The sequence below is a fragment of the Acomys minous genome (genome assembly GCF_964271855.1).
Source record: "Acomys minous genome assembly, chromosome: 8".
NCBI classification, from domain to species: domain Eukaryota; kingdom Metazoa; phylum Chordata; class Mammalia; order Rodentia; family Muridae; genus Acomys; species Acomys minous.
In genome coordinates, this window is record NC_140489.1 from 44,312,456 (window position 1) to 44,384,544 (window position 72,089).

At 43.2% G+C, this 72,089-nt stretch overlaps 1 protein-coding gene across 2 annotated transcripts; it reads right to left on the reverse strand.

Moving 5' to 3' along the window:
* Positions 1-15,707: 15,707 nt before the first annotated feature.
* Positions 15,708-57,271, reverse strand: PPM1A (protein phosphatase, Mg2+/Mn2+ dependent 1A). 2 transcript variants are annotated; one of them, XM_084791178.1, is made up of 6 exons: positions 56,985-57,271; positions 25,798-26,651; positions 23,753-23,870; positions 19,646-19,754; positions 17,384-17,441; positions 15,708-16,536 (listed from the first exon to the last, which is right to left on the reverse strand). In XM_084791178.1, the coding sequence occupies exons 1-6, from the start codon at positions 57,235-57,237 to the stop codon at positions 16,507-16,509; spliced, it is 1,422 nt and encodes a 473-aa protein (XP_084647304.1). In that variant the 5' UTR covers positions 57,238-57,271; the 3' UTR covers positions 15,708-16,506. The 2 variants fall into 2 exon arrangements, with proteins under 2 accessions (XP_084647304.1, XP_084647305.1); XM_084791179.1 differs by lacking the exon at positions 56,985-57,271 and adding an exon at positions 52,917-53,249.
* Positions 57,272-72,089: the final 14,818 nt, after the last annotated feature.

Sequence of the window (72,089 nt, forward strand, 5' to 3'; positions counted from 1 at the left end):
TAGCAATCCTCTTTCCCTGGACTCGGGCCATGGCAGAAGCATATCAGCTATCAGTGTATATAGGATAGCCATGTCTTGCTCCCAGAGTACTTGAGTCAAAGCTAAAAGCTCAGCTCACTAAGCCAAGGGTCGCCTGCTTCAACACTGTGCTCAGATGGTCTTACCTTGGGTCACTACCACTGTCCCTGAACACCCAGTGCCGACTTGGATGTAACTGCTGTCACCTGCAAACAACACCAACACCTGTCTGCTAACACCAATGGGACATTAGGCAGATCAGTCTGATAGGCTGGAACAGGCCAAGTCAGTCAGCTCAATACAGTCATGCAGGGGACCCATGGCTAATTGCTTGGCTGACTGGCAGGGTTGAGGGCCAAGGTCTTTTGTAACTGAATGCAGGGTTCATATAGAACCAGGGGTTGGTATTGGGTCGCCTGGGCATTGGATATACATCTCTCTTGTGCCCCCTCAAGAGGTCCTCCACAGTGTGTGGGGCTGCCAGAATCAGGTCATGTTCTAAAGCTTATTCATCAGCTTCTTTTATCAGCAGGGAAGTGGTAGCTATGGTCCTTATACACACCGGTCATCCAGCTGTGACCAGGTCAAGTCTCTTGGACAGATAAGCCACTAGTCTTTTCCAGAGTTTTGGTGTTCGCATGAGGACCCCATAGGCCATGCCTCTGGCTTCATCCACATACATGTGGAACAGCTTAGTCATGTCTGGGAGGGGCCAGGGACAGGGTAGACACCAGGCCTTTTCTCAAGGCTTGGAAGGCCCTCTCCTCAGTCTCAGTCCATTCTGAAGGCTCCGTACTTGCAGTGCAGGTATAGAGGGGTTGGCTATCGCAGAAAATCCCACCATCCATAGCTAGCAGTATCAAATCACTCCCAAGTATTCTGCACCTCCTCCCCCAGCCCCCATATGGGAGCAGGAATTTACAACATAGCTGAATTAGAGCACTGGCTTTCCTTTAGAGTGTAGCCTGGGCACCTGACCTGGCGGGGGCAGCCACACAGCTGAGCTTTCTTGGCTTAGACTCTGTGCCCTCAGGCCTTGGAGGCACTCTAGAAAGGTCTTCTTTTGCCTGGCCACCTTAACCCACTGGAGCAGGGTGTTTTGTGGATATCTTTGTGCACATTCCAACAGATCTACACTCAGGGTCCCATCAAGCAATGCTGGTGAATCCCGAAGCCCCTTCTGGTCTAACCCCCCACTTCCTCTCTTGCATGATTCCTCAAAGGCAGTGATCACACCATAGGAGTTGCTTTCCCTGTCCATCTTTGGCTGAATGTAAACTAATTTCTGGAGCTTTCTCCTTCTGACTGCATGAGAAATGCAGTGTGAGTGGTTTTTTCATTTTCTGGTACATGTGGGTCCATGGGAGTAAATATCCAATACAGATCACAGAGACTTTCTAGAAACCCAGAAGGTGACTCATTGGGTCCTTGAGTGATCTACCTTGGGTAAGTTCACATGTTTCTGACTGCCGTTTTTTTTTTTTTTTTTTTTTTGAGTCAGGGTTTCTCTATGTAGCCTTGGCTGGCTTGGAACTCATAAAGATGCACCTGCCTCTGCCTCCCAAGTGTTGGGATTAAAGGTGTGTGCTGCCACGCCCAGCTATCTAACTGCCTCTTTTAATCCCCCTAATGTGTGGCAGTCAAAAATCCAATGCCCTCTTACCTTAAAAGTTTCTGACAGGCAGATACATGCCTGCAGCTTTTCCAAAAATGGAAGGGCTTTGGGTCTTCCAATTAGACAAGTCACTGGTAGAGAAGGAGACGTATTCCATCCTCTCGACCCCCTCCCCTGCATGATTTGGAGAACTACTTCCTCCTTCTCACGTGCAACCAGCTGCATAGAGCAGCCCAGGAAAAGGAGTAGAGATCACACCACATGGCCGAGGGACCTAGCTGTCCTGGTTGCACACACTCTGGGCCCCTCTACATAGAGAACAGGATCAGGATCCCAGGACTATGGGGGAGACTCAAGCAACTAAACAGAAGTAGCAAAGGGGAGCAGGGCTGAGAGAAGAGATGAAGGTTTGGGGATTTCTCTGGATAACCTGGTGGAATTTGGAGGTTTTAAGCCAAGGGGTGGAGTGTGTCTTGCACCAGAGAAAGCCATTGTTTATTACAGTAAAACTGGTGGCTACAGCTGGCTCTGGAGCAGCAGGCATTCCCATAGCAACAGCAGTAGCTGGCCGCCTATGTGCTGCCACCGTCACCACTAGAAGGGTGACACCACAGCCCTGGGCAGCCCTGGAGTGGCTTTGTAAGCCTGTGGAAAAATCATGCATCAGCTTGGGGCAGCCTGGCTGAGGTTGTGGGATGGTTCAGTCCCTATTCAATTTTAGAGCTGTTTCTCCAACCAACAGTAGTGTTAGAAACAGTGTGTGGATCGTTTTATGTCAACTTGACACAAAGGATAGTCATTGGAGAGGGAGCGAATCTCAACTTAAAAAAAAAATGCTGTTTGAGGCCAGCTTGGTCTATAAGTGAGTCTAGGACAGCCAAGGCTACACAGAAAACCTTGTCTCAAAAAACAAATCAAACAACCAACCCCCCCCCCCAAACCTTCCATAAGACCAGGCTGTAGACAAGCCTGTAGGACATTTTCTTAATCAATGGTTGATGGGGAACGCCCATTCTGGATGATGCCATGCCTGGGCTAGTGCTCCTGGGATCCACAAGTGAGCAGGCTGCACAAGCCATGGAGAACAGGACAGCAGCGAGCAGTACGCCTCCATAGCCTCTGCATCAGCTCCTACCTTCAGGTTCCTGGCCTGTGTGAGTTCCTGCCCTAAGTGCTTTTGATAATGAACCGTTGCAGGGAATTGTGAGAAAACAAACAAAGCAAAACCCAAAACCTCTTTCCTCCTCTTGTTGCTTTTATCATGGTATTTCATCACAGCAATAGTAACCCTAAGTAGAGCACAGCAAAACAGTCATGCAGAAAGACACACAGCAAAGACAACCAGGAACAGCTACCACACATTTGTACAGAATCCAGTGATGTCTCCCATAGATCCCAGACACAGGTTATGTCCAACCTCCCTTCTGGTGTCCTAACTAGATCGTGTCTCTTACAGATCAAAGTTACTAAAGTTACTCCTGGAGGTGTTCAGACAAGATGGCTTTCAATTCATCCCCTCCCCTCTTTCAGGTGGCTGTGTCAGGGTGCTTGACTTCGATCAGTCAAAGACGGGACCCTAGAACATTGCAAGGTGTACACCCCCCCTAAGAGTTTTCTCCAGCAGGTGTGGGTGTCCTACTCCAGGGGGTCCTAAGGCACCTACATATCAGGGTCTAGTGTCTGGGGATCTTGCTGGGGCCTCCAAAATGTTAGGGAGCCCACTAGAGTTGACCACACAAATTTATAGTCAACTGTTAGTCTTTAACTGGAATAAATAAATACTCAGGTATTTTAGGAGCACAAGCATTTAGACTGAGGGGCTTTTAAAGGCAAAAACCACACTTTGGTATCTTGCTCAGCGGCTGCAGGGGGCGGTTTGCACAAGCAATTTGTTTAACAAAAGTTAAGGTAAGGTAGTAGCTAGAGTAGGGGTCTGTGCAAGCAAGCAGTTTAACAGGCGCTACAAGAAGTTAGATGGGCCGGGCATGGTGGCGCACGCCTTTAATCCCAGCACTCGGGAGGCAGAGGCAGGCGGATCTCTATGAGTTCGAGGCCAACCTGATCTACAAAGTGAATCCAGGACAGCCAAGGCTACACAGAGAAATCCTGACTCAAAAAACAAAAACAAAAAGAAGTTAGATGGGGCATCTTGGCCTCGGGCCCTACAATAGAACTGGGTAATTTAACATGGATTCTCTATTGTAGTGGTTTTTCTTCCTCGCCCCAAGCTCCTGGAATAAAGATTCATGAGACTCAAAATATATTTACAAATATCTAGACCATATAGCTAGGCTCTTCTCTGAGTAGCTCATAACTTAAAATCACCCATTTATTCTAATCTACATTCTGCCATACGGCTGGTTACCTATGCTCAGGTACTTGCCGTCTGTCCTCACATCTTCCCAGGGCGACTCTCCCACACCTGGCTCTATCCTAGAATCCTTCCTGCCTGCTGGAGATGCCACCTTCAATTCTACCCTTTTCTATAGGCCATAGGTTTTTTTGTTTAATTGACAGGTGATGCATCCATACTACCTGAAACAGCCTCAGCAAGAATACAAGATGGAGAAACCTCTGGACTATCTTGCCCTGTCACACAATGGGGAACCAAGAATTCAAATCTAAGTCCCGGCCAATATTTCTCATTCAAACCACCACAGCTGACCATAGATGCTAAAAACATTCTTCAATTTGTTTTGTAGCCTTCTGCAGTGGTTTGAATAGGAATGGCCCTTATAGACTCATATGTTTGAATGCCTGGCGTGTTAGGAGGGGTGACCTTGTTGGAGTAGGCAGGTGTGCCACTACAAGGTGGGCTTGGAGGTCTCAGAAGTTCAAGCCAGGCTAAGTGTGGCACTCACGTCCTGTTACCTATGGATCATGACCTGGAACTCCCAGCTCCATCCCCAGCACCATGTCTGCCTCCACGCCAGCATGCTTCCCACCATGATGATAATGGACTAAACTTCTGAACTGTAAGCCAGCCCCAATTAAATGTTTTCCCTTGTACTAGAATTTTAGGTGGCCACCATGTCTACTCAGCATTTACATCGGTGCCGGGGATCCACAATCCTGAGCCTTGTGGATAAGCAGGTTTATCCACTGAGCTATATGCCCAGACTTCTGACTTTGCATACATTTCACTTTTAGCGAAAAATAACTAGTCATATAAGGGGTCCATACTGGTTTTTTGTTTTGTTTTTCTGTGTAACAGACATCGTGCTAGGTATCTTATATATTTATTTTCATAGCATATTTTCTTGGAGAAGACAAGCAGAGAAAAACAAATTTCTGGCAAACAAGACCCACAAGACCTCAGTTCCTTGGTTAATTATAAAATTTAAATGGGAAGTCAGTAGTCATTATTATCACAAGAACTGGTCTGGGCACTGATCCTCACCAGCTAACTAAGAGGACCAGGAAATAACCTTTGGGTTTCCTGTCTCCATTTTTGGCCAGGGCTGGTGATGCAGAAAGAGAAAAGAAGCCACCCAATCCATTTTAAATAAATAAAGCTTGTTGGGGAGATGGCTCAGTGGATACAGCACTTGCTATGCATAAAGAGGAGTTCAAAATCCTAGCACCTAGGTCAAAGTGGACTTGGTTATGGGTACCAGTGTAGCCAATATGGCAAGCTTCAGGTCAGTCTCAAGAGAGTCCCTGTCTCAAAATAAGGCAGAGTGACTGAGGAAGACAATATATTCTGGCCTCTGGATGTATGTGCTTGAGGTCATGAATGTACAACCATGCACAAATAAGAGAAGCAGACATAAAAAAGTAAGGTTGGTAATCCTTCCAAAAATGATGCTGGAAAATGGTGCATCCATGGGGAAAAGGATGAAGTGGGATGCTTGCATCTAGCACAGACTCAAACTGGATCCGAGACCCAAATGACCAGACTTGTGCAAGAGCTGTAGAAGTAGCTGGAAAGTAGCCACCTAACATATACATTGAACCTTGAAACAGTCATACTGAAAAGAAATTACTAATGAACTGGATAAAAGTGATTATGAAGTATCCGCTATTCATTGTAAGAAACATGAGAAATGGTAGGTCATCATACTGAGAACAGTTTAAGCTTTGAATCCACCTCCTGTTGCTTGCTTGGAGGCTGGGGTCCAGCTTGGCTGTAACACAGCCTAAGTGCAAACAGGAAACACAAACAGCATTTGTGGTTTGAAGCCCTCTGAACTCAATGTGCTTGACCCAGTGTGCACAGTTCAGATGAGATCCTGAGTAGTGGCACCTGCTAGGCCACTGCTAGCCAGGTGAGTAAGGTGGCGCTGGCCACAAAAAACACTCCCACCAGGCTCAATTCTGCCAGAATCATGGCCATGTCTGTCATCTTTGCTTCTGGATCTCTACAACTTCCTACTCGGGTTACATAGCAGCAGAATGTTCTTGACTAATCAACCCAAATCCTTCTTCACTGCTGAGTGTAGGGCTGCCTGTTGAGGTTGGGATGATGATTCTTGTGTGTTATTAAACAATGAGTTTGAGGGGAAGGTGGGCTTGTGATAAACAGTAGTTCTTTCTAACTAAGGCTTAATCAAAATTCTTTTCAAGAAGCAAAGGACATAAAGGACCTTTCCAAGGGGCACACTCTTTAGCGTAACTCTCTCATCACTCTACGATGAGGGTTTGAGGGTGGAAATGTTCTGTTGAGACTTAATTTCTCCATTGTCCCCAGCTGCCAAGTTTCCTTTGCTCAGCTGTTGCCTTTGCCCTGGTCAGTTATGCTTACGCAACTCCAATTTCACTGCACTTAACTTCTTTCCCCCAGACGCAGATGATCATTTACAGCATGAGACCATTTCACAGTTGTAAGCATCACTGTTATGGTGGTGCACACTTTCAATTCAGCACTTTAGTGGAGGTAGGCAGATCTCTGTGAGTTCAAGGCCAGCCTGGTTTACATAGTTCTGGGCGAGCCAGGTTATGTGTTGAAAAATCTTGTCTTAAAAACAAGCACAAAAACCTCATAAATTAAATGCTGCAGTAGGGGACAGTGTATTCTTGGCACACAGCAGACCAGTCTCTTGTTCCGTGCACACACAAACATAGTAAGCCTGTCCAATGAAATACAAACTGGATCCTTCAGGAAAGACCAGGGCTTGTTCTTTCAGTTGTCCTTGAACTCTCATGTGACGTGCTTTGGCCAATGAAACAATCCAGAAAAGAGTAGTGTCAAGAGCACATATATGTAAGATTTTGGAGTATGAAAGAGACAGGTACATTCTGGAGATATCCAGATGCATGGCCAGGATAGAGGAGAAAGCCATGGGAATCAGACAAGAGGCATTGTGAGTGACATAGAGATGTCTTCAGGACAGGATTTTCCCACTACCCAGGTAGCCTCAGACTTGGTATCCATCAAAAGACCATAAACTTCTGATCCTCTTGCCTCCCTGCCCCAAGTGCTAAGGTTATGGGTGTGCCTTCATCCCAGCCAAGGAAGCAAAGGATGGTGCAGGGATCCCTGGGGGAGGAGTTTAACTTTCAACTGGGGGACTATTCAACCTAACACTCACTATGAAGTGTTTTCTAAAGCTTCCAGGTCATTCCATGTTGGCCCGGTGCAGACTACTGCTTCCGGGGTGTAGTGACAGAGGGACATTTGTAATCTTCTTAAACTTCAAGTGCCTCCATAATGGAAGCTACATGTGATAGATGACAACGGAAGTGGTTTGGCCCTTCCTTCCTCTAATTCAGCCCCCTGGAGGAGCTAGGAAAACTACAGTGGAGGTTGAAGAGACTAGTGCACATGGCCGTGACCACTACACCAGAGAGCATATGGATGGTCTGTGGTACCTATATTACTTTCACTTCAACTTCATAAAAGTAGCATTTTCTCAACGCGAACAAAGAACACTTGTTTTTTAACTTTAAAACAACTGCCTTCCAGCATCCTTTCCTCCACTTTCCCTGTCATCCAACAGGAAAATGTCAACTTCATTAAATAACTTCAGGTTGTAAAGCACAACCATTTCCCCAGGAAAACCCCAATTTTTATGCCTGGACAAATAAATTTTAAACAAAAGCGTTTGCCATTCAGTCCAGGAAATCAGAATGAGTTCAACAGAACCAACCATGCAAGAGTCCAGACCAAACACTCCATTCTTAACTCATTATGGGGACTTGCTCCCCAGAAGTCCTTTTGGGAAGCCCTGCTACTCCAGGGCTGAAGCTTTTACCAGTACCATGGTCCAGGCCGGTGCCAGATTCATCTGTCTCCACGCTGGCAAGCCTCACTGAAGGTCGAGGTGACTGTGGCAGCACATGCAACACACCAAACCACAACACTGGTGCTTACGGTGCTGAAAAAGTATGAAGAAACACAGAGCACAGAGACCCCTGGCATGTAAGGATGCAGATGTGATTCTAGAATTCTCTCAAGTACTCAAGTCCTAAAGCAGAGTGAGTCCATAACGTATTTAAAATAAAAACAAGGGATGGTGTAGAGAGAAGGCAAGGATTTTGACTCTAGACTGCAAGTAAATATTTAAACATAATGCCAAGTCCATTTCCTTTCTGTGACACACACAAAAGCAGTTTACTACGCTCAGGAAATGCTAAGGCCACTTTTATTCTAAGGATCACTGCAGCAGGTGCCTAAGGAAAGGCACTGTGGGGTGGGATTTATGCCAATTACATGGATATTTGCCTAAGGACAAGTTTTTTAAAAATCACTTCCTATTAAAAGCCTGGACTACTATTATCTACTCTAAGCACCAAAAATGTGCAGTTATCTTTTTAGAAATAAATTTTTTAAAGACTTACCATTTATTATGTATACAGTGTTCTGCCTACATGTACACCTCCACACCAGAAGAGGGCACCAGATCTCATTACAGGTGGTTGTGAGCCACCATGTGGTTGCTGGGGATTGAACTCAGGACCTCTGGAAGAGCAGCCAGTGAACCTCTGGATCATCTTTCCAGCACCCTAGAAATGCTCCTACAGCTGCTAGTTTAAAAAGGTTTCCACAATTCTAAGTAGTTAAGTCAAATAACTATGTTCTTAGCATAATAAGCAATGAATATGTTTTTAAAATCCTTTCTTATACAGAACTGAATGCACATCCAAGGCCTCGGGTGCACTGAAGATTCCCTGGGACGGTCTACGCACATGCAGAACCTCTCTGAACCATAAAAGCCACAAACTGGCAAACCCTTTGATTTTTTTAAAATTCTACACAATTTTACCAGTCACTATCAAGACAACTATAATAGTAAAATACAGGCTAGAAAAGATTTTTAGAAGGCAATCAGATGACCAGTCTGAAGTGGTTTCACAGTCAGAAGAAAAGCTGAATTTAAAGAATTTTTCACCAAAGACTAAGCTGGACTCTTGTATGAAACTTCATACAAACTTGCTCATGTATGTGCTTAGATGTATGTTTTTCTCTTTAAACCTCCTATCCATTCCAAGGGCACACACGTAAAATATACTAAGAAATACCAGCTACAGACATACTCTGGTTGGTTGAAAACTGACTTCAAAGGGGATCAAATTGAAGAGTTTAAATTGATCACTGAAGATCAATAATGGTCGAATATTGGAAATCCTGGCAGTTCAAATTACCTTCTAGAAACACTTAGTACGTGACCTAGGGGCAGCTGGTCTGGGAGATGCAAGCCTGTGCCTAAAAACTACAGCCATGATGATACTCTTGGAGTAAATAACCCTGCTTAGGCAGCAACATGACTATTATCACAAAATAGCATTTTATAAAAAGCCCTTAGAACTTAAACACACAACATCGATCTCATGCTGACTCCAGGCAAGCAAACAAACCTTTTACCTGGCCGTGTAGTGGCTTTGTGGCAGACCTTCCGTTCTGTAATGCAGCCCAGCAAGGACATACTCTTCAACTGAATCTCATTTGCTTTGACAGCAAGTTCAACCCGAGCTCTTGAGGAGAGCTAACAAGCCAAAGAACACTTTGGAACACTAGACTTCAGGAAGCATTGAGGAAAAGGAGCTTGCAGCTCAGAGAGCTTCCAGTTAACCACCTGCTCAGTTTTCAAACCTCTAGTTGTGGAAATAATGACCAGACTCGAAAATCTGTAGGTCATCTTGAGACATGGGTGAACACAAGATGGATCCAGTATGGCCAGTCATCACGAGGAGCTCAGCAAGCGCCTCCCTCTGCATCCTAGCGCCAGTATTGGCTGACAGTCCTTCCTCAGACCTCTTCCAAGCCCAGGTCTCCACTCTTCTCTGTCCAAGAAGAACAACGCCTGGAATCTTTTCCTAACAATAACCACCAACCCAAACCTTGTGGTGACCAATCATCTCCTTAAAATCAAGGACAATTCTAGCTCAAATTATGACTTGATTTACCTCATCAGCCAATTTACCCAATTCCATTAGGGAAAACTTCTCTTAAGATCACTCAGTAACTAATTCCCAGATTTCTAGATTCTCAATACAACAAACACACTCCTTGCAGCATCAAACAATCATAAACACACACATTATGCAATTGCCTGTTTTATTTTGTGGCACCAATTTTGCAAACTAAAAATTTCTACTTTTCATCTCACATACAATCTGTAACCATTCACAGGCTGAATGCAATTTCTCAAAGATCTAGAAAACAAAAGTACAATCTTAAAATCAGAACTGAATTCACATATTTTCTTTGGACCAGGAAATGTTACATAATACAAAATATACATTTATGGAATTTCTTTAAAATTGTGGGTCACATAACTGCAAAGTGGAGAATTTTGTTACATATTATGTTTAAGAAAATATTTCTGCAGTTCTTACATTGATAAGAGTTTAAAAAACTGAATTTATGTATAATGCAACATGCTTTTAACATGTATATGTCTCCCTACTCAAAACACTCTTATAAATGAAGTGACATAATTACAGCTGGGGACTGATCAGTGCTGAGCGTCATAGGTACACGGTATTTTCCTGTAGATATGCTACGAAGTTAGCTAATAGCTAGCCAGGTAAACAATGACTTGTTTCTATGTCCACAAACATAAACCAAGCTAGAACTGAACATGAAATCTTGGCAACACATTTCACAATTATTTCTCAATGTAATTATGGTGTCTTTTGTAGCAATCATTAATCTACATTTCTATGTAAGACCTTTAAAAAAAACATTTTTTATTAAGTACTTAACTCCTTAGGATCTGAAACTAAGTTAGTATTTAATAAGAATCTTAAAACCTGAGTGAGACTGACAGCTAATGGGGCTGATTTATTTCACCTACACTACGGAGAGTCAGAAATATGCCAGAAACATTCAATTTCCATGTTGAGTTTCAGGAGTGGCAAACCTTAGCATCAGCCTCCAAAACTAGCCTAACCACCGTGTCCACCTTTACAAACAAGTACCCACAACACAGGACCTCAGTAAAAACAAACAAACAAACACCCCAATTTTAATACCAGCCAGGTGCCACCTGCCTCCCTACTCTTTCCAAAGTAAGACAAACCATTTCCTCTGATAGATTTTTATGCTCCTAGAACATCTGGGGCTCAGCTGGAGAAGGATGGAGCCTTAGGTTTTAACAGAGGGTCTTGACCAGGCCACAGAGACATTCTTGGGGACTTGTAAACATCATGCACATTTTCCTGGGTGCAATCCCTCAGATTCACATCTGCAATGGCTGTGAGCCCCAGAAGTTTAAGAAGCCCCTCAAGAACTGGTGCTATTCAATGTATGGAATCAGGATCTAATGATGTCCTACAGCTACCCAGTCTCGTACACAATGAGCTTACTTTAGACAGGACCATACAGACACAAACATTACTGAGCCCTCTTTCACCAGCCAGGACTATATAAAACAACCTTCCTCAACGCAGTATAATGAGAAGACAGCCAGTGGGAACTGGGATTTGGAGCAATGAAGAGGAAAGAGGGTGAGTTTGTTTCTTAGCGCTTGTGTTGACCATCACAAAATCAGAGAAATAAACTGAGTTAGCTCTGTGATGCCCAGTTCTGGAACACTGACAGCCAGGTCCAAAGAAGACCAGGGTAAGGACTGTAAAGCAATCCTAGCAACCTCCCCTCCCCCACGACTCCATATCCCAAGTTTTCTTGCTCTCAGCCCAGTATAACAAAGTATGAATTGGCCTTGATGAGATAATACATGGCTTTTCTTGCTCAAGAGAATGGAATTAACCTCTTTCTATTAAGAAGTGGGGGGCACCAAGAACAGGAAATGGAAGCTGGGGGACAGTATTTCATGAAGAACAGAAAAGAAAAAGTCATTTGCTGTTATTTCACTTAAAGACCCTTCCTTCATGAACTCTGAATACCACTTGAGTTGTTTTGTTTTTGGGGGGTTTGTTGTTGTTTGGGTGCAGGTGTAGCCCTGGCTGTCCTGGAACTCAGCTTGTCTCTGCCTCCTAAGCACTGGGTTTAAAGGCTTGTGCTACCCGACCCAGCTACATCTGAGTTTTCTGACATTCCACCCTGCTGCTTAAATGGATAGGAAGAAAGCAGAAGGCTTTAGCTGAATATGGAGCAGATAAAAGGTAGAAAAACTGTGTTGAGCTGACCTTAAATTGAAACCGCTCCTCTGCCACCAGCAGGGCCCATGCCTGTCCCACTGCAGAACACTGGTCAGGGAGAACACTTAGCTGAGCTGCCGGCCAGCACAACAATATAGTATTATACATTTAGGAAACGGAAGTCTTCAATATTTCAAGCATACTCTGAAATACAATATAACTTAAAAGAACTGCAAACCGAAACACACGTTATTGTAGGATATAAAGTAAAATCCAGGCTTCTAAAGTGAAAGACTTTCAAACGCCTGAAAAAACTAACTAGAGGACTACTAAATTTTAAATGACCATCTCATTATCCTAACATGTAAGAATACATAACATCCTTGAAGGCCCCTCCAAGGAAAACCTCAATGAGAAACACTCACATGCTACAGTATTGTATCTACAACCCTTCAAATAGCAAATTCTATACTGTAAAATCAGCAAGTTTGAGCTAGAAGTATACTATGAAAGTAAAAATTAAAACAAAACCAATTCATCAGTCTTTCTGGGACCCACATGTTAAGTTCCCAGGGTGCTGTGTTCAGTAAGGATGGGCAGGTGTGGCTCCTCTAAAAGCCTAATGCACATTTAATTAAAGCACAGCAACTTCCTATGAACGTTGCTGCAGCTGCAATACGAGGACCACAGTGTTCTTCTAGTGAGGTGGACCCCACTGGGGAGCAAGCTCAGCTCCCCCTGCATGCACTTGTAACTTGCTGCTGTCTCTATGAGAAGTCAGGGCTATTTCTTACAGATGATCAAACCCCTGAGTAACACCAAGAGACCCCTCAGCAGTCCAATTTACTCTTAGGTGGAGCATAATTTTCTTTTTCTTTCTTTTTTCCTTTTTTAAAAGTTTTTTGAGGCAAAGTTTCTCTGTGTAGCCTTGGCTGTTCTAGATTCGCTTTGTAGACCAGGCTGGCCTCGAACTCACAGAGATCCGCCTGCCTCTGCCTCTCGAGTGCTGAGATTAAAGGCGTGCGCCACTACGCCCGACTAAGCCTAATTTTCTATTGAATGCAATTCAACTTTTGGGGAGAATAAGCAATTTCGGGAAATAAAATACCGACTCTTCTAGGTGGTGACCTGCTCTGCTGAAGCACATCCTGGGTGAGGAGGTGGGCAATACGCTTTCCTTTCTTTGTATGAATGAGCCACTTAGAATACGTCACTAGATTCTAGGTTCTGCCCCAGTGTGAACTCCTTGAGAACAAAGACCTACTTCATCGCTTTATAGTTACGAGGGACTTAACCTAGAACAGTGTTTGGTTCACATGTGACACTGCGTGGGAAAGCTGAGCTTACTGGTTAAACACGCCCAAACGTGTGGTCACTGTACGCAGAGCTAAAACTCGAGCTATACCTCACTCTTCTTTGACTTCTTAAAAACTTTTTTTCAAACGGGGTGTCACTTTGTAGTCCAGTTTAGTGTTAAATCCATGACCCTCTTGCTCCAGGCTCCCAAGAGCTGAGACCACAGGCACAGCCCCCACTCCTGGCTTTTCAACCCTGAGTTTCTAATACTATGTGACATAAAAAGTTAACAAGCAGCTAGACAGCTGTGCAGTTACCTGGGGTTGAATAAAGGCACAGTAACTAAAGATGTCTGAGACGTGTTCTGAAGAAAAGAAGGTCACCAGTTTGGCTTTTAGTTTATGCTGTGAGAGATGCTTTTGGATGTGGAAACGATATTCCGAGAGAAAGTGCCGTCCTGGAGCTCATGATGTAGACCAGGCTGGCCTCAAACTCAGAGAGCCACCTGCCTCTGCCTCCAAAGCGCTGGCATTAGAGGTGTGCGCCACCACCCCCGCTTATATTACTTTTATGACCACTTGTTCAAACAATAAGAGGCACAGGGCTTTCACGGTGAGTTAGCAGAAGCCTACTATGCAGAGCTGAACCCACGGATATGGAGAGGAGACTCTGCATGCTGTCACCACTACACAGAACTTTCATTCCCTCCACATTAAAAACAGAAGCAGAAACACAAAAACCACATGAGGCATCTGACTTGAGATGTTAATTAGCAGGAAAAAGGATGGGGATCAAGAATGAAGTGTGCCATGCAGGCACAAACGTCCCCCTAGAAGTGTTGTTGGCTTCCACCACAGCCATTTTCCCAGGAAGTAGGCATAATCTGCTTTTACAGCGCACACCCACTTCCTGGAGTTCTGTAATGCAAAACTGCACCTAGTATAGCGCTGACTCACGTGGAAAGATTTAGTCTTCTTAGCTCACAGCGGTTTTCACTCCAGCCTTCAGAATTAATAACTCCAATAGAAGACTATTCTAACTTCCTTTGTTGTTGTTGAGAGAATCTCAGATAACAAGCTTAACTAAGCCGCTGAAGGTGATTTATAGCTATCCATCATATAAGGTTCAGTTTTGAAAACTAAAGGTCTTTCAGGAGGACCAGGCCGCCTGGCAGGGTCTCAGCCTCAGCTGTCAGCCTAGCGGCTAGAAGCCCTGGTTCTCCTGAACGCACATTTACTTCAGTGCAAAGCCACAGCCTAGAACATCACCATCCTCCCAACTCTACCACAGATTTAGACATTCAGCATTTATTGTACGTTAACTTTGGAATTGGTTCTGTATTCTGGCTGTTATAAATTTCTAAATATAAGGAGTACTTCAGTTGGTCTTCATTCATGCTGGACTAAGAGATAAATTAAATACAATTAAGTTACATTTATTCACCTCACAAGTAAGAGGGACAGTGAAGAGCCCACTGGTCGAGTGGCTGCGTTAGTCTGACACTTCACAGTGCTTCCTGCTGCGCCCCTAGCTTTACACTGGTTTTGAGGCTGTATATACAAACATGTTTATTTCCAAGTTTGGGAAAAAACAAATAGAACAAAATGTATCATACTAACTTCTGTACACGAATTGTGACTTTGTATTTGACGTGTATTTTAACCATTTCCTAGCAGGGAATCTGACTAGCAATAGAGTCAGCCCCACGGTGATAAATACAGCAACTCAACCTAAAGAGACACAGATACAGAGGGTACAGCACATTAGTCTTTACAGTGTGACAGACGGTAAAACTTACTCTTACGTGCTTAATCAGAGGAGTGAAGCCTAAATTAAATTAGGTATTTTATATCTACAATTCCTTAAGCTTTGAATTTATTTTTAAAGGCCAACAGCTAAATATTATCAACATGCTATATTTCAAATCACAAATACATCTTAACCTCTTAGATTCTAAAGACGTGGGTCAATTAAAAGTTACAGGCAAACACACATTCAACACACACACATCTGTCATAGTGTTAAAGTTTGTCAAACTTTGACAATTATTGTAATTAACAGTAGGTAAATTCAAGCCGATGCACATCCTAATGAAAAGTAAGCATCCTGAAAGAAACCCATTTAAAAAACAGATTAGGAAACGACAAAGACTTCCATCTTTTGATCCATCTGCACCTGGGGTAACGCCATCATCCAATTTAAGGAGACTAACATCTTTCCCTAGGAGGAACCCCCCATTTACCCCACACTGAAAGGCGGGGTAAGAGGAATTACACATACATGATTAAATGTCTTGTTTGTTAAACCAAGCTTTATTGATAAAATGGAATTCGGAGTATCTTACTAGGAACAGCAGCAAGCCCAGCCAATCATGATAGGAAAAAAATGTGGCAGTTTCCTACTGTGTAGGAAGTTGCTGCTTACCAATTAGTAATTAAATGTAAGGACTCATAAAGAGGTGCAAAGAATCAAGGCATTTTAGCCCAAAATTGGTACTCTCCCGTATATATGGTATCAGCTGCAATACTTCGGCTACAAGGAGAGGACATCATAGACACGTAAGAAGGATCGGCTTTATCAACAAGCCAGTCCCTTGCCAGAACACAGAGACAGCTTTCCATACTCCCTGGATGTACAGCTTTGGAAGAGTTTGGACTTCCTCACAGTCACGTGCACATGAGCGTCTAGGTATGTGGCTGCTGCTCTCCCTACCCCACCCCAAGTCCAAACACAGCATGACTGTATCTGTTGTGTCACACAACAAGCTGACATCTCCTCTATCATTGATAGTGATTTGTAAAGCAGTTCATAATTAAATATGAGCACTTTGTACAAGGACAATTACACTTTACAAAAACCAAAATCATACAACAAAAATTGCTGGAGTCTGATTTACAACATGAATTACGATTTGAAATCACGTTTACATAAGTCTCAAATTTACAATAAAAAAAATCCATTCTGGGCTAGCTGTTCCACCGCTGAAGCTGGAGTCCCTCACCCACATCACGTCGTACCCTTCCTTAAAGTTGGTGATGGATCTAAGAGGTTCGGCGAAGTCGAGCTGTACCTCCCTGGCTGGACGAGCAGCTTTACCACATGTCATCAGTTGATGTAGAATCCTTTACACAGGAAAGCAAACAAAACAAGGCTTTAAATGACAGCTGCAAGATGCTAAAACGTACCACTTTCTGTATAATGCAGAAAGACAAGGTTTTATAACCCTAACTTCTAGAGCTTATTTGGTTTTTAAAGTATGTATGTACATATATGAAATGCTCATATTTAATCTGCTTTGTTTTTAAAAAAGTCATTTGGCCCAGCCACACACACAAAATTTTCCATAAACAAACAAACAAACCCTTTGGTTTGGAAAAATACTATGAGGATGAACGAATAAATCATTAAACCAACAAAATTACTAAAAAGCTTCATCCATCTTATTTTAAAAGTCTATTTTCATTAAATTTATTGCACTGTGGGAGGAAAAAGGTTTAGGTGAGCTTCACAACGCTACAGAGCCTGTGAGAGCTGCACACAGCAGCTCGGTCACTCTGCCATGCTAAGGCTTACAGACAGGGGCTGCTCTGTGCTCTGCTGAGTACAGAGTGCAGAGTACGTGCGTGTGGTAAAGCTATCTGTGTGCAAACAAATGCTTTATGGAGACAAGCATTCTGCTGCTCCTCCTTTACAAAACTCAGAATAATCCAAGATGCTGGGCAAAGAGATTCTTAACTAAAAAAATGGCGAAGACAGTCTTTTGAAGTTGATTTGATTGTAGAAGCTTAAAAAGACATTCCTTCTTCTGCGGGGGAGGGGCCGCTCATCACCATTATGCTCCATACGCAGAGGCCAGAGCAAGTAGAACTCGAAGGACTCACTCAGGGTCTGTACAAGAGAACAACCGCAGGGAGGGGCGTGCACACCGAGGAGGGGAGGGAAAGCAGAGGGAGCAGAAATGCTACTCACAGTGTCGTCATTTTTGTAAGGATTCAGTCTATTGTAAACGGCTTCAATTACATTCCGCCTAAACAGTAAGAAATGCAGAAAGTTAATCCTCCATAAAGTAAACCACTGCTTAATAACCCCCAGTCCAGTGTTCATTAAAACTTCAGAAACTAATCTTGCGCTTTGAGTACAGTTAATTTCATTGCTGCTGTCAACACCAGGCCTGTCCTTAAGACAGCTGGGTCCTAATGTTAAAGCAAAGGGACAGTTACCCTACAGTGGAATGGCCGGAACGCCCCACTGGTCTAGAGAACGCTGGACAAAAGACAGTTTATTTCACTTGTTTAATTTAACAAACCATTCCATTGACTAGTCCTTCTTTAAACACTTATTTACCTACTGTGTGCACATGTGTTTGGAGAACAGAGGACAGTTTGCAGAAGTCTGTTCTCTGTTTCTCCTATATGGGCTCTAGGGGCCAAAGGCAGGCCACCAGGCTTGGTGCAGGCACCTTCACACAATTAAAAACAAAACCAAAAACAAAGGAACCTCCCATCTTGCAAAAATCCAGCCTGGGGATTTAGCAGCTCAGCTAGCAGGAAAGGTGTCTACCTTCCAAGCACAGGCCTTCACTGGGATCCCAGCATGCACAGGGTGGTCTGTGGCCACACCTTTAGCACTAGAGAGCAGGCAGACAGCAACAGTGGAGCCCTGGAGCTTACAGCTCAGCCAGCTGGTTAGTGAGAGACCAATCTCAAAAATGAGGCGAGATGCGAAGACGTTGTCCACCTTATGGCCTCCAAGCACGTGGATCCAAGCACACACTAAAACATCTGTAGGACCCTACTTCTACCTGAGCTGACTTAAAAGGCTACAAGTGAGCAACAGCGATACCAATCTCAACACATACTAATCAAGAGCGGCACCAGTTGCAAAGTAGAAGCAACTTGGACAAGTCATAGTAAAATAATCCATCACAGGAACCATCTTTGCTTTGCTTCTCTGGTGTTTCAAGACAGGCTGTGGAGCCCTGGCTGTCCTGGACTCACCCTGTAGACCAGGCTGGCCTCAAACTCACAGCGATCCACTTGCCTCTGCCTTCTGAGTGCTAGGACTAAAGGCATGGGCCACCACGCCCGGCTGCTTTTCTTAATATTCCTTCAAAAAACTTCCACAAAAACTAAAATGTTGAATACTTCCATGACAAGTGTAGGAATTAGTTTTTTAATACTATTTTATTTTAAAATATGGCCATGTGTGGTGGTACAGGCCACAATCTCAGCATATTCAGCTGAGGCAAAACTACTTGAGTCAGGAGCCAGGCCAGGCTGCCCACGAAGATCATATCTCAAATCTCAAAAGATACCCTACTTCCCTAGCAAACAGGAGACTTCAGGGTTATTCAGTAACACACACACACACACACACACACACACACACACACACACACACACACGCGCGCGCACACACGCGCGCGCGCGCGCGCGCACACACACACACACACACACACACCCCTACTCACACTACAATGTAATGGTGCATTTAAAGCTATAGCTCCCACACTTCTAGAACTGAATGGAAGTGATTTTATACACAGTCATATGGACAGTTTAAAAAAAAATACAGGTTTCAACAGGGGCTTTTTACAATTCCAGGTGAAAATGATCACAAAAACTATAACTACATGTACAAACTACAAAAATTAATGAAACGGTCACAATATCCCTTTGTGCCAAGCACTGAATTAAAAACAAAAAACCAAAACCCTGTGAATTCCGTAATGTGTATTGTTAACTACTGATGAAGCTTAATATCTAGCCCAAACTAGTACGGTTCCATGAAGCATAGGAAAGGAAAGTGCCTGCTCTTTCTGACACCAAACACTGGGAAACACAGACATGTAGACACACTGCCCATATTGAAGATACTCTTTACAGCGTTAAGATATACAAACGCTCACCATGGGGGGGGGGGTTAGGGGGGAGAGAAAAAGAAAAAAAGATACCCCACCACCACTACGATAGCCACTCATACTTTGTAGTGTCATATAATTTTATTTAAAATATTCTTTCACCGTATTACCTCACTTATTCTTTGAGGAAATCAATGTTACCCAAGCTTCCACTAAGGATGACCCTCAGTACAATTACTGTGGCATTCAAGTGCTGATCTCAAACAAGCGTGCTTCCTAACCATTCCTAACCATGAAGACAGGACACAGACATCAGGAGTAGATACACAGTTATCCACAGGCAAAGGCCAAGAGCATGCAAACATACTCACTTGCTCGCCAGCTCCCCCCCGGGTGGGAGGCTGGGGATGTTCTCACTGGCTAAGGTGCGCATCACGTGGACTAAGTCAGGGACGCCTTCCCCCTGCTTCTTTATGATTTCTGGGAATCAGAAGTACTTTTTGTAAGTGTTATCAAAACTCAATTTTTAAAACACTGAAACAAAGGCATCTCAGGTTATCACAGACAGTATTTACTTTTACTATGCCTGAGATTTTCTAAACTAGTATAAAATTAAATCACTGATCCTCAAAACTGTAAGACCAAGGGATGCAGAAAAAGACACAAAACATTATTAACCTTAGTGAATAAAAACAAGATAAAAAATATGAAAAGAGAAAAACCTCTTTGTGTTAATCAGATGTGTTATACAAGCCATGACCTGTGTACAAATGAAGATCTCCTTTCTTAAGATGCTGACTAGCTACTGTGGAGGAGATCAACTCTGTCCTTACACCGGATACAGGTTTTTCTGTACTTTACCCTGTAAATACATTGCAAATATATAAATAAGTAAAAACTCAAGACTTTTTAAAAAATCCGTTAAGTTTAGAGTAATTTACAGAAGATATACTAGTCTCTATCATTTTAACCTATATTTTTATAGTTGTAACATGATTTAAGTAGCACGCACAAATTGATTATATAGTTAAACATCACTTTTCAGACCCATTTTCCTCTAAGATATCTTTAAATGATATATAGATACAAAATACCATTCCCTTCATTTGTTACTTAAGCAAGGTTTTTAATGAAAAAGGTCTAAATTTCATGACCAAAAATTAAGAACAGAAAGATTAAAAAACTACACAGCTGCATTTAAAACGATTAGTTTAAAAACATCCAGTTACTAGGTGGGCAAAGAGAGGGAGCTGCCAGATACAGTGTTATCCTTATCACAAGTCAAGCTGTGAACACAGCGCCTCACCCGACTCCGGGCTAAGTGGAAGGCGTCATCTGGAGACTCAGCACATTTACTCAGTGCATATTTCAGCCAAAGGCACTTGCGACTCTTTTGTTTCTCAACATTTACATTAAGAAATGGTGTTTTCTTTCCCACCCGGGCAAGAAATTATCATTCTAGTTCTCCACCTTAAACACCTCTGAAAACACCAACGCCCATAAAAACTCTCCTTCTCTGACCAAGCCTCCGCAGATTACTTCATGATTGAAGGCACAAGTTAAATAGACATTGCTACCCATAAAATTTCTTTAAATGGCTCAAAATTGTCCTTCAAAAATAAAGGCCAAATTTTACCATCTATTATTTTATGCAGTCTTTTCATTTAAAAAATATTAACAAAATAAAGCAGTCTTAAATCTGAACAAAAAAGCAAGGATCTCAGATTTGGTTTGCCAAGTTCCTTTATTGTGTAATCTTTAACATTTGGCATAGTGATTTTCTACATGGTTCTAGTGCTGAACGTCTACTATACAAAAATAAAGGGATTTGATGCTTACCTAAGCTACACAAGTTCACAGTCTCAGAGTGTAACACACAACACAGTGCCTACTAAGCCAATACAATCATTTGGTTAGAGCTCTAGATACAAGAGAAATGAACACTGATGATAAATTCAACCAATGATGGTTTCAGTTCTAAATAAAACCCCACTACATTTGATGTAGCTTACATCTTCATTAAAATATAAGTTAGGATATTTTAATTGCGAAGAATACAGGAAAATAAATTCTTTTATGAATAGTAAGAGCTTTAGAAACAATTAGAATTTCTTATTTGATGTGGGACAATCATTTAAATTGAACAATTACACTATCCCTCTTCCTTTGGCTCCTAGAAAAGTACTGAATACAAAAAAAATTATTTTAATTGCTCTGAGACTACATGTTTTAATAGACTGTAAAAGACTTGGTGCTTTTATAAAAATGTCAAGAATTCTGTTTCATAAACCCCCACACAAACATAATCTGCTCCTCCCCATCTTCCTTAATGAAACTTAAAGAATTTTCAGTTTCCTCAGCATTAGCAACTTTTCAGGGAGTCAGGCCAGTAGCAGAGATGGGTAGGTCACACACAGTGAGTGTAACCTTAAATTGTGTATGCACCACAGTGCAACAGCAGTCTGGTTACATAAATAAACACTCTTCACCACCTCCCTCTTCAGTAAAGGTGGACACAACTGGAGAAAAGGGAGCTTTGTCCTTTCTAATGTTGGAGACACAGAAGCCAAAAATGTTGAAAGCAAATAAAATGAAGCTTAGTAGGTCACAACAATTTAGTCAAGGTATGTATTTAAAGAAAGAAAGGGGTATTTGGTGTCTGTTTTAGAGGCTGTGTATCTTCACTTAAGACATATATCATTTACAGTGCAAAGTTACATTCTTTCTATGCCTTTAAATAGCAGCAGCTTTAACTAATATTATTTTCTCTCTAGTTGCATCTCATGAGATCTAAAAATACCATACTTAAGTTATGACATATTACCTCCAATTGTATGGTATTACACATGAACATAGCAAAAATATTGACTATCAATGTAAACTCTGCCCAGGTGGCAACTCTCACTTGATAGTATAATATAAAACTTATTATAATAAAATTATATGGGATGAATGCTTGATACTTCCACCAAAACTTACTTTAAGATAAAGCACACTGAAGAGAAAAATAGCAACTCATTTCTAAAACTGGATCCCATTTCATAGTAAAAATACTAAGGTACTTGTTATTTTTTTATACCAATAAAATTTATGGAGGTAAAAGTGCCAGAACATCAACAGAAACTTACCCCATACATATTTTTTGGTTTCATAGTTTTCTAATAAGCAATTTAGACCAATTGCTCTGTAACACTCTAAGCATTTTTTTAACTTTACTGTTTTATCTACAAATAACATACTGAAATAACTGGAAATGTGAAAAATTACAAGACCCTTGAAAATAGTGGGGTGAAATGCATTGACTAGTACACTCAATGAATGAAATTCTAAACAGTACCAACACAGACATCACCATCAAGGGAGTGAGGGTGTTAAGAACAAAACCTTCTCAGGACTCTGGATGCACTGACAACCAAAACCAAGAATGATTCTAATAGACAGATTACAGGTGATATCAAGCAATAAAAAAGGGAGAAAATAAAATTAAAATGCACACTAATTTTAATACTGAAGACAGAATGGGATACAGTGGTGTGGTAGGTCAATGCTTGCAAGCTAACTATGGTATCAGAGAGCCAAATGCACTTACACTGAAGTGTTTCTGCTTCTAGGGCTGCATCATCTACATGTCCTCACAGTGAACCTAGTGTCTGGGAGACAATGCTTACACTTATACTTAGTGGGCAGCTTCACCAAGGACCATGTCAGGGCGGGGGTGTGGCTCAGAAGGAAACACTTGCCTTCTATGCAAGAGAGCTTAGCTTTGGTCCCCAGATCACAAGCAACCAACCAACCAACCAACCAACCAACAAACCAATAAGCCCCACTAGCAAAAGCAAATATTTAAAAGCATCACATTTTTTAAAGGTACAAATACTTTGCATTTATTCTAAAATAATCTGCAGAAATGTCAGACCCACATGCCTAGAATTCCAGACTACTTTCCTGATTTCACGGTAATTCCTGCCAGGTCTGTGCTATAAGGTGAAGCAGCTCGTGGCTTAGGAGTGAAGCCATAAAGTGGATGAAAACTAAGTTTTAAAACCTGTGGGATTTGACAGTTGTTATTAACTATTTGACCTTCAAGTTCTCAAAAACAAAACCACCCACGAACCAACCTACCGAACACAGGTAAATAAAAATATTCCAGAGACTTTAAGTTAATGCACACATCTTTTCACAGGAAGATAGCATACTCACACACAAGACTACCCAGTTCCCTAGCATAAAATTATTCCTGCCAGTGAGTTCAGCAAGAATTTTAGGGCACATTTCAGTCACTGAGAACAGAAGTGTCCCAACCCTAATGCGCAAGGCCTGGGGCACACATGTGAGCAGTTACTACAGAACGCCCTTTCTTTACACACTAAGCACTACATGTTAAAGGGCATGTAATGAACTCTATAGTGTTAGACTTTGACTATGTTGGATGTTTGGTTTTTTAAATCAAGCTACTTATTTTTTGTTAAATGATCCACCTTCTACTCTGCATTCCAGGAACTCATCCAGCTCGGCCTCCTTCTTCACCGCTTCTGCTGAGACTTTAGGTGCATTTGGGAAACAGATCAAAATCACACTCATGTTGTCTCGACTTCCCTGGGAAGAAAAAGGTCAAGAATATTTGGTTTTCCTTCTATTTTTTAAAACCTTGAGAATCTTTACAACTTGCCAATTCTAACTACATTGTTTCTAGTAAAAATGTAATTTTTAAGGAGAAAAAAGTAGAAAGGTATGTGAGGAGACAGTTGCCTCCACATAATATATTAAATACTATAAGCAGCATTCCTAAGAAAGGATAATTACAGGTTGTTGAGAATCATTGGTAAAGAATATAAAACAGAACCACTCCTATATACTCCCTGGTGGCCGTCTCGCTTGAAGCCACCTACCTCGTCAGCATCCTACAGCCACACCCGCCATGTAACACGGCAGAGACTCTCAGTGCTATCTTTACTGTCATTTCACAAGTTCACACTTCAGTCACAACACACTGTGTGGGGTTAATGCATCTGTTTTTGAAGTAGAAATATGCACTCAAAAGGAAAACTAAATGACGTTTATACTTTTATAATCTATAGTGTATATAACTTATATAATAAAAATATTGACTTAACTTAGGAAGCACATTCAAATTATTCAAAGTGAATTGATATCCTCCTTACACTTTCCTTACTTTTAGTATCTAATTCAGCTATATGGAAAAATTGATCTTATACATGTTAAACAATAAAAGATAGACTAGTATAAGGAACACTATAAATGTAGCAAACGCTAAGGTGCTGGATCATTTTGAGACAGCACAGAAAAAGGTATAATCTGGATACTTTATTAAAATCCAAATCTAACAATTCACCAAGCTTCTATTTAACATCACTTAATTCTCCATTACTATACAGTGAACCTAGCAGAAGGCTGCGGAGCTCCTGCATACTAAGGAGGACTAAGGCTGCATGCATCTTGTGGTTTTGCTCTCTAAAAACTGACAGCATCCCACCAGACAGTCTGTGGCCCTTTAAAAACACACAGGCTGGAAGTTACACAAGCTCCACTTCTAATCAAAGTAAGACTTCACACCGAACTGCATGTGTGGATGTACAAACATCTTAAAGTAAGTCAACGAGCATCACTGACAAAACAGAACAGTGTGGCACAAACAACATGACGCTAAGTCAAGGACCCAGATTTTCTAGTCTGGTTGGCTGCAACTTAAGTTATGTAATATTGTAGAAGTTCTGAGTTCTCCAGGAAAGCTAGGAGCATGTACTGACTACGTATTATCTATCAGTCTAGAGTACACATGTGCGCGCGCGCGCACACACACACGTAAACCCTTAATAATCCTATAAGTTAGATATTATCTATATGTTTATAGCTGAGAGAGGTTGAACAACTTGTTTAAGACTGAAGAGTACAAAAGTAACAGAGGTAAGACTTGACCCCAGGTCTGTTTGACTCTTAAGTCCGCAGAACCTTCTCTGGCTCAACCAGCTTATCTATGTACACGCTCCCATTTGATCCTCCCAACAGCCCTACTAGACAGACTAATCTCTGTTCTTTTTTAATTTAACAATTACATAAAAGCTCACCTCAAGTCACGGGTCTCGTACCAAGTCACCGTGACTCCACATCAAGACTACTGTACTGCACCACAGCCAATGCTTACTGAACTCTTTTGTACTGATGCTCAACACTCACTGGCCTGACATTCCAAAGCATTTCTAGAACTTACAGACACCAAGCCCACGGCTTTCCCACCCTCTTTCTCATGCACGTGGATGCAGTCCTTTTATCTCTGATATCCTGAGTGCTCTGGCTAAAGGCCATGCATGTAGACACAACTCCTGCACACACAGATGGTGGTAACTGGCTAATTTCTAAAGTGTCTCTTTATTTTCAGTTAGTAAAAAATATCCTGTAATTGTGTCAAAAACTTATTTTTATATCTACATGCTCTAAGATGATTAAAGGGGAATAGTAATTAATGGCATAAAGCTGACTGAAGAAAAATAAAAAGTCTAGCTACCTTGTACAAACAGGTGTCGACTACTTCATTGCAAACTTTCTCAAGGTCATCAGTGACCTCAAGTCTGGATCTCACGAAGTCACAGAGCTCTTCGTTTCCCATGACATCCCAGATACCATCACATGCAAGAATAATGAACTGATCATCGTCTTCAGATCTCTCGATATCATGGACTTCAGGCTCTGGGGAGACAAGCTGCTCTGTGGGGCCTTTTCCATGGACACATTTGTAATCAAAATCCCCAAGGGCCCTTGACACAGCCAGGGAGCCGTTGACACGCTGGATCATCACAGAGCCCCCTGCATTCTGAATTCGTTCTTTTTCCAGCGGATTACTTGGCTTGTGGTCTTGTGTGAAGAAGTGAACTTTCCTGTTCCTACAAAGTAAACCTCTCGAGTCTCCACAGTTAATGAAATAAGTATGTTGGGGAGAAATTAAGACACCCACAGCTGTTGACCCACTTCTATCTGCACCGTGTTTCTTCTCTGACATAACTCTCATGTGTTCATCAATCTCCAAAAAGCCTGTTCTGATTCCATTCTTTACATTTTCCACAGAAGGTGCTCCTGCAGAACCTTTAAAATCCTGGTTATTGGTGATGTGATCTAACAAATGCTCACAGCAGTATTTGGCAACCTGAGAACCAGCATGCCCATCATACACAGCAAAGAACGACCATGTCTCAAGTCCACTCGGCAAGCCGATGACAGCCGTGTGTGCGTCCTCCATCTCCACTCGCCAGCCCTGCATGCTGCTGAGGCCGTACCGCAGCCCGTTCCCCTGGCCCTGGGCCGTGTGCTTCTCCATCTTTGGCTTGTCCAAAAATGCTCCCATTATGACTTGATCCTCTAGGTCTGTAAAGGAAGAGAAAGAAGAAAGTCAGTAACTCTATGGGACAAAGCATACACCTAACAGTCTTTATGAAGAATCTGCAAGATATAAGGAAGCTGTAGAAACTCATAGGCTACAGCCATAAACATAGCGTTACTGACTTGGAATGCAGACATTAACAAGAAAGGGAAAGGCTGATCAAGTACAGCTTCACTAAACAAGAAGCAGAGGAAAGGAGAGCTTATGCATCTCTGCGATACAAAGGGGACCCAGCAATGACCATTAACTTACACGAACCATACAAGATTTCAGGATGCGCTCAACATACGCAACCTTGCAATTACTTTGTGTATTGATCAAGAAAAATACAAATTAATTCATAGGCTACACAAGTATCTACTACTTCAAGTATCTTGGCTAAGGACTCAAGAATTTTCGGAGTTTGAGTCTAAGCTATGTAGTGTCGGTTCTACAATTAGAAACTTTTGTAAAAGCAAAAAGTAACTACTCTCACTGGTCCAAATTTTCAGTGTTTTTCTTTAAATCCTTGGACATTCTTATACATACATTCTCCTTATCTGGAATCCACTGCCTTACTTCTTTCCTACCAGAGGAAAAAACTACACCTATATCTATCCTTTAAACTCTAGTTCAAATCCTACCTCCTTCATCAGGCTTTTCAGTCTTTGACAAAACCAGTCAGTTATTAAAGGAGTCAGCTTCAATTTTCAAGTTGTAATACATTTTCACGACAAATTCTATTACACAGAATATAACTAAATTAACCTGATAACGAAGCTAATGGTAATAACATGTATCACTATTATGCTTTTAGACCAGTAGGTATAAATCAAAGAGATTCAAAGGGTCTCGTTCGGCTCCTCTAATCCTTTGCCAGTCCTCCGTCAGATCCCTGGTCTGGAATGGACCCACAAGAGGCAGACACAGTGGGTCAAGTTTAGGCCAACCCTTGCTCAAGCAACATTTTAGTAATGCAGAGGCTTCAGCCCAAGTAGCCAAAGGAGTCACAGATACCTAAAGCAGAATACAATACTGAGGAGAAAAGGGTAGAGATGGACACAGTCAGGGTGAAGGGTAGAGATGGACACAGTCAGGGTGAAAGACAGTATTCAGGCCAGTAAATTCTGAAACTAGGGATTAAGGACAGCAGTAAATGACAAACTCAGAGAGAAAAGTTATGGAAAATTACTTAAGAAAGAAGGAATGTTGTTTTGCAACAATTACTCGTCCTCCTTTTCCTTGTGCTGACCAACTAATGCACTGGGTGAGAAGGCTGAGCTAACTCCTCCTATGACTTCTACTTGTATGCAGAAGCATACACACATATACCATAAAACCACAAAAGATCACATTTAAAAATTCCCATGTTATTATATCAAAGTTGCAAGTCACTGGGGGAGAAATCACATGGAAGCCAGGTGTGGTGGCTCATGCCTATAATCCCAGCAGAGGCAGGTGGATCTCTGTGTGAAGATTTCCAGGACAGCCACCACCAAGCCCCCAGCCCCTGCAAAATATATGTAAGCAAGTAGACAAGATATTAGTGTTATTACAGGCTTAAGCAACACGTCACTGGGTAGTGGTGCATGCCTTTAATCCCGGCACTCAGGAGGCAGAGGCAAGCAGATTTCTGTGCGTTTGAGGCCAGCCTGGTCTACAAAGTTGGTTTCAGGACAGCAAGGGCTACACAGAGAAACCCTGTCTCAAAAAACATCTCACATTTACTGGGTGCATGTGGGGGAGGGATACCAGCCAGGCACCATTTGAAGTTTTATGGATGTATTAACGTCTTTAAATCTTTATGCCAATGTTGGCATATTATAGCTCAACCTTACTAACAAAAAAGTGTGCCACTGAGTTACCTGTTAGAGGACTACAGGAAGTGCCTCGGGCTGGCTGGCCAGCTGGGTTATGTGTGAGTTGTGAGTAACAAGACACTGATGCCTATCTAGACCAGCATCCCTCAATTCCCCATCTGTACAGTGGACATTAACACTGACCTTCTCAATGATACCCCAAGCAGTCACTGAGAGCCTGGAACAGTGAAGGCACTGAGCAAAAGGACACTATTCAATCACTCCTATTCTCCTACAGACAGAGCACATCTAGGTTTTGACTGCCTAACAGACAGTTGCTCTACCGTTCAGAAACAAGCCTAGCACTTACTTACCAGGAATGCATATATATGAAACTGCCAGATAAATTAATTCCTCAAAACTAAAGTAGGCAACTCAGAAATCTTACCTACCTAAAGTCTGAATAACAACAGAAACCCAGCGAAGTAGCCAAGGATAAGCCATGTAAGAAATGGGAAGCTGGTTGTCTATGTCGAAAAGTCTTTCCTTAACAGAAAACCGTTTACACAGACCACTTGCACAAGTAGATGACTGAATAGCATTTCACTTATTCTAATTATTAAATGAACGTGTGTGTGTGTGTGTGTGTGTGTGTGTGTGTGTGTGTTTGTGTACTGTAGTAAGCTGCAGAAAGATTCATTAGGCCTTGAAAGTTTAACTCTGTTTCTGAGGCTTGTATCTACTTGAGTGCATGCTGGATCTCATCTCAAGTATTAGCAGCTGATCTGAATTTCAGAACAAAGTACTACGGTAAATAGCTTGAGTCCTTTAAAAAGGACACCAGCCTCTAGAGGTCCAGCACTGCCTGTTGTTTCCTGCCAGGACCCAAGCCCAGAACCTGCGTATGGCACAGTCTATATACATCCCTCACCCTCAGCAGCTTGTGCCTTTTGCTAAGCAAAGCTAATATAATAATCTACTAGTCATGAGGTTTAAAACACTAAGAATCGAACTGAATAGCAGTTTTAACAAGCTATGTGTCTTTTACTAACCTGTAACAGCAAACAACTTGACACCCATGATACTGTATTATTCCTACGTCAAGACCTACTTGCTCCGAGAAGCAATATTTAGTGCGGATATATATGGTGGAGGTTGGTAAGATCCAAGGATATACTCAAAATAATAACAAAAGAGCACGGCTTAGCTGGCATTCCAAAAGGAAGGATGTTGGGAACTGGAAGACCTTTGATGAGCATTAAAATAGATTCAGTTATGAATACTGGAATAGATCTGCCTAAGAGACAGGAACCTAAAGGTGGAAAGAAAACCCACAGAGAGAAGTATATATAGTAAGAGACAAAAAGCTTCTGAGGGAAAGAGTGGTGGTGGGAAAGGCACTAGCTAAGGGCTTAGGAAGCAACGCTCAACATGGCAACACTTGAGTTACATGGGGGGGGGGGGGGTGGTTGTGCAAAATAGAAATGTACTAGTGCCACCAAATTTGTGTTTTTCATAGTTTACCAGTGCTTATGTATGGATAAACTTTGTCCTCAAAGGGTCAGCTAACACCTGAAGCATACACGCAATAGTTTTAGGCAGCACACAAACAGCTGCAGTTGCTGAAGCACCACAACTGCTTGCAGTCACATCTCTGAAAAGGATTCTTTATACCACACAAAGCACCTTTAGTTTCCCAAGCCATGATTAATTGAGGCAGTTACCTCAAGGTTATCCATAGAAACGAGAAAGAAGTGCATAAAAAAACTACAACAAATTGAGGAAAGGGCTAACAAGAAGGGGAAAACAAACAGTAACACATTTATATTTACAAATTAATTTTTATATAAATACAGAAGCAATCTTTCAAAAACCTATTTTACAAACAGGAAGACACAGGAAAATAGAGGTAAGGCTGAAGAGGATCCAGATTTCTAGATTTGCAATCCAGCTCTACATATGTCATCACAGAGACATGAAAATAACAGAGTCCTCTTAATTTATTTATTTTTGTTTCTTTGTTTGGTTTTTCAAGACAGAGCTTCTCTGTGTAGCCTTGGCTGTCCTGACTAGCTTTGTAGACAAGGCTGGGCTCGAACTTGCAGTCATCCACCTGCCTCTGCCTCCTGAGTGCTGGGATTAAAGGCGTGTGCCACCACACCTGGCACAGAGTCCTCTTTAAAGACAGCATGTAGTGTTCAAGGTTTTCAGAGAACAACAAGAAAACAATGACAACAACAAAAAAGCAAGATCCAACTTCCCTCAGAGTTAACAATGTTCCCTATACTCCGAGGGAGAAATCTACAACTGTGATGAAAGGACACATACATACACACACACACACACACACACACACACACCCCATGTTATACATAAAAGGCTGTGTTTGCCATTAAAGTAAAAAAGAAATAGACTGTATTACTACCAATCAGAAAGCATCCTTCGAGATGACAATGAATGAGGCTGTCAATTTTTTAAAAGATTTATTTATTTTTTATATGCATCTGTGTTTTGCCTCCATGTATATCTGTGTGAGCATGCCAGATACCCTGGAACTGGAGTTACAGAGAGTTGTGAGCTGCCATGTGGGTGCTGGGAATTGAACCTGGGTCTTTTGGAAGAGCAGCCAGTGTTCTTAACCAATGAGTCATCTCTTCAGGCCCCGAGGCTGTCAATTTTTAAAAAGGCATTCTGAAAATAGTTTTCTGGGAAGGAAAAACAGAGAGCTGCAATGGAGACAGATACGGGGCTGGTGGTCAGCAAATGTTTAAATTCCCTTCAGAACTCATCCTGCCGCATGTCTTTGTATTCTACCAGAAACAGTTTCCTGTCCGTGACAAAGCCTTCTGTGAGAGCTGAAGTCCAGGCTTTTCTGGGCTCCCGCACCATTGTCTTCCTTGGCTCCTTCACATCACTATCTTTCAATTGGAATATGAGTGACTTTTTCTCTTTTGAGGCCGGGTTTCCACACAGTAGCCCTAGCTAGCCTGGAACTTGCTTTGTAAATAAGGCTAGCCTCAAACAGTTTCAGAAGCTCTGGGGTTAAAAGTGTGTTACACCAGGCCTTGGAGTGTGACGTAACTACTACCCAAGTTTCCTACCAAAATCTTCATGTAAACTTGTAGCTATCCGCCTGCCTCTCTTTTCAGTTAGCCTTTCTGAACAGTGTTGGTACTCTGAAGTGGCACATGGCTAGGTTTCTCCAAGACACTTGAAGCTAATCAATTTTGAGTTGTGTTTCTTTTGGGGAGAGGAGAGAGACTTTATTCATGCTTTTACTTTGTGTACGGGTGTTCTGCCTGATGTATGTCTGTGCCACCCAAGCCTGCCTGGTCCTCACGGAAGCTAGAAGAGGGCATGCATCAGATCTCCTGGAACTAGAGGTCCCAGCCAGTTGTGCGCTAGTATGTGGGTGCTGGAAACTGAACCCAGGTCTTAATCTCCCCAGCTCACAGCACTTTTCAACACTATGATCCTCTGGAAACATCCTTCCCCAGACTTCGCTACACACTCCTGATTTGCATGCTACTCCTGGTTCTCCATCCCTGTCTCTGTGGCTTCCCCTCACCTCCCTGGTCATTAAGCACTGGTCTTCTTCAGGCTTCTTCCTAGACCGTCTTCCATATGCTGCCTCCCTAAGCTCTCCAGCAAGTCTTCATGGATTACGCTTCTTAAACATATGAAAGCTTGCCTAGTTTTTTTTTTTAATTAAAATTTAAACTCCAAGCTACCATTATTAACAGTGCATAATATAAACTTTTTTATTTTGTCCTTTTGCACATACAGCTGGCACTACTACTCCAAGATGAATTCTTTTTAAGAATTAAAATGTTAGATTTGTTTTTGTTTTGTTTTGCCTGCATGTTTGTTTCTGCACCATGTGAGAATTGCCATGTAGGTGCTGGACTCAAACCTGGGTCCTCTAGAAGAGCAGTTGAACCAGTTTTCCAACTCCTGAACTCTTTATACATCCAGAAAAACAAAACCATTAATTTATTAAAAAAAAAAAAAAACTAAGAAAATTGCCCTATCATTTAAAGACACTAGGTAACAGTCCATACCTTTAGGAGTTACTATATCAAGAGCAAAACACTATAAAACATCAGAACATTAGCCAGGCATGGTGGGTGAAGCACTCAGAGGTTAAGGCACGTGGACTCCTGTGAGTTTGAGGCCATTCTCGTCTACACAGCAAGCCCCCAGAGAGCAAGGACTACACAGAGAGATCTTTCTCAAACAACAAAAACAAACAGCAACAATGGGAGAGAGTGAACCCGACACTATTAATGAAACTCTGCTATGGCTGCAGACAGGAGCCTAGCGTAGCTGTCTTCTAAGAGGCTTCATCCAGCAGCTGATGGAAACAGATGCACAGACCACAGCCAAACCACAGGCAGAGCTCAGGGAGTCTTGTGGAAGAGTGGGAGAAGAACTGAGGGAGCTGAGGGGTCAAGGACACCACAAGCCCGACAGAGTCAACTAACTTGTGCCCATGGGGGCTCACAGAGACTGAACCACCAATCAAAGGGCATGCATGGGCTGGACCTAGAGCCCTACACAAATGCAGCAGATGTGCAGCTTGGTTACCAGGTGAGTTCCTAACAATTGGAGTAGGGCCTGTCTGACTCTGTTGCCTTCCTCTGGATCCCTTTCCCCTGGCTGGACTGCCTTGTCTGGTCTCAGTAGAAGATGCATTTAATCCTGTTGAGTCTTGGGGGTGCCTGGGTGGATTGATACTCCTTGCGGGAGAGAGGTGTGAGGGTAGAACAGGAGAGGAGGGAGGTAACTTAAATCAGGCTGTAAAGTGATTAAATAAATGAATAATTAAAAACAAAAACAAAACAACAACAAAAATCAGAAGAATAGAAATACACTTTCATATTACGATTAAGATGATCCCAGCACTCGGGAGGCAGAGGCAGGCAAATCTCTGTGAGTTCAAGGCCAGCCTGGTCTACAAAGTGAGTCCAGGGCAGTCAAGGCTACACAGAAAAACCTTGTCTCAAAAAAAGAAAGAAAGAAGAGAAGAGAAAAAGAAGAAAGGTTATGTCTAGGGCTGGCAAGATGGCTCACTCAGTAAAGGAACTGTCTAAACCGTAGGAGCTGACTGGCAGAAGAGCTGAACCCTGCAAGTTGTTCTCAGAGCTCAACGTGCACGCCGTATGTGACCTACGCCTTACATATATAAATGTAGCACGCAAAAAAAAAAAAAAAAAAAGGTAAAATTGTATGTCTAATATGTGATTACACAGTTCCTTTTACCTTAATTTTTATTTGCTTGCCAATTAGCTTGTTCTAGGAAATGTGTAAAGAGTTAAGGTAAAAAAGCGAAGTAAGGTTTGAAGAGTATGAACAGCACAAAACAGTAAGCAGTATACAAATCTTGTCAATAAACTCCCAGTTAAAAGATGTTATTCTGGGGGTTAGGGATTTAGCTCAGTGGTAGAGCACTTGCTTAGCAAGTGCAAGGCCCTAGGTTTGGTCCTCAGCTCTAGGGGGAAAAAAAAGAAAAAAAGATGTTATTCTGCCAGGGCATGGTGGTGCACACCTTTAATCCCAGCACATAGGAGGAAGAAGCAGCAGATCTCTGTGAGTTCGAGGCCATCCTGGTCTACACAATGAGTCCAAGACAGCCTGGTCTGCAGAGTGAGTGAGTTCTGGGACAATCAGGGCTAGAAAGAAACCTTGTCTCAAAAAACCAAACCAACCAACCAACCAACAAAAAAGGTGATACTTTACTACAGAAAGATTTAAAATAAAAAGTAGTTAAAAATCAAGAGCTCCAACAGTAGCGACAATCTGACAGTCCTAAATTGGGGGCCCCTCTCCCCAAGCACACACAGCCCCTGGGTTCTCTGCTGCTCCTAGTAACAAGGCTGAGCTCACTTCACCCACTTTCCCCCAACAGTATTTGTGTATTGTCATTTCCTAAGGAGAACAATATTAGCAGCATACAATCTGAGGCTTTAGTCTAATTTTGAGTCCACATGGCTGTCTCACTTCAAAGCCGCAACACAAAATGATTACCTGTTGTGAGTTGAGTAACGGCTTCTGAAATTACCGGGCCTTGACCCTATGCTACCTAATCTGGAGGTCAGGAAAAGATGGTCTTTATGATTATGATATCGTTATGCTATGACTAAGTTGGGAATTTAAGATGGCAAAGTAATCCTGGATGGTCCATGTCTATAAATGCAGCAACACGTCCTCAGAAGTTAGAAAATATCTGGCACACACAGGCCACCTGACAGCAGGTGAAGACGGTCACCATGATGCTGGGAGTAATGTACCTCCAAGGCAAGGAGTAGAGTGCTAACAGCCACAGGAGGTGGGAAAGCAAGGGAAAGCATCTCCTAAAGCTCTGGAGTGAGCACACTCCTGGATGTAGTGAAACCTCCTTTACACTGCACCTGTAAGAGGACACAGTAGTCTGCACTGCGCTAAACCGCCACGGCTATAATAGTGTATTAAATCAGCAGTGAGTACTGACGTAATGCCTGGTAGTCAGGTCCTTCTACTGGAAAGGATGGCAATGTGCCCTAATGTTAAAGCCTGACAGGAGAAGACAGTGAAGAGCAGGCAAAGCACTGTATTTCTACACATGTGCTTGCTGCAGGAAGAAACAGCACGGTAACACGTTTCTGAAAGCAAAGTCACTGTGTCTATGGAAAACTGAACACACTGAACAAACACTTATATGAGCTTCTGTGACTAAAACTAAGGTCCCTGATGCTTGAAAAGTAAAACACTGATTTCACTAAACACAGCCACATACTCAGAACCTGTACAACTGTGTTGACAGGCAAAAGTAGTGCACTCTAAGGCATCATTCCTTAGGCAAAAAAAAGTTTCTAACTAAATTGAACAAATGCATGTCAGAAGTTTGCAACTTGTTTCCTTGGTTAGAAAACGTGGAAAAAAATGTCATTTTTGAAAGCACGGTACTTCTACACATGTGTTTGTTGCAGGAAGAAACAGCACAATAATGCATGTTTCTGAAAGCAAACTGTCCCAAACTAAGGACTATTAGACCCTTCTAAGAATGGTCATGATAAACTGTAAATCTATATAATTCAGTCTGCCAGCTTAAACTCCAAGGGGAAGATAATATAAATGATGCCCACATACTCTGACAAGCAGAGTTATCTAGTCATACTATTCTGGGGTAAACAACAGAGAAAATGGGTAGCCTTTAAATAGAAAACAGAAACAAAATTTGTGCAGCCATGAAGCTAGAACTGAGCTGGAAATATCCTACCTGCTGGCTGCTGTCACAGTGCTGGCAGGTGCTATGCATGCCCGCAGTAGGGAACAAGCACTCGTGGATCTACATGGTGGACACTGCGTGTTACAAAACCAACCTCTCAGGCAAGCTGTGCCCACTGGCACAGGATAGGGGCAGTCAACTACTTGCTGACTGGATCTGAGGCTGGCTCCCTGGAAGGAAGTGATGCCTGCTACTATAACCCTGGCCAGGAGCCCATGGCTGAAGAGGTCACAGACCCTTTCACAGGTGTCACCTTGGAAAACACAGCTATTTACATTACCGTTCCTAACAGTAGCAAAATTAGTTATGAATTAACAACAAAAATAACTTTATGGTCGGGGGGGTCACCACAACATGAGGAATTAAAGGGTTGCAAGCATGGGGAAGATTGAGAACCTCTGCCCTGGGGGAAGCATAACTAAATTCTCTTGTCAAACTGCCTTTAAATATTTATGCTTCTACCCAAAGGCTAACAGTGCTCTTTGGCTAGGTCTGGTCAGAGAAGCTTGTGCTTAGGTGGGCATCAGTCAAGGCAGAGAGAGCCAGTCAAAGTGCTGAGAATAGACTTGTGACAGCTGAGCACTCAGCCCTACCTGGGATATTTATAGCACTCTCCTCTCCCTTCCCCTAGCGACCGCCAAGGCTCAGGGAACACTGAGGAAGGGGGAGGAAAGGATGCACCAGTGAGAGGATGGGGAGGAGTGCTATGAACTCAACAGCAGCCACGGTCACCTGCACCAGACCAAGACAGTCAACAATCTAGTCCACAGGGAGTGGCTTATGAACCTCCAGTTCCCCACCGAGGAGCTACTGCAAATGATGGCTGTTACAACTGGTGGATGGCCTCACATAAAACTGTATTCACACAGCATTAACTAGAGTCAGTGGGTTAAAATAAATAAATAAATAAATAAATAAATAAATAAATAAATAAAATGACAGGGCACTAAGGTGGGAGAGGGATCTGGGGGAAAGGGATTTGGGTTGGATATGATATGATCACACACATTGTATTCATGTAGAAAATTGTCAAAAGAATTTAAAATTTTCAAAAATTATGGAGCCTAAATATATTTCTGAAAAGTACTCAAGAATGTGTTGCCTTTGATTTACTCTAGAGAAAACAAAAGACTAAAAAAATTAATTACACATAAAAAATTTAAAAACTTGATTGTGAAAAATGAAAAATAAGAAATAAAAAAGAATCATTAACAAAGCTAAGAACATAAATTTAGGAGATGAAAAAACATTGCAACATTTTAGAAGGCATAAGAAGACTTAGGAGAAGCAAATGATTTGCCTAGGGAAAGACAGAAATGAGAAAAACATGCAGCCAAGTGACAACATGAGTGGATGGAGACACAGTGCAGAGCAGGAAGGCCAGAGTGTCTAACTGTAAGAAATCAGACAGCGGGGAGCTACACTAAGAGCAAACACATCTTAACAAAAGAAAACGTAAGCAACAGTGCTTTTGACAGCGCAGCATGGCTGTCATCTACAAAGTTCACACTCAGAAGCTGCACAATCCAGTAAGAAGACAAGCTTTACAGTTTTCTTTTTTTCTTTTGGTTTTTCAAGACAGGGTTTCTCTGTGTAGCCTTGACTGTCCTGGACTTGCTTTGCAGGCTGGCCTCGAACTCACAGCCATACCACCTGCCTCTGCCTCCTGAGTGCTGGGATTAAAGGCGTGCGCCACCACACCTGGCTAGGTTTACAGTTTTATGTTGCACTATACTCATAGCTATGTGGGGGGGAGATTTCAGGGAGGAACTGGTTCAGCTGGCCTGCTCCTCCCCTGCAGTGGGAGGCTACATACCACCTTATGGATAACACAAGAGCGAAGACTCATGGCCAAACACTGTAACAAGCCTCACTGGCACACCTGGAAAGGCTTCTGCAGTGTTGTGTAGAACGGCTTTCTAAGAACTGCAGGGTGCTGCAAAGGAAAGACTGACTCCAGAATTGCAAAGAACTGCTGGCTGAATAAACCTTTACACTTAAATTCCACACACCAGCAGTGGGAAGTGTTTAGTGGTGCGCACTTCTGAGACAGGAGGGTTACGTATCTAAGGAGAGCAAGACTCTCTCTACCTCAAAAACAAAGCAACAGAAAGCAATAGCAACAAGACATTCTGAAAGGCAAACAATCCTAAGTATCTGCACTATAGGAATAAGAAGAGTCCTAAAATATGAGAACCTAAGACAAGCACCACGGCTTTACCATGTGAGATGGAGTCTGCTGTAGGCCCAAGACAGCTGTAAGTCCTAATCCTCCAACTGCCACCTCTGGAAGAATAAACACTTCTAAGGAAATGAAATGAAATGGAAAATCAGATATGAACAGGTAATTAAGTGAGTAAATAAATAAGACAAATGGCTAATGAATACATGGAACAATGATCAAGCTCACTAGTCATTACACACAAACTTATTTTTCACATATCACCTTCTAAAAAAAAGCTTTTAGACTTATGTTACGTGTGCTTTGCCTGACTGCATGTATGTGCACCACGTGTGTGCTTGTTGCTCTTGGCGGTCAGAAGACGGTGTCACAGCCTTGCTTGAGTTCTTGGGTTGAGCCGGCTCCAAGCCTTCTTAAAGGTCATTCATAATTTCCACTACTGGCAAAGGAGTTTTGCTTTGTTTTTAAGTATTTCTTACAGACCAACTGACACCATTCTCAAGGAGATGCATGATATGTTAACGAGGACGAACTGATCCGTAGCTGGAGGCTCTAAGGATGCGGGCACTGCAGAGCCTGTGAAGTCAGAGCTATTAACTCAGCTCTGCTCCTGTGTTTCCTGGCTCACAGTAGCAAAAGTCTCTAGCATTATTTGTTGCATGGACACTCAAAACCAGCAAAACATGGAACCTCATCTACAGTGAGCCAAGTCTCATTTAGCAAATGTTCTAACAGCACATGTTTTCTAAGTAAATACTTTATATCACAGAGAAAGCTGCACCACCAGATCCCTAGAACTGGACTCAGCAGATGACCGGGCCGCCACGTCTATGTGGGGCACACTTGTTAGTGACACAGATTTTCTTACAGGGTCTATTAGTTGGCAGTTTACAAAGGCAACATATTTTAGACTATCAAACTAATTTCTCTCCCAGGTTTATACTTTCTCAGATTTCTCTTGATTCAATTATTGCTTTAAAACAAAAACAAAACAGAAAGATCAATGTAACCTGTAGGTTAACTAGATAAAAACAATCCCCCCCCCCCCCCGCAAAAGCCCAAATAAATATTCTTAAATTTCTCTTATTATAATGCAGGTCATTTATAAAAGTCAATGCAGATATATATGGAAGTCTTTTTTTTTTAACAAAGTATCTAATTATTAAAACAAATAATATACACACTATAAACCTGTTTCTATTAGTCTCAATTTAAATCAGGTAACTTTATCTGCTAAAATAATGAACCTCAAAAAAATGAACCCCACTTGTTGTAAGAAAACACATTTCTATCACTTCGTTCTTTAAAAAGTACATCAAAATACTCTACGCGGTATTTCTTTTTTTTTAAAGATGTATTTGTTATGTATACAGTATTCTGTCTACATGTATGACTACACACCAGAAGAGGGCATCAGATCACATTATACCTGGTTGTGAGCCACCATGTGGTTGCTGGGAATTGAACTCAGGACCTCTGGAAGAGTAAGTAGTCAGTGTTCTTAACCTCTGAGCCATCTCTCCAGTCCCCTAGGCAGTATTTCTGACACAAAGAACTGGATATTTGCAGGAAAATGGAAGAGATAATATTAAGTAAAATAAATAAATTTAAGAAGACCAACATTGCTGGGTTGGAGAGATGGCTCACAGGCCAAGAGAACTGGTTGTTCTTCCAAAAGTCCTGAGTTCAATTCCAGAAACCACATGGTGGCTCACAACCATTTATAATGAGATCTGGTGCCCTCCTCTGGTGTGCAGGCGTATATGCAGATAGAACACCGTATATATAATAAATACATAAATCTTTTTTAAAAAAGACCGACATTGCAGGCTTTCAACACACATACACACAGAGATATGGACTATTTCAGGGAAGGAGGTGACCAATGAAAAAGTGGAGGAGGAAGCTGGGGAAGGTTAGCAAGGAAGAACAACTATAGGAGCAAGGTAAATGGTAACATACATGTACAAAGGTACCAATAAGCCCCATTATTTGTATGCTAACAAAAATGTAACAGAAAATTATTTTATAAGCTGAGGAGGGAACCTACTTTCATCATCTCCTCAAAACAAAAACAAAAACAAAACAAAAAACAAAAGACTGCATAAACGGGGCCAGAGAGAAGGCCCGGCATTTAAGAACCCTTGTTGTTGCATTGGGTCTGGCTTAGGTTTCTAGCACCCACATGGTTGCTGGCACTCAATCATCTCTTAGCTCCAGTTCCAGGGCACCCAGTGCCGCCTCCTGACCTCTAGGGGCACAGGCACACACGATACATGCATATATGCAGGCTAAACACTCATACAAATAAAATAAACTAGATACAAAATACTCTTGGCTTTCTTTCTAATCTATTACTCCATAGTATCCAAGAGGGCAGATTCTAAGCGTCCACACCCTCCTGCCACCAAGTTCCCAGTTTGTTTACTACAGCAGCATTTTACTGGCTTTAAGATTCTATGTGAGGATGGGCGTGGTGGCGCACACCTTTAATCCCAGCACTCGGGAGGCAGAGGCAGGTGGATTGCTGTGAGTTTGAGGGCAGCCTGGTCTACAAAGTGAGTCCAGGACAGCCAAGGCTACACAGAGAAACCCTGTCTTGAAAAGCCCAACATTATATCTTTGCCTCAATATTTCTCTTCCTTCCCCATCTCTCTCAGGGGCTCAGTCTGTAGCCCTGGCTAGCCCAGAGCTTGCCATGTAGACCAGGCTGGCCTTGAATCAGAGATCAATTTGTCTCTGCCTCCCAAGGGCCTTGCTTTAGTCTTCTCTTCAACAACCTCACGGTTTACTGTCCAGAGCTCAGTGTCCTGAGATCTGAGTAGCCATCCGAATGCTGTTCACACCGCTCTCCTCCTCACACTGAGCAACACCACTCTAGCCACCCAGCGTGCGTCTAAGCCTCTCTTACTGAACCTAGGAGGCAAGGACAGTGGCTGAATCCAAGGCTGACAGTCGCAGTGAGAAACACTTCAGTAAAACTCAAGAAAATCTGAGTGTCAGAAGTTAGGGGGGGAAAAAAAACAAAAAAACAAAAAACCCAAAAACCACAACAGCAGCATTTAAAAAAAAAAAAGCTGAGCAGCCACTGAGCATCCCTCAACACTAGAGGCCCACAACACACATTCAGTTATGGTAGAGACAAGTTCAATTCTTGATTTAAATTTGGACACAGCCTCTGAATTACCACATATTTTTCCCTAGTCAGACAAGAAAGAAGCGACCATTATCTGGATGATTTTATCTGTAAGTAGCTCTCTTTCAAGCATTCCTGTCAGGTTCTTTTTGGTTTTGTTTTTGTTTTAAATCACTGATTAAAGTTATCTGCGTTGCATTTACACTACATACTCATACAGGCCAATTTACAGATAGGAAAGAGATAAAGAGATTTTTAAGGAAGGAGAGAGAGTGGAACAGTGTCTGAGTGCTGGGTAAGTTTACCTTTGGGACCATGAAAATACCGCAACTGAACTGGGGAAGGGAGCAGCTTGGCCCACATCTGCAGTCTCAATTCCTCAGGAGGCTAAGGTAATAGGACTGAGTAAACCCAAGAACTGGAGACCAGTTTGGAAGACAGAGGTAAGACTGTAATAATGACCACTATAAATTTTAAATGGGTAAATTTGACGTGTGAGCTATGAAAGCTGCTTAGGATAATCACTATAGCTTTCTCTGTATTATTACATAAAATGGCTAAAAGAAATGCCCACAAGACTAGATATGGAAAAGATCTGTATTTATTTTTCTAAAGGTAAAAGAAATTACTGGAAAATTTCTCAGCTATCCAATATTTCACCATGTAGCTTCAACTAAATATTTACTTTTGTTAAATATTTATTTACCTTTAACAGAAAAAAAAAACTTCAAATAATTCTAATGCAAGTGAACATCTGAATTAAATAAATATGACCCCAAATAAAAGCTTTAAAAAATTCTAAATGCAGCTAGAGTCAATTAATTGAACTAACCAAAATAAGACAAAGGTCTGTTGTGCAAAAGGTCATCTTTCTAACCCCCAAACTATTAAGAAAGAACTGGTTCTTGCCAGAACAGGTAAAATGTTATAAGTACTCAGCGAGTCAATTTGTATAGATGTTGGCACATGATTCAGAGTACATGTTACAGGACTTCGGTACGTGTGTTTCATAATTTAAAAAAAAAACTATCACCATCCAGACTTGCTGAGACTTGGATGCATAGTGCATAGTGCATAGTGCACAGAGTACACGTCACATCCAGACCTGGTCAGACTTGGATACACAAAGTAGCTGTCTTATATTTTACCTACATGTGTCTCACACAATTTTTAAAAGTAAATTTTACAAATATACTGAATAACTGGGAGCTAAATTTAGTTGGAGGGTTCTAGTGACTGTAAAAATTAGATACTGACCCATTTTCTCTATCAGTTACAGTACAGATTTAAGTGGCATAGAGCTGTCTCATCTGTGAAGCTTCCCTATGTTTGATATGTACAGTCTCAATTGGCCTCATCTGCTAGCTGATCTAAATTATCAGTTTTGAATAATAACCACAGAATTTTAAAATGGAGCTAACTCCTAGCTTGCTAATGATCCAGACTTGGCTGACCCAGAAAACAATAGTTGACTTCCTGAGCCAACCGTCCCTTTCTTCAACTGAACATTTTAAGCATTTGCTAAAACCCTTGTACACTTAAGTCAAAGGGGAGAAATGTAACTTATTTAACATTTAAGGTGAGAAATGCTGCATCAACATAGGAAACTCATGGGGCTTCTGAATATTTTATATATATGAAACATCCCCCTAGGAAAGACAGCCAACAGCAGCTGCCCCAGAAGACTTCTGAGAGAGACGTCTTCCAAACAGATGCCACAAACATCCACTGAAGCTACACATTGACACACAGATTTCCTATGTAGGATAGGGATTGCTGGGAAAGGAAAAATAAAAAAGATGAAAAAGTATATCCAACTACCTACCACCTGTATCTGAATAGCCTCACTTCTAGTGACATGGCCCAGAACTTTCCTTGTCTCAGGAAATAGATCTGCCATTTAGCCACATGCCCACAGAAGTCTGTACTTCCCTTACAAGCAACCTCTCCCTGTATATTTAAGATCCATAAAGGAAGAGAACACGCTTTTTGGGTCAGTATTTAGCACAAGACAACCTGACTTTCCTGCTGTGAGCAGGGATTCTCTTCTGCAGAGGAAGATGTTCCCATGGAAGCTGACCTGCCAACAAACTCCGTCTTATCACTTCCATCTTGTTTATCCTGTAGAACGCAGTTCTTTCTGTTTCACTGCCACAGAAACAATCATAACAGATCATAAATATGAAAATATTGAGCTGGGCATGGCCGTGCACATGTGAGGTCAGAGAGGAGAATAAGGTGGCAGTTTCTCTTGTGCTGAGCTGTTCAGAGACCAGCTTGAGGAACCTAATGAGATCCTTATGCCAGGAAAACAACAAGCTACAGAGCTCTGGATGGGTTAACTAAAAATTTATTTACATGAAAAGCCAAGAATAAGGCAATTCAGACATGACCCGGACTAACTTTGGGAAGAGCAGCCACTCTCTCTGGCAGTCTTGGGAGCTGTAGCAGAGGAGCTACTTTCCCACTACCCACAGCCACTGCAGGGCCAGCAGTCCCATGACAGAGATGCTGGAAGCATGTTTGCAGACGATGACAGATTTGAACTTCTGGGCTAAGCTGTGGACTGGACACACAACAGAAGCTGCCACTTAGGCCATCCAAAGCCTTCCACATCTCAGCAGGGACCGTCCGCTGTCGTCCACTCCAGGAGTGCCACACGGCAAGCTGCAAAGATGGTTTTCTAAAGCCTGACAAGTTCTGAGATTTTTGCATAGAAAACAACACAAAATACATAACTATGCTTTCCTTATTTTTTACTTCTGAATTCTGTTAACAAAGGAAGGCAAACCATATCATATAAATGTAATAACAAATTTGATTAAAGTGTCTACCAATCAAAGTAAAGGAAACAACACTTAAGAACTTAGGCATTCAAAGCTGGTTATCAATTACCTTATTCTTTGGAACAGAACATATAGTTCTTGAATCACACATGCACTGAAACAATTGAGGCGCACAGAGCATGAATGAAGACTGTTTTTCCATCTCTTCTTGAGATAGCCTTACAGATAAATGCAAAGTAACACCCTACATTTAAGCTAAATTACACATGACCTATGCTTTCTCAGTCTGACATATTTCTAGTTCACATTTAATTTTTTGTCATGTGATCAAAAACTGAAGAAAATGAAGTGATTAAACAGACACACACTGAGGACCTAGTTCCAATGAGTGAAACAAGGCCCCAATTTTCAAGGACTTTCTTTTGTACTGTAGCCCCAGGTGTGTGTGTGTGTGTGTGTGTCTCATGTGTGCACGTGCACACATGCGTAGCTCTACTTGATGAAAAGTTCTAAAGGAAGCTAATATGACATAGTGATGATTTTCAAGTGTTTTATGCACTGCCATATTAGATTCCAACTCACCACAAGAGTCACAGTCTTTGGGTACAATAGAACTGAAGTCATATCCTTCGTATACAAAGACTCTGACACATCACTACCGCAAACAGACTTTCAACAGCAGCAATAAAAGTGGAATCAATCAGAGCTGGCCCTGGTGGAGGGGGTGGAGGGAAGCAGCATGGGTATGGGAGTGGGGGCGATGGACGCTCCTATCCCTAGGCCCCTAGGCACCTGTGGTATCTGGCCCTGAGGGAATGAGGCTACAGCCAGTAAGGGGCAGGGCCAGCTCTCCTGTAGACCAGTGCCTTGACTGGGCAGCATAGACGCAGGTGAGCTGACCCAAGGGCACGAAAGCAGCAGAGTTGACCCTGCCTCCTGCCAGTGGTGGCATTGGATAGGCTAGCTGGAGCAGTGCTGGAGAGCTTGATCTGTTGGTGTGGATAAGGAAGAGGCAGCACGCTGACCAAATCAGCTGCCACTCAGGTTCAGATCCAGGGCTGAGTTGGCCCATTCCAAAATCTTTATCATCTTCAAACAGTTGGTGAAAAGGGGCGGCCCTGCTGATCCAAAGCTGCAGGATCTCTATGACACAGGGCAACAACAGGACAACCTGGAAGGAGTCCAGATGAGGACTGATGGTGTCACAGAAGCTAGAGATCTCAAACCAGACCAATGACTCATTGCAATGAACACATGCAAGTGACTATGTGTGGACAAAGGAATATTTTGTGGGACACACTGTGACACACTACAGCTTCCTTGGTGAGATGTTTTCTGTTTTTGTGTGAGGTTTTTTTGGGGTGTGTGCAAGGGTGAAGGGCAGGATATGAGAGGTACGGGAGATGAGGGGGACTGGGGTACATGATATGAAACTCACAAGGAGTCAATAAAAAGTTTTTTTTTAAAGTGCAGTGACCCACATTTAGAGTTACTTTCAAAAGCCCCAGAACACGCATTTGGCTTTACTAACTACAGAGAGAGCTCTGTCTCCATTTCCTCATTTGTTAGGATATAACTAATAATGCTATCTATCTAACAGGGAGGTTGCGAGGCTTTAAAGAGATCACTTAAAATATCTTCAACAGTACCTGTTATATAAACACTTGTTACTAGTCAATAATGTCAAGGTCAGAAAAATAAGAGGCACATAAATTTACAACTCTGCTCTCATTAGCATCATAGTCTAAGAAATGAACTGAAGTTACTGACTATACAAGAAATTGCCACTTAAGATCTAGTAACAGAATATTAACATATTTTCTAAATGCCAGAAACAGTGTAACATTTTAATCAGCTATAAGGTTTAGCTTACAGGTGTATATGAACAGACTGTATGTTAGTAATCTGGTTCAGATTAAACCTGTTGATAACTTGTCCTCTTTAACTAACGCAGTCAAATTCCTCTGACTACATAATTCCTCTATGATTACAAGAATAACTATTCCATGATAACATCTGCAATGTCAGCTACTCTGAAAAGAAATGTGATTATAAATGTCCTATTAACCCTCAAAGCCAAAAGATAAGAAGTCAGAGTATAGCCCACATTCAGACAACCTATGCTCTAAACCAATGTAAGAATCTTGCCGGGCATGGTGGCGCACGCCTTTAATCCCAGCACTTGGGAGGCAGAGGCAGTTGGATCGTTTTAAGTTCAAGGCCAGACTGGTCTACAAAGTGAGTTCAGGATAGCCAAGGCTACACAGAGAGACCTTGTCTTTGAGGGGGAAAAAAATCTTGTCCCACCTATGATGTATACAACCTTCACACTTAAACATCAAATGTCTGCTACCAGAAAGCACAAGCCACCTCCTCCTCCCCCTACAGCAGCAATGCCCACTGCCAGGTGGACATCTGAATGTCCACTATCCATGTGGCAGTCCACAGAAATTAATTGCTGTATTTCCCCTTTCAAAACTGAGCATAATTAAGGTACACATACTTAGAAGTAAAATATATGATTTAAAAGTCATAAAAGTAACACAGGCATGCTTTTAAAAATGAGCTTTGATTGGAAGGGGGGAGGGGACTGGGACAAATTCCAGACTGCAAGTAACTATGAGGAAGACCCTGGAGAGGCAGTGTCGGATAAACTCCAGAGACACAAGGAGCCAGTCTTGGGCAGAAAGATGATGCCTGGTTCTAAGCATAAAGAGGAAAAATATTATTTGGGGAAGGATTTTATATTTATAGAATGGATTTGTGTGGTACAGATTTAGTGGGAGAGAGCAGTTACTGTCTAGTGCTGCTGTGGGCTGAGGCAGTAAGACTTGAAGTGTTCAGCTTTAACCCAGAGCAGACCCACAGCCTTAAGGTCCACTTCAAGAACTGGGTCAAGCAGAACAATGTAGTTCCTCTACTTTTATCTTTTCTAACCATGAAATTTAAATCCTCTTCAAAATATCAACTCAATCTTTCCTTACTGATTATTCTCACCTTTGCTTTTTACTGCTATTCTTCATAACCAATTTTACCATCTACTATTGCCTAATCACAACTTCAAACCATGCATGACCCTTTCCTACCCCAGAAAGCTAAGTAAAATTTTCCTTAACTTTGTTCTTACTCAACTTTAATCCTGTGTATATGAAAAGTCTATACACCAACAGTCTTTTAATATAGTCTCAATTTTCTCATCACACTCGGTCAATATTCCCCCAAGTATCTCAAGATCCCATAAACTTAGTAACAACAGCCATCATTTCTTTGGTACTTTCTTTATGATGGAAAGTATGCCAAGTGCTGTGCCCCGCCCCTGCTTTTGAGTCAAGGTCTTGCTATGTAGCCTTGGCAGGCCTTGAGCTCCCTATATAGACCAGGCTGGCTGGCACAAAACTCAAGAGATCACATCACATGCTGGTGTGAGCCACCATTCCCAATACAAGTCTTTTCTTTCTTCTTCTTCTTCACATCACATGCTGGTGTGAGCCACCATGCCCAATACAAGTCTTTTCTTTCTTCTTCTTGTTCTTCCTCTTCCTCCTCCTTTTGTTTGTTTTTGTTTTTTCCAGACAGCATTTCTCCGTGTAGCCCTGGCTCTCCTGGACTAGCTCTGTAGACCAGGCTGGCCTCAAACGCAGAGATCCACCTGCCTCTGCCTCCCAAGTTCTGGGATTAAAGGTGTATGCCACCATGCCCGGCTATAAGTCTTTAAGTAGTCTATCCAATCTTATAAAAAACATTTCCATTTGATTAAAAAAAAAAAGTTCAAAATTAATGAATCAGCCAAGAAAATGCACTGTGTAGGAAAGCAGATGCGTTCTAGCCTTTGAGGGACAGTACTGCCCTACTTCTTCATGGCTCCTTTGTGAACCTGTGCTGGTTTCACCTACTCAGAAATAGCTCCTCAGGTTCTGCATTAAGGCTCTCAACGCTTCAAGAATATTAACTCAGTAGAGGCAGGTGGATCACTGTGAGTTCAAGGCCAGCCTGGTCTACCTAGGGAGTCCAGGACAGGACAGGCTACACAGAGAAACCCTGTCTCGAACCCTTGCCCCAAATTAACTCTACTGCTCGATCTCAATAGTGGTGAGTGAAGACAACATTTTTGGCTTTACCTTCCAAAGCCCTGGAAATGGCAAATAAGCATCATCACATGCATGGCCTTTTTGAAGGGGTTCTTGCAGATGAAGGCAGCTGTGGACATTTACAGGTACTCTTTAAACTCCAGCAAGCCATGACTCAGAAATGCTAACAACGACCTTTTAGAATTCTGGTTCCAGGAACAAGGCCCTTTTAATTGAAAGAATGCACTCAGGACCATTTGAAGACTATTTTTAAATCTATAGATATGATTCTGCAGTGTCATTTAGGTTCACTGAGCCCATACACCGCTATCCGCTGACCCTCAGCACGGGCCTGGTGGCAGGGTTCCATTGTCTCTCATTTAAAATGGTGTAGCACGCCCATGTAACCTATTCTAACCACTTGTGCACTTCCAGTCACATTTAGATCACTTTAATACCAAATACAGTGGAAATGCTGAGTAAAGGAAGCTATATTGTTTAGGGAATAATTACAAGAATGACTATAAATGTTTAGAAACATTCAATTTAAAAATATTGATTCAGGCCGGGCGGTGGTGGCGCACGCCTTTAATCCCAGCACTCGGGAGGCAGAGGCAGGTGGATGGCTGTGAGTTCGAGGCCAGCCTGGTCTACAAAGCGAGTCTAGGATAGCCAAGGCTACACAGAGAAACCCTGTCTCAAAAAACAAAAAACAAGAAACAAGAAAAAAAATAGAAAGAAAAAATACTGATTCAAGGATGAGTAAACAAGAAGGGAAACTAGTGTCAAGAGGAGAAAACATGTATCTTAGAAGGGGCCGCCGTGAAGGCCTATGGCTTTACACAAAGCAACCGTCCATACGGTAGAGGGCCGCTTTGTTTGTTTTTCGAGACAGGATTTCTCTCTGTAGCCTTGTCTGTCCTGGAACTCACTCACTCTGTAAACCAGGCTGGCTTTGAAATAACAGAGATGCACCTGCCTCTGCCTCCTAAGTTAAGTATAGTTTTTATTATTTGCTTTCTTCTAATTATCCTGAAGAATTTTTGTATCATGATTGGCCATGGTCAAATCTGTCACAAAAACTAATGAATTTTAATTAGGAGCCTAAATATTAATACTAATACCCTTAACTTGAGTTAAGGGTTACAAATAGAAATATTAAGAATTATAAAAACTCAAGTTCTCTATCACTCACTCAAAGACTGCTTAAAACATCTCTATTAAAAACACAGTATTATCCAGGCATGGTACAAGCACTCAAGGAGGCAGAGGCAGGCAGAGCTCTGTGAGTTCAGGGCCAGCCTGGTCCACAAAGTGAGTCCAGGACAGCCATGGGTACACAGAGAAACCCTGTCTCAAAAAACTAACCAACCAAACAAAAAACAAAACACCAGAACACTACCTACAGTCTAATGTATTTATTTTTATGTGTATGAATGTCCTGCCTACATGAGAGCTTGCATCCCACAGCTGGTGGGGGCCAGAAGGCGTAAGATCCCCTGGAACTAAGTAACTGATAAGCCACCATGTGGGTGTTGGGAATCAAATTTCAGTTCTTTTGCTGTCAGAATTGCAAAAGTTCTTAACCAACAGAGACATCTCTCTAGCCGGACAGTCCAACTTATCAACATATAAATTTTTGCTTCTTAATTTCTTATTAAAAAAGTGTCCAGTCTTATTATACTTTAGGGAAAGGTACTTAGAGCTCACCGCACTCAATACCTTCTCTAGCTTTGGCTGCCTTAGCAAGAGTAGATAGAGTAAGTAGTATATAGACAGTAGTGTAAAGGTTAAAATCATTAATATATACGTATGCATGTATATATATTCTGGAAACACATAACAAAGTATAAAATTGTAGAGCTGGGCGTGGTAATCCCAGCACTTGATAAGGAAGAGATAGCTGGATCTCTGTAAGTTCGAGGCCACCCTGGTCTACAAAGTAGTCCCGGATACCCAAGGCTACACAAAGAAACCTACTCTTGAAAAACAAAAACCAAAGCAAAATAAAAGAAAGAAGTATAAAATTGTCACTTATATCTAGGCGTGGTGGCGCATGCCCTTAATCCCAGTACTCAGGAGGTAGAGACAGGCGGGTCTGTGAGTTCGAGGCTAGCCTGGTCTACAAAGTGAGTCCAAGACAGCCAGGACTACACAAGAAACCCTGTCTTGAAAAACCAAAACACTGAAAAAGAAAAAAAGGAAAAAAACCCCAAAGCAACAATAATAAATTTTTTAAAAAATTTTTAAATGTTATATAATACAGAGTACATTAAACATTAGAAAGTGTTAAGAAAGAAAAGCATTATCAACCTTTTTTTGCTATACAGTAATCCAAGCTTCTTACATGAGAATGACTTACATGCCAGAAAATAATACATTCTTGCTAATAAATAAATAAATAAAACAAAAACAAAACAAACAAAAAAAAAAGAAAGAAAAAACCCAAAAAACAAAACAGCAAAATAATACATGAGGCAACTGAATTTTTAAATATTTTTGTTATCTGAAGACAAGACAAACATGATAATGCATACAAGAAATCTTTTCCTAATTACCCCATATGACCTGTTTCCCTGTATGCATGTCACAGGGACAAGACTTATTTTTATCTGTTTCTATAAACTCTGCTTGAGCTGATTTTTAAGACTGTCTTCTGATTTGATTAAGATGTAAAGTATCCAAGGGTATTACTCAGACAGATGATTGTTTGAAGAGAACGTCTTTACAGTTATAAAGCAAAGAAGTGATTTTTGGTTATATCACAATCAGCAACACATTCTAATGGCCATACAGTAAAGGTCAAGGTGTGGTCTGAAAAAACTAGAAAGATGCAGGCATTTAGTGGCCACTTAGCATGTTTCCCAGGTGACGAAAGAGGAGGCGGGGGCACAGCTAGGCATTAGGTAAACTTCTGAACAAAAGTTTAATAAGACAAAATCAACAACACTCAGCTTGAACCAAACTCTGTGTCTGTGTGTGTCTATGTGTGTGTCTGTGTGTGTGCCTGTGTGTGTGTGTGTAATATATAATTATAATGCCCATCACATCCAACTACTGAGAGTTTCGGCCTTTTCAACACGCTGTCTCAGTCACATGCTGGCTCCACAGGATGTCCATTCTCCTGTCTAGACTCAAAGTTCTTCCAAGCTTCCCAACGGCAGGAGAAAGAGCACAGGAAGCTTCCCTAAACACAGCCACAAACATCACATTCTCTTCAAAAGAACAGAGCCCAGAAAGAAAAGTAAACTTCAGAATGCTGAGCCATCTAAATGGCTGGCATGTGTAACAGTCACAAAATGTCAAGAGAACAAACAAATTAATAAATGGACAGTACATGTGATGATGAAAACCACCCCCTTGGCATTACTGATTCGGAAGCCGAGACTCAAAAGGTTAAATAACTTGTTCAGGGACACAGATATTTTCAAGCGTGTTTCTGGCAGAGCAGCGCTCAACAGGTTATACTATAATTATGGTTCATCACTTCAGCCCTTCATAGTGAAATATAGTTATTCAATCCATGTGAAAATACAGACAGTCCTTGCAAGAAGCAACTTGATGCTTCCAGTAGCCAATTACACTATTTTTCAGACATATATTAAGGCAACTAGTGTGAAATGTTATCCATCTTAATATTTTATACCACCATAATTACTGCCCAGATAGAAAGTAAAAGTGTTTAGTATTAAATAAAAATGTTGCACATGTAGTTCATTATAATTTCAATGTGTTATGCTGTAAACTTCCAGCTGAAAAGCAGTCATCCCAACACAGTGGAATGTTTAATCAGATATGTACGAGGTACACAAATGAAGAGAGGAACTTGGGCTGGGAATGTAGGGTTTTTTTTTGTTGTTGTTTTGTTTTTGTTTTTTGGGCCTGGGCTGGCTCTATCCTCAACAAAACACACACACACACACACACACACACACACACACACACACACACACAAACCATAACAGAACTGTAACACCAGGAAGATGACATGGGGTTTGTCTCAAATTATTAAATGATAAAGCAGACATTTAAAAGCAGAGGGTGAAACCACTCACCACTATCTTTCTAGTCTCAAGCTTCCTCATCTGTAACTACAGAAATAATCTCTGGGAGGGTTTCTCCTGCATCGAGAAGGCGGTCATGTTTAAAATCTGAAAGCCTGGGTTTGAAAAGATTATGGGGCTTGCTTTTTTTTTTCATATCAGAACTGTTGAAAGTTATTAATTTCCATAACGTCAAAATCATTTATTCTTCTCAAAGACTGCGTCTCCTTACACTCTAACCACGTTTAAAAATACATCAGGCACATTATTCCACCTAGCAGGAAACTTGGGGTGGGGGTGGCAACGTAGATTTGCTTAGACTTTGACCTTTGTGGATTTCTTTGAGAAACGAGAAAAATACTTCGGAGGGTGAAATTTGGAGAACATCTAAAACTCCAGTTGGCAGAAGACTCTTCACAGCCAGCTGTCTTTCAAGAAAAGAATCCGAGTGTATTTTCAACCTACAAGCAGAAGGGAGCCGCGCCTCAACCAAACTAACATAAAGAACTTCCCTCCAATATACACAGCCAAAATGATGCAAAACCTGTAGTTTACTTCAATGGGTTTGCTCGAAGCCGGAATGATGAACGGACCTGGAGGCAACACTACCGAGCCAGGGGTCTCACTTTTCAAACCAGAGGCGGTCTCCACATCCTGGGGACTCGTGGGCTGGTCTGCCTTAAGGGGCGACCCCGCTTCGGGCTCCCCGAAAGTTCCCCCCGGCGGCTGGGGCCCGCCCCGCCCGCCGAGGGTCGCGCCCCCCTCCCCGCCGCCGCACACACCCCGCCCCCGCCCCCGCCGCGCGTTAACCCCTCTCCGCCCGCTGCCGGCTCCTGGAGGAGGCCGCCCAGGGGGTGGAGTTGTCGCGTCTTCTCCCGGGATCGCCCGGGCAGACGCCCGGCTTGTTTACAGGCCCCAGGCCTGGCCGCCGCCGCGCAGGCCCGCCCTCCCGCCCTCCCTCCCGCCCGCCCGCCCTCGCGCCGCGCTTACCGGGAGCAGCCGCGGGGCGGGCGGGTCCCTCGGTCGGCCGGGGCGGCGGTGGCGACGGCGGCCGGGCACGGGGTCCCGCAGCGGCGGCGGCGGTGGCCGGGCCCGGGCGGAGGAGGGGAGGAGCCGGGCTGGGTCCGGGCCCCCGGCTCTCGGAGCCCTCGCGGCTCAGATCATCCGGGCGTCGGAGCGGGAGGCAGAGAGCGGGGCCCGCGGGAGGCGGAGGAGGCGCCGAGGACTCATCGCTTGCCGCCCCACCTGCCTGGGCCCCCCTCCCCCCGCCCCAGCCACCCGATCCCGAGCTGCGGACCCGGCCGGCGCGGAGACCACGGCGTTCTGGCTCCTACGCGCGCTCCCGCCCCTCGCGCCGCCGCCGCCGCCGCCGCCTCTAGCGCGGCCCCGCGCACGCGCGCTCTCGGCGGCGCCCGCCCCTCCCCCTGCCTGGCCCCGCCCCGCGCCGCCGCTCACCCCCGCCCTGCAGCTGCGGCGCGGCCCAGCGGCTGGAGAGACCCGGATGTGGGAGGGCCGGAACTGCGGCGAGGGCGGGGGAGGGGCGGCGGTGACGTCAGTGCCCTGCGCTGCTCCACGGCGGGCTGCAGTTGGGCGGCTGGCGCCTGGGCTGATCCCCGGGGGAGCCTTGGGAGTCCTGGGTGGGAGCCAGCCAGGCGCCCGGCCTTCGCTCTAGGTAGGGCTCGGAGGCCTCCTCCAAACGCGACCGTAGTCGTTCAGAGCCGCCGCTTACGAGTGCCTACAGACGCGAGCTTCCAAGCGCGGTCCCCGTTAGGGGCCGGCGTGAGGAAGGAAGTTAGCCTTCCCCTGAGACCCCAGGATGCCCACACTGGTGCCATACCACAAACGTGCGTGTGCAACCAGTTCACGCCTTGGGACACGTGCCTGGTGCTTCTGGTGGGTTGTCCCTGTGTCGCTCCAGGGATTCCGAATTGTATTTGGGTGCACGTTATATGGTCACGTGATCTGATCTCAACGGCATTTCCAAAGACTTCCAATGAGGTTAATGGAACCGAAGGGTTTTTTTTTTTATATATAAAGGATAGTCAGAAACGTGGCAGCTGCTTTCATGAAGAGCTCGAGATGAGCTAAAGGTAAATTGAGGCTGCACGTGCAGGCGGCCCAAATCCAGTCTAGCTAGCTAGACCACTGAAAACCCGACCCACGCTGCTTGTAGACGCCGGGGATAGAATGACAAAACCCTAGGCAGCCAATGAATCAGAGCTGGAAAGCAGTACATCACCAGTATGAGCTCCCATTGGCTGGGGTGCCTTCCCAGCTTCTCAGTCACCGACTTAACCCTTACACCAAAATCGCAAGAATAGAAGTTTAAGAGAGATTTGGGTATAATACAAAGAAAACCCCAGTACTCCGTTGAAATAGGCTAGTACTTTAAAAAGAATTCTAAAACTCTTAGCCAAATTGGGTTCTGGCCAGTAAGAAGATGAATTGCGGTAAGGCCTTCCCTTATCTCTTTGGTGTTTCCTGCAGCAATTTGCACCCTGCTACTTTGTGTCTCCTAAACACTCCATTGTCTTGACTCGGATCAAATGCAACCTGCTCTACGCCGCCGCCACTGCAAACCAGATCTCTGCTTTGGATGTTGTGGAAACCATTTCTGATCTTTTCAGCATGACTTTTCTGAGATTTTTATTTCCTTCTCTTTCACATCTGACATCCTAACATCAGGATCAAATGTGACTGCCAAGAGACAGACCACGTCTTTACTAAACCTCTAAATCACCCACAAATCTTGGGAGTAAGGTGAAAATGTAACATTTCTAGTATATAAAGTAAAAATAAACGCCACTATACAGTTCTAATTCTCTACACAAGTACAGAAAATAAATTAGATACAAGGTTTTTAATCAAACGGCTGCCTTACTGGATTAAGTATATATTGTATACAATCTATGTTAACTGTGTATTTAGGTTTTGTTGTTAAGCGGTGATGTCTGACATTGAAAATAAATTCCTTTGCTTGTTAGTCAAGTCTTCAACCACTAAGCTCTGTCCTCAGCTCTGGTTAGGGTTTTTGTACGTTCCTATTGTCTGGTTTTGTTTTGTTTTGTTTTGTTTTTGAGACTGGGTCTCTAAGTAGCTCTTTTGGCCTAGAGTTCTCTATGTAAATCAGGCTAGCTTCAACCTACAATGACCCTCCCAATTCTGCCTCTGGGTTGCTGATACTAGCAGCGTGTGCCACCATACATGCCTAAATTCTGAGTGTTCTCAGTATGTCAACAGGTTACGACATGAAGAGCATGCTAGGGGATTTGTTAACAATCTGACGTACAAAGTCATCTGACAGCCAACATTTAGTGATGTCTTCGTGCAAGTGTATGACCGCGCGCGCGCGCGCGCGTGTGTGTGTGTGTGTGTGTGTGTGTGTGTGTGTGTGTTTTCAGGCTGACCTTGAACTCTTAAAGAAACTAAGAATGACTTGTAACTCATCCTCCTGCTCCCAGCTGCCAACTCCTGGGGTGCACCCCCACACCTGTCTAGAGTGCTCTTAAGCAATAAAGTTTCCTGTTGAAAGAGAAGCTGAGTCATCAGTGGCAGCATACACTGTACAAAATTGGGAGGTTTTTGTCTGGTTTCTTTTAGGTTTGCATTCCTGCAGTCTGTCTGTTCTATCTTTGTTTAAAAAAGAAAAAAAAAAAGCCCAGGTAACAGAAGAGAGGTAGAAAAATTAAAAATAAGGCAGTTTTAGGGGGCGCCTTCCCACTGTATCACAGGCAACAAGTCAGCTGTGAAGCTGGGCATGGTAGCACATGCCTTTAATCCCAGCGCTCAGGAGGCAGAGGCAGGCAGATCACTGTGAGTTCGAGGCCAGCCTGGTCTACAAAGTGAATCCATGACAACCAAGGCTACACAGAGAAACTCTGTCTCAACGCCCCCCCCCCAAAAAAAAGGCAGCTGTGCCTGTCAAGTCTCTTTTCTGGATACAAGCTGTAGGATATTGTAGTATGATGGGGAAACGTGTGTGCTATAAGGATGATAGTTCCTTATCAAATGAGTTATTGTTGTTTGAGACGGGTCTCTCTGCATAGCCCTGAAACTCACATTTGCCTCAGCCTCCTAAGTGCTGGGGCTAAAGATTCATGCCACCACACCCAGCTCTCATTAACTCTTATCCCGAGGAAGAAGGGGAAAGTATATAGGAAGAAAGGGACTTCAGAAATATGAGGGTTAACTGTTTTTTCAGTTTTCAACCATAAGACTTAATTCTCGAACACCAGTCTGAAGTCTTCACAATCAGTTTTGGTGAAATACCACTTTGATCATTTTTATGTATCTAACACAATCATATTCTGCACTGAGAATCTTTATTATATTTTAGTTAACGCAGAGAAAGGAAGTGGAAAGGTTAATTCCATCGTACTGAATTTACTGTGCGTAGGAACTGAGAGACCTGGGGCAAGGACAAGGGACTACAGTTAGGGAAACTAAAGCCGAGTACACTCAGTAATCTCTCTCCATTATTAAAAATGAAAATTACTAGAGTGGGAGGTGGTGGCGCACACTTTTAATCCCAGCACTTGGGAGCAGTGGCAGGTGGATCTCTGTGAGTCTGAGGCCAGCCAGGTCTGCAGGGTGAGTTCCAGGACAGCCAGGACTACACAGAGAAACCCTGGCTTCAAAACCAAAACCAAAACCAGAACTATTAATATGCAATTAATACCTAGTATACTCAATTGTCTCTCCATTATTAAAGATGAACTATTAATAATACATTTAAACCCTTGTTACACTCAATACCCTCTTTTTCCTCTACAATCCTGATTTTACAGAGAAAACAGCAAGTGTGTGTGTGGGGGGGGGGGGAGGTTACATTTCTTATTGCATAACTAGTGTGGATTCATCCAGAGGCTCAACCTGAGATGGCCTAGCCGGGGACCTCTCACCGTGCTTCTCAGCCATGTAAATGATCCTCCACAGGACGCCGGAGAAGCCCCCTCCCCCAGCCAGCCAACCACCCTTCACAGCAAGCTGAGCACAAGCCCAGTACGGTGCCAAGTGGGCCAGAGGTCCAGCTCTCCCCGCCTCTGCCTGCTTCACTACCTGGTTTGTGCTGCTCGCTCTCCCACAGCAGCTTCTTGAGTCTTCTTCTTGCCTGTCTTCTTCTTGTCTCTCTTCTCCCTTTATTCAGGAATCTTTTTTCCTCCTTATCCTTTCTTGCCCTCATTTTTCTCCTCCTTGATTCGAATAACTTAATCCAAAATGCCGCTTCTGTTACCCATTTTCTCCTGAACTTGAACATATACGTAGTTAGCCCTAAACTAGTTTCTTTCAGGGGTGGGGTAGCCCACCCCATATCCTCCCTCCCTCTTCCCCATCACCATATCATGTTAATGAAAAACAGCTGTCTACAGAACTGTACAAGCCAGGGGTAAGAGAATCATGCCCTATGTGACATCATCACTGAGGTAGGGGGAGGGTAGCCCTCTCACGGTGGGACGGAGGGGAGCCAGCCATCTTTTGCTGCTTCTGTGCCTCCTGGTCCCTGGGAAAAAATGTGGACAGCTGTGAGCACTACCTGCTAAATTATAATGAAAGGCTCCCCCTCAATCTTAGCGTGTGCCTATGGCCTAACACTGGCTCTTGCCAGATAAGTCACTGTGTGCCAGGCGCTGGGCTGGACCCTGTGGTATATGGTATCAATGGAAAAGGTTCCTGTCCCCGCATAACTGGCCTTATAATGAGGAACATTCACAAAGAAGTAAGTAAACAAAAATAGGTGCCCAGATGGAGGAGGTGATTTGAACACAGATGTTTGGAGTAAGAAGTTAGCTTAGTAAAAACTAGGGCAGGGTAACTGGGCAACCAGTGTATGTGTGTATGCATATGTATGTGGGTGTGCATCCACATGCATGTGTGGAAGCCAGAGATTAACATCAGTGTCTTCCTCTATCCTCTTTCCTTACTTATTCATGAGACACTGTCTCTCACTGCACCTGGAATTTGGCCATCACACCTCCTCTCTGCATCTCCCCTATGCTAGGATTACAGACACACCTGACTTTTTAACAAGCATGCTGGGCGTGGGGGAGGTGGGGAGCTTTCCCCAGCCCTGGGGAACTGTTTTTAGCTAATACTAGCAAAATTTAAGGGATCTCCATGAAGTCAATTCACCTTGGTGTTTCTCATCTATTTCTGGCATTGTGGGGGATCCTGAAGTAAACCACATCCTTGAAAGTGAAGTAGCAAGAGTTTTGCATCTTTACCAATGACAGCTTGGTTGGAAACTAGTGATGAAATAAATGACCATCACAATAAAGTCTTTTATCAGTACAACCAGAGAGCTGCCAGCTTAGTCCTGTCATCTAAACCTGTGTGTGGGCAGGCCAAGGATTGTGATGCTCCTCCTCTACAGAGGAGAAAACCAAGCTCCAGAGAGGGAGCAATTACTCAGAGCCACAGAAAGCCGTCAGTGGTACCCAGGGCCTTTTCTGGGTAAAGATCACCACTCTTTACATGACAGTAATACAGGCAGCAGAGAGGGCGAATGAAAGCACGCTGATCTTCCTGTCAGGCAGTGCTGTGCACAGCTAACCTTCATGCTCAGTTAACTTACAGACATTTTGAGAGATGTTTGCTAAATATAGCCGTTATTAAAAACTATTAATATACAGTTAGGTCCATTTAAATAAAGATTACACATGACTAAAATGAATCACCACATTATTTCAGTATTTTTAGTGTGACTGCGCCTCTGAGGTAATTTGTGCATATTGTGTCTAAGCGGTGGAAATTCAGAGACTTAATTTTGGTGGCTTGTGATTGGGAGAACTGAGTCCTTGGAAAGGAGCAAACACAACAGATAAAGGTTTGGCTGTGCCTCCTTGTCTGAATTTAAGAAAGGGACTGAGAAAAGGTCTCCTGAAGATTAAACTAGGCATACCGTATCTTTAACTTTTACAAGGTATTTTGTTGTTTGTTGTTGTTGTTAACAAAACACACAATTCAACCACAAACTCCCTCATAATCGCAACAGATTAGCCAACAGCCATGTCAGAGCACTTTTGGAGAGCCACTTGTTAAATACAGGCCAGCACATCCCTGGATCTGCAGGCACTGTGCCTTGTGGGCCTCTTTACTGGTTCTTCAGACTCAAGTGAATTATTTAAATCACTAACATCTGTTTCCTCCTCCACAAAATGCGTCCTTCCTGGCTAAAAAAGGTTGAAGAGATCAGAGAAGTTTCCCAGCTACCTCATCCAGGTAGGTAACCTCCTGTACCCTAAAAAGCATGATCTAGTGGCATCATGGCATGAAAAGGGCAGGAGGCACCAGCTTGGAGTGTAGATTTGTGGCCAACTCTTGTCCACTAGGACCTGAGAAATCTTGAGGAGATAAGTCTGGAAAGCTTTGTAAAAAGCAGTCGTATGAGGAAAGCATGCCATCTGCAGCCATGTTGGCTTGTTTGCGTGTGAGCCTGGATTTTTAGGATAATGGGCCAGGGTAACACTGGGAAGAGGAATGCTAGGCAATCTGTGACTCACACTGCCAAACCACTCAGGCTGCCCTGAGATTGCCTACTGCATGTAGGGATTAATTACTTCGTTAATTAATTTTGAGATAGGGTCCCACTATGTAACCCTGGCTTACCTAGTGCACTATGTAGATCAGGTAAGATGACCTTGAACTCAGAGAGATCTGCCTGTCTCTGCCTCTTGAGTGCTAGGATTAAAGGTGTATGAGTGCCACCATATTAAGTGTACCTTATTGATAAAGTCCACTTTTATTTTTGTACTTGGTTATTTTTATTTTATCTTATTTTTATTGTTTATTTATTTATTTATTTATTTTGGGTTTTTCGAGACAGGGTTTCTCCGTATAGCCTTGGCTGTGCTGGACTTGCTTTGTAGACCAGGCTGGCCTGGAACTCACAGTGATCCGCCTGCCTCTGCCTCCTGAGTGCTGGGATTAAAGGCGTGCGCCACCACGCCCGGCTGTACTTGGTTATTTGTAACTATGAGCACCCGAGTGCACAGGAGCACTGGTTCACCTGTGGCACGTGGCAAGAGCTGACTGAGCTAGTCTCCACACTGTCTTTCACCTTTGGAAAAATTGTCCGGTGGCCATTTATCTCTTAAGTATATGAAGGATTTTTGTCCACTTTAGCTTCACTTTTAATCTTTATCTTATTTCTCTCCTAAAAGTGGTTTTATTTTGTTTTTTAGTTGTCTGGTGGAATGGTAATTGCAAAGCAAAGTAAATTACAATTTGAACTGCATGAACAATTACATGCAGAGTACTCACGTGCATTTCCTCCTGAAGAACCTGAGCAGATGCCATTTCAGTGTATAAAGGTCTCTGAATCACTACTTTTTGCAGAGCATGTTCAGAACCAATTCATTAGAATTAGAAAGGGAATTTCTAGGTGGACATGGTACGTGCCTTTAATCCCAACCTTCAGGAGGCAGAAGTGATCTTTAGTTTGAAGCCAGCCTAGTCTACTACATAGTGAGTTTCAGGACAGCAAGAGCTATACAGAGGAACCCTACCAAAAATAAATAAATAAAAGAAAGAAAAGAAAAGAAAGAAAGAAAGAAGAGAAAAGAAAGACAGGAGAAGGAGGGAGGGAGGATTTTCTTTTACTATATAAAATGGAAAGAACTTGGCCTAGACCAGGACGTGCTTAAGACCGGCCACGCCCCTGTGAGTGTGATCAAATCCATATGACGTGCTTTAAGACAGGCCCCTGTGAGTGTGATTAAATCCATATGACGTGCTTTAAGACAGGCCCCTGTGAGTGTGATTAAATCCATATGACGTGCTTTAAGACAGACCCCTGTGAGTGTGATCACATCCATATGACGTGCTTTAAGACAAGCCCCTGTGAGTGTGATCAGATCCATATGACATGCTTTAAGACAGGCCCCTGTGAGTGTGATCAGATCCATATGATGTGCTTAAGACAGGCCACGCCCCTGTGAGTGTGATCAAATCCATATGATGTGCTTTAAGACAGACCTCTGTGAGTGTGATCAAATCCATATGATGTGCTTAAGACAGGACAGGCCCCTGTGAGTGTGATCAAATCCATATGACGTGCTTAAGACAGGACAGGCCCCTGTGAGTGTGATCAAATCCATATGATGTGCTTTAAGACAGGCCACACCCCTGTGAGTGTGATCAAATCCATATGACGTGCTTAAGACAGGACAGGCCCCTGTGAGTGTGATCAGATCCATATGATGTGCTTTAAGACAGGCCACACCCCTGTGAGTGTGATCAAATCCATATGACGTGCTTAAGACAGGACAGGCCCCTGTGAGTGTGATCAAATCCATATGATGTGCTTAAGACAGGACAGGCCCCTATGAGTGTGATCAGATCCATATGACGTGCTTTAAGACAGGCCCCTGTGAGTGTGATCAGATCCATATGACATGCTTTAAGACAGGCCCCTGTGAGTGTGATCAGATCCATATGACATGCTTTAAGACAGGCCCCTGTGAGTGTGATCAGATCCATATGACGTGCTTTAAGACAGACCCCTGTGAGTGTGATCAAATCCAATTCTTTTAATTTTGCCAAGAGAAATATATGTACAATATACAAATATGCATGCAACACAAAGTTGTACATGTATGTATATAGAGATATATTGATGTATATTATAAAGGAGAATGTCAGGAGAAAGAGCTCCTTTGCAAACACAGGGCATCATGGTTTTCAGTCCCAGTATTTGCAGTTGCAAAGCTGGTTGTACTTTCTTTCAATGGCTTGCTTTCTCCTTGTGACACTTTTTGAATCATTTTGTAAACAAAACAAAACCCTCTCCTGCAGATAAAGCACTCATATGCAATAAATAAAATAAATCTTTAAAACAAAACAAAAACCCCAAACAGGCCTCAAACAAAACAACAAGCCCTCAAATCCAATTACAAATGCCAAGGGCAGTCTTGACAATGACATCTTCACCAAGCACGCCTTGGAGAGGAGGAAGAGGTGCACACTACACAGCAAAACCTCACATGGTCCACGGAAAATTGTCACTTTCCCTAGAATGTTGCATTGAGTTGTCTGTTCTCCATTCTTCCCCTCTTTCCACACAGGAAGACTTCTTTCACGTGTCTGGTAGCACACCACCCCCTCCTTTCTTTTCCACATACTTATCGCAAACCTTACATAATAAGACAAAAACAATATAACACCCATGTTCCCTTCGGGTTCATGCTGAAACTTAAGACCGCCTATCACTGGGGAAACCACAGCAGGGGCCTATGTGGAGAGCAAGAGGTAGAGGAGGAAATTCAGGTTTGGATCAGCGAGTGAAAACCCAAGGGCTGTGGATGGGACTTGTCTAGCCTGCTTGAGGCTGGGTTCCATTCCATTCCTGGCACTGTACACCAAATCAAACTCAGGCACTGAAGGAGGGGCCAGGCTGGAAACAAAAGTGTTAGTAACATCAGGCTGGGTGTGATGAAGTAGGGAATGGTGGGGATTTTAGAAACTAGCATCCCACCCCCTGGCAAACGGGCAAAGAGATACTTTGTTGGTAGTGTCCTATCAGTCAAGAGCAGGGCAGATCGCAGTCCTTTGTTCATCCTAGTGAAACCTGGCTTGGGGACCAAAGCCGTTTCATGCCCAGGACTCATAAAAACAAATCGAATCCAGGCAGCACAGCACAGGAGGAGGAAGACAGGGACCTACGGACTGCCATAGAGCTACCCTCCAGTGCATGGCACATAGACACCTGCTTGCTGACATGCTGAACAGCAGCATGGGTGGAGGATGGCACCCAGGGGTCTGACAGCTGCTTGGCCAGCCTGTAGCAGGAGCCACCACAATGTGCGAGTTTGTAGTATTCAGATGGGAAGTGGAGCAGCTTGAATATTATGAAGAAAGATGGAACTGGAGACCCCAGGGTGAAGAGGAGTAGCTCATTGTGAATGGCCGGCCCTGCCACCTGGGGCCATGGGCCCAAGTTGCTGCTGAGGGCCCTGTCTGAGTCTTTGTATGTGGCAGCAGGGTGGATAATACCATTAGAGAACACAGGGATGTCCCTGGCCTGGATAGCTGCGGGGGACCATGGGGATGTTCAGGGGCTGTGCATAACTAGCCCCGCCCCTCACTGGATGCAGCATTCTGGAAAGCTGGCCAAAGAGCAGGCCCTGTGCCTCGCCCAGGCAGCACTGTGGAGCTGGCTCTGATTTGGAGATTGTGGGGAGCTGGCCCTGAGGGCATGACTGTGAGAGAGCTGACCCCATCACTTGTCTGCTGTGGGGTGGCACAGGCACAGAGGGGATGCCCCATTACCACAATTTCCAGCAGTTAGGAATGCTGCCAACAGGATCATGAGCTCCAGAGAGCTAGCCCTGCCCCTCACCAGTGGCAGCACTCGGGAGAGTGGGCCCTGTACCTCACTTGGATAGCACAGCAGAGCCAACCCTGGTGGTGGGGGTGCAGGTGAGCCGGCCCCCACCACTTGTCTGCTGTGAGGTGGTACGGGTGCAGGGGTGATGCTTCCCTTCACCATTCCTTGCCCCTTGTGGCAATCGTGAGTGCTGGTCCCCAGAGTCATGAAAGCAGGAGAGCTATCCCTTCCCCCTCTCTGGCTATATCACTTGGAGGAGTGGGCCCTGCACCTTACCTGGGCAACAGAGTGAAGCCCCCTGATGAGCTTCAAGGCATGGGTGAGCCAACCCCGAGAGAAGGAGAGCTGGCCCGGGCACACAGCGGCTGCAGCATTTGGGAGAATGGAACCTGTGCCTTGACTGAGCAGCACACTGGAGCTGGCTCTGGAGGTATGGGTGCAGGTGAGCTAGCCCTGAGAACAGGAGAGCAGGAGAGTTGACCCTGCTTCATGCTGATGGCAGCAGTGGGTGGCCTAGCCAGAGCAGTGCTGGAGAGCTTGCTCTGATGGCATGGATAAGGGAGAGCTGGTGGGCTGATCAACTCTGCTATCATCCAGACCCAGATCCAGGGCTCTGAGTTGGCCCACCCCAAAATTTATATCATCTGCAAACAGTTGGGGCCTGTGAAAGGGCCAGTCCTGCTGATCCAAAGCTGCAGGGTCTCCATGACGCAGGGCAACAACAGGACAACTGGGAGGAGTCCTGGGGAGGATCCAATATTGATGATGTCACAGGAGCCATAGCTCTTAAACCAGACCAATGACTCACTGCAATGTACATTTGGAAATGTAGATGTGTGGACACACTGTGACACACTGTAGCTTCCACGATGAGATGTTTTTCTACTCTCTCTCTCTCTCTCTCTCTCTCTCTCTCTCTCTCTCTCTCTCTGTATTTTAGGGAGATTGCAAGGGCAAAGGGCATATATGAGGGGACAGGAAGGTAAGTTGGACTGGGGTGCATGATGTGAAACTCACAAAGAATAAATAAAAAGTTAAAAAAAAACAAAACCTATCATTGCAAGGCCTTTCAAACATACAGGAATCAGAAAGGACATCTCTTGTCCACCACGATGGATTTGAGTTCAGAGGCCACCTCTGTTCTGTCCAGGGTGTGGATATGTGGCTTAACCTCTTTCAGGCTTGATGTCCTATCAGGAGCAGAGGTCAGTGCCCTGGCCACAGATAAGATCCTGTCTGTAATGCACCCACCACATTGTGCCTGATGCAGAGCATGGAAATGGAATTGTTACTTCAGGCTCATATGTGAATGTGATTTTTTAATAACAGCAATTACACTGTAAGAGTGAAGACCCTCTATTGTTAAGTTCACACTGGAGTTGCCAGGTATAGGGCCAAAATGACTCCAAGACTCTTTAAATGTCTGATCTCTAGCTTCATGAAGGCCTGTGGAATGGTCTGTAGCCTTCCACCTCCCTCACCACCCATTGTGTGTGTTTTCTCCTTTGTGCCATCTGCATCAGAGGTCACCATTTAGTTTTGAATCTACACTCTAGAGTTTACTTTCTAGGACAATTCACAAGAAGGACCAGTCTCTGTTTCTATGTTTTCAATGTTGCTGTAGCTTTAATTTTATGTCAAAGAACCTGAGTCACCACAACATTGTTTCTACTCAACCCAAAAGTCCTGAGCCCCTAGGTTATAGCAGACATAGCGCTGGACACTACAGGTCATTCAGTAAAGGGAAGCGGCTTTCAAGTTTACCTGGGTCAAGAGAAAGTAATCAAGGGTCAGTGCCGAAGGAAATGACACTGAAAATGAAACAGAACAAAATAGGCCCTGAGTAGTTGGGGTAGGTGAAGGCACAAAGGACGGGTTACTTGACGTGGATAGTCAGAGTGAGTCTGTCAGAGGGGGTGGCTGGCAGCTGAGTTAGCCAGAAGGACAGAAGAAAGTTGTCAAGTGACTTCTGGAAGGACTGTCCCAACAAGGTCAAAGGCCTTGGAGTGAGAGTGAGTTTAGCACGTCCAGGGATAGATGACAGTCTGGGATGTCTTGGGTACTTTGAGGGAGGAAGTATGTGGTGTATAGACAGGGGACATAGAGGCATAAGAACTTTTCCAGAGAAGTTACTTGAGATTTCTTTGTTTTGTGTGGGGTTTTTTTTTGGGGGGGGGCGGGTTTCATGGTGGGAATGGCATGATCTGGCTTAGAAATTAATTGGCAAACTATTTTCTTCAGCCTTCAGATTTATATTGAGGAAATACATCTTTAGGAAAACAAAAGTAAATGCAGAAAAAAAAATCCTTTCATGTCAGTTCTATTTTCCATTAAAGAGAAAGTGAAATTAGTTTCCAGCCGGAAGTGATTATGCTTTGTGGTGAGCATGTAGCCTTTTGAAAGCTCTGTTTCACTGGGGCTTATAATTCTAGTTTTGGAAAACTATATTTGGACACTTCTGCCAATGACTCATCAAGTCACCTTCCTTAGGAAATTTAGCAACATGTATCAAGGATGAGTACCTCCTGGAAAATGCTGGGTTAAGTATGGAGAAAACAGAGACACACTTGAGGGGTTCAATTTCATACTCCCCAACAATCTCAGTACTTAGACCCTTTTGTTTGTTCTCAATATAGATCTGAAGGCTGAAGAAAATAGTCTGCCGGTTAATTTCCATCTGATAGTACCCAGTGGGGATGATAATTAAAGTGGTTGCCTTGGCATATGTGGGTAAAATGGGTTAAAGCAAACAAAACAAACCTTAAGTGAAGACCTCAGTAGCACTGTGATGGGTGCTGTTCCTTCCACCACTTGGGATAGCTCCTTCTCAGAAACCAAAGAAAGGAATAACTATATGTCATGTGCCCCGTCTTCTCCCTGTCGCCAGGGTTTCCTTATCTAATTTAACAATGGGTATTGCAAGTCTTCAGAGTTAGCCTAAAGCCAGGCATGGTGTCCTGTGTACACCTGTACATCTGTAATCCCAGTACTCAGGACGCTGAGACAAGAAGAGGATTGCAAGTTCAAGGTCCTCCTGGGCTACACAGTGAGGTTGAGGCCGGCCAGAGGTACAGTAGAGAACATCTGTTTCAAAAAGCAAAACAATACAAAACAAAACACGCACCCCTACACACACACACACACACACACACACACACACACACACACACACCCCTAAACTAGGTCTTTGGGAAAGGCTTATGATTAATAGGACGTTTACAGTTAGTCATTAAAAATCAGCCAAGAAATATTTCACAATAAAATCAGTATAGCTGTTCTATAGATTCCCAGATTTAAGCTCAGCTAATACATCAGGTAGTGTCACTAATAAGGACTAGCCACTAGAAAGAATAACTTGTCGTTTAAGTCAAGCATTAAGTAAGCACCTACTGTGTGTCAAATGTCGTTAACCAGGAAAGGATACACAGATAGATTGCAGTGTTCCTACTTACCAGACATGTCTCATCAGTGCTATTGTTGATTTTGTTTTGTTGTTGTTGTTGTTCAAATTCTATCTTGTGACAACTCCAAATTCTTGAATATTTAATAAAGTGTATGCATCTGAACTTTAAAGAAACTGCTTGTACATCACCTGGGAAGGCAGCAAACGAGACTGACCTTTGTCCACATAGGTGAGATCCACGAAACCCTTTTGTGTTGTCAATCACAACAACAGCTTGGGAAGGGAACAGTGCGAGTACTTGAAACATGCAACGCCGAGAGAGAAGGTTTGGCTCAATGTAGAACACCAGTGGTTTATACGGTCTCGTGGGTCGTGTGTGTCATATCTGGATCCTGTACCTGTAAACACTGGCTTGAAGGTGGTCAGGCTACTGAGGCTGTTGTCACTAAAATCATCACCATCGCATGTCAGTTCCTCCTGAGCTGAACAGCAAAAACTGAAGAAATATAAACCACACACAGAGCAGACAGCATACAACACTTCTGTGGGTTTACACTTAAGAGTCTCAAGGGCAACGTTACCGAAAGGTGTTTAAAGTCAATGGGCAAAGATGCAAACTGACAAGCCTGAAGGACTAAGTTTAATGCTTGGAATCCATATGGTGGAAGGAGAAAACCAATTCCCATTAAATTGTCCTCCTATCTACACACACACACACACACACACACACACACACACACACACACACACACACACACGTAGCAAAAATAAATGCCATGATATGTTCGGTAGTGGGACTCATGTTTTTCCTCCCTGCCCAAGTTCCCAGAAAAATAACTCACGAGATTCAAAATATATTTACAAATACCTAGGCTATATAGCTAGACTCTTCTCTGACTAGCTTATAACTTATATCCTGTTTATTCTCTTCTAAGTTCTGCCACGTGGCTGGTTACCTCTGCTCAGGTACCATGTGTCTGTCCTCACATCTCCCCTGGGTGAATCTCTCATATCAGGCTCTATCCCAGAATCCTTTCTGCCTCCCGGATGTCCCACCTTATATTCTACCCTTTCCTATAGGCCATAGGGTTTTTAATTGACAGGGAATGCATCCATACAGTACACATGATATTTTCTCTACCATATTTTTTGCCATGTTAGATGCTTTTGTCTATTTAATATCAACTTAAAGACTATATACTAGGTTTTCAATGAAATGTTCTAGATGATGTAAGTCATAATCCTTCACATCTGAAAGAATTAAACACCGTGTATACCATGAAAATATAGTATCAAACCCTATTAAAATGGGAAGAGATGTAAACAATATCTACCATTTAGTGACCACTTCCTGTCTGCCAGAATGTAGAATCTTTATTTATACATCATTTATTTAATTGCATCAATATCCATAAAAACCAGATGCTGTTACCTATGTTTTATAGATGGGAAACAAAAACCACCTGTGTTCTCTGTAAAGCAAGTGAGGAAATAAGGAAAATTAATAGACATTTAAAGTTAACCTTGGCTTAAAAAAACAATAGTAGGCCATAGTAAGTCTCTAGTCTGGGGAGCCAGAACACAGTTTTACTTTTGACCATCTAGTCTCAGATTTTAGGTCACAGCGTATGAGTTAAACATTCAAGTGTTTGACCAGTTCGCCTCCACGATCCTTTCTAGCTTGAACACTCAACTCTAACAAAGAAAAGCACTCCTACTTTCTGAATATCTATATCCCCAGTACTCTGGCCATAGTATTCCTCATGGCCTTCAGGAGAAATTGCTTTTTTTTTCTCTCACTAAATTCCATGCTATTAGTCCCAAATCTGCTGTAGGTCTAGGCTCATGACCTAAGTGGACCAGGGAGATCGAGGCACAGCATGTGTTTAGTGATTACCAAGAAAAGCACCCTGGTGTCCTGGCGTTGCTAGCAGTGAAACTAGAGGAGGCTGTGGGACTTCCAGGGTATTCCTAAAGCCACAGTGTATTCAGCTACTTGAGGCAAGAAAATTCTGGGTTTTTTTTTCCAGCCCTACTGCATTGATGTTTCTGTCTGTTGGCTCATAAGAGTCACAGCAGGTGCACCCTTGGAGGATGGAGAGACTTTGTAGTGTAGGGGGCTATATCTGGAATCTTGCATGGGAAGCACCTGTTTTCTGGTTTGGGAGCAAAGGGTGAGCGTTAGGCACCCAAAAGGACAAACACTGAGATCCAGTTGCCAAAGCTTTTGAAGGTCTCTAGGACTTTGGACTTAATGGTGTGAACCCAGGTTCCATGTGGGTGAGCTCTTTATAGGACCTGGACCTCCCTTTTGTTGCAAATGATGGTTAATTTGTTCCTGTCTTTTCGTAAGAGTTGGGGCTTAATGCTGATGTTTTAATGCAGGCTTAAGCATAAGAGTTAAGAGGTGCTCAGAAGAAAGTAAGGCATGGGTTGTGGTTTTCTTTTCTTTTCATTGTTCTTTGTTTGTTTGAGAGACAAGGTTTCTCCTTATAGCCCTTGCTGTCCTGGGCTTCCTTTGTAGACCAGGCTGGCCTCAAACTCACAGAGACCCACCCACATACCTCTACCTCTCAAGTGCTTAGTGCTGGGATTAAAGGTGTGGAACCCCTCTGCCTGGCTGGGTGTGGATTTCTTTTCTTTTAAATATTTATTTATTATGTATACAGTGCTCTGACTGCATGACAGAAGAGGGTATTAGGTCATGTTATAGATGGTTGTAAGCCACCATGTGGTTGCTGGGCATTGAACTCAGGACCTCTGGAAGAGCAGTCAGTGCCCTTAACCTCTAAGCCATCTCTCCATCCCAAGGATGTGGATTTCTTAAAGAAATCTCACCCCATGTGTTTATTCCCAGCTATCTGTTTAAGGTCCTTTCATTTGTTTTCAGAGAATTTGATCAAAGGCATTTGACTTTTCCTCTCACCACTCCTTTAGTGTCTAGTCCTTCATTTTTTTCTTTATCGTCTTCTATTTGTTGAAGATAAAGGTTAGAGATTCTGAGTGGCTGCTCATAAACACACTAAAGATAAGAGAGATACTCATCTCCTCCAACATAAAAGGTTAGAGGTGTCAAGAGGTCTACCCAAGATTTACAACAACTTCAAGACTTCACGACTTCTCCTTGGATTGGCTTAGCCAAGAAAATGTCAGAAAGGGATAGTTCCTCGGGTACCCACAAATGTGCAGGATAGACTTGAGGTACAGTAGGAGCTACTCCTCCAAACAGCACTTGATCTGATCCAAAACACAGATCCCTGAAGCTGGCATCGAATGTTGACATTTTCAGGAAAAAAGGAACAAAGCAAACAACAGAACCCCCTTAAAATGGGAGACTGAAACTAAGAGGAAACCTTTGGGGAAGTTCCTCCTTGGGTACCCAGCCGATTTTATATTGCAAAGTTAACTCAATTTCTGAATCTTAAAAAAAATGAGGAAATTAAAAAAAAAAAAAAAGTTTTCTGCCGGCTTCCCCCCACCCCACCCCTTCCCACCCTCCTCCAAATTACGAATCCTAGGCAACAGAACCAAAGATGCCAAATGGGCACACTATTTCAACTGGAATTTTCAAACTCCTCAAAATAGAATTTGAATGAAAAAAAAAATGGAATAAAAGGAGGAGGACATGATGATTCCTAAAGTACGGAGATTTTTTTTTTTTTAATCGTAGATATAAAGGAGAAGGCAGGCAGAGGGAAGAGTCCAGGCTGAACATGACTAAACTGGACCGTAGGAGGAGAGAAGTGGGAGGGCGAGCAGGACAGGCGGCCCTGGCCAAAAGGCCAAAAGCAGCATAGCTAAAATGGCTAGGTGATACAGGAATCAGGCAGGGGGACAGGAAGCGGAAGTCCAGCCCTTTGGTGTGAAAGGTTTAGGGTAGGGGAGAGATGAGCAGCCACAGCTCTGAGTGTTGCTACAAGAGCTGGCATGCTCTGCTGAGTTAGCCATTTGTCCCAGGTTTTCTAAGTCCTAACAGAAATGATGCAGTTGCAATTTATAAAAATTAGTTGGAGTTTGGAAACTATCAAAATTGGGGGGTGGGGGAGGGAGAAGGCTATCAATTAAAACCGTTGACGGTTGTATCCGAACTAAAGGCGAACACTGAGGAATCCGAGTTTTCTCATCTGTCCTCTGACCTTCCGTCTTTCCGGTCCGCTATTTCTACTCTTCAGTAGCCCAATAGCGGAACGGACTCTGAATGAGACGAAAGCATTTACACAGCCTATGAAAGTAGAGCCTAGAGGAAAAAGCGATCCTGACACCATCCGCATTCCCTGACAAAAGCTGGCCTCAAATACTGTGATTGGGAGGTTTTCTGAATCATCCGGACCTGCTGGGATCTGCAAAAGAATTTCCCAGCACACTATTGACTTACAAAACAGGATTTTCTCACTTCTATAAGACGTTGCCATTTGTAACGACTTCTCTAATAATTAGCTCTTAATGCAGGAACTCACATTTGACCTTTCACTGGGCCCCTTATAAACGCTCTATTGCGAGAAACACGTTTTTCCTTATGAAAGGTAGACAGCCTGGCAAGGACTTGTATTTTCTTCTCCTTTGCAACATGAGCCAATCACATCAGATTGTGAAGTTGAGCACTTAGGCACAGCCGCCGCCCCCCCCGCCCTACCCCCCCCCCCCGTACTTTAGGGATAAATGGAAGAAGCAACATTGCTCTCCCCATCCGCCCTCCCCCCCCCCCCGCCCCCGCTCCCTTCTCTCCTCCCCTTCCCCCCTCCCCCTTGCTAGCCTGATTTGTGTTCTGGCACATACTTTTGTTTGTTTGATTGATTTTTATTTTTCCGAGACAGGGTTTCTCTGTGTAGCCTTGGCTGACCTGAATTTGCTTTGTAGACCAGGCTGGCCTTGAGTTCACAGAGATACGCCTGCCTCTACCTCCTAACCACTGAGGTTAAAGGCATGCGCCACCACACCCTGCTGGCAGATTACAAAAAGAATTGCCATGCCAAGCTGCTTTCCCTTTGCTTGGGTATTGTATTATGCAACATCAAGGTACGCTTTGTATGTTTCTAACACTATGTTTTTTTTTGTACTCTGACTTAGTGTAGCTGTATTGTGTTTCCCTCGCCCTCTCCTCCTTCCCTTGCCTCCATGTAACTCATCTCCAGCCTTCCCAAGTATGTGTCTTTACACTTTGGTCTCAGCCATCCCCCTCTCCCGCTGCCCTCACCACCAAGCCCTGGGTGTTTACCTTTCTGACCCCAGTTATTCCCTCTCTGCTTCCCACTTACAAGGTTTACATTACCCTGTATTCCACCTTCCTTAAGACGTCTTTTTCAGCAGGGCATTGGTGGTGACTGCCTTTAATCCTAGCACTTGGGAGGCAGAAGCAGGAGGATCTCTGTGTGTTCGAGGTCAACCTGATCTACAGAGAGAGTTCCAGGACAGCTTGAGCTGTTACACAGAGAAAACA

Excerpts from the sequence above, each read along its gene's own strand:
- PPM1A (XM_084791178.1), bottom strand. The coding sequence starts at position 57,237 with ATGGGGTGGGCTACCCCACCCCTGAAAGAAACTAGTTTAGGGCTAACT. Across the intron at positions 26,652-56,984 it reads GAGCGAGCAGCACAAACCAG|ACCTAGAGGATCAAGTCATA; the intron begins GTAGTGAAGCAG and ends CTTCCTTTACAG. Across the intron at positions 23,871-25,797 it reads TCGACACCTGTTTGTACAAG|GGAAGTCGAGACAACATGAG; the intron begins GTAGCTAGACTT and ends TTTTCTTCCCAG.